This window comes from Brachycentrus maculatus, unplaced genomic scaffold (genome assembly GCF_059751285.1).
Source record: "Brachycentrus maculatus isolate JH-2025_06_01 unplaced genomic scaffold, ASM5975128v1 h1tg000283l, whole genome shotgun sequence".
Classification (NCBI taxonomy): domain Eukaryota; kingdom Metazoa; phylum Arthropoda; class Insecta; order Trichoptera; family Brachycentridae; genus Brachycentrus; species Brachycentrus maculatus.
Genome location: NW_028281034.1, coordinates 181,040 through 253,128, shown reverse-complemented (window position 1 = coordinate 253,128; position 72,089 = coordinate 181,040). Strand labels below are relative to the sequence as shown.

The 72,089-nt window shown below is 29.3% G+C and overlaps 3 protein-coding genes across 3 annotated transcripts; all 3 read left to right on the top strand.

Moving 5' to 3' along the window:
* The first annotated feature begins 6,932 nt into the window (after positions 1-6,932).
* Positions 6,933-12,770, top strand: LOC148305170 (facilitated trehalose transporter Tret1-like). Its single transcript, XM_088267118.1, has 3 exons — positions 6,933-6,987; positions 8,484-9,796; positions 12,639-12,770. The coding sequence occupies exons 1-3, from the start codon at positions 6,933-6,935 to the stop codon at positions 12,768-12,770; spliced, it is 1,500 nt and encodes a 499-aa protein (XP_088123244.1).
* A 21,296-nt stretch (positions 12,771-34,066) lies between these two features.
* On the top strand, positions 34,067-49,580 carry LOC148305169 (facilitated trehalose transporter Tret1-like). The gene is made up of 2 exons (XM_088267119.1): positions 34,067-34,541; positions 47,648-49,580. The coding sequence occupies exons 1-2, from the start codon at positions 34,457-34,459 to the stop codon at positions 49,015-49,017; spliced, it is 1,455 nt and encodes a 484-aa protein (XP_088123245.1). The 5' UTR covers positions 34,067-34,456; the 3' UTR covers positions 49,018-49,580.
* An 11,478-nt stretch (positions 49,581-61,058) lies between these two features.
* LOC148305168 (facilitated trehalose transporter Tret1-like) lies at positions 61,059-66,265 on the top strand. Its single transcript, XM_088267117.1, has 2 exons — positions 61,059-61,709; positions 63,640-66,265. Exons 1-2 carry the CDS (start codon positions 61,625-61,627, stop codon positions 65,007-65,009), a joined length of 1,455 nt encoding a protein of 484 aa, XP_088123243.1. The 5' UTR covers positions 61,059-61,624; the 3' UTR covers positions 65,010-66,265.
* Positions 66,266-72,089: the final 5,824 nt, after the last annotated feature.

Sequence of the window (72,089 nt, the reverse complement as noted above, 5' to 3'; positions counted from 1 at the left end):
AAGAACTGTTTTGTACTGATATTAGAAAGAAAAAAAAAGTTAATTATTTTATAAAACTGTAGAGTTGGGCGTGTTAATGATAAAATAAACACTTGTATTCTAAAATCCATAAAAATGGACGATGAAATATAATTACATTTTTGGACTGCAACAAACCCATTGTGCAGAATAATTGGCCATAGTTTTTTTCTTCTTTAAATTGTAACGTTAAAAGAGAGGCCATCAAAAATAACAATTAAATCAAGATTTTTTAAAAAACTTTTCATCACTGTTTTATAATTAACTAACTAACCTTCACGCCGCTACATATTTATCTCGTAATATGTACCTAAAATTATCGTCTTAAATTACGAAAGACAGTATAATTATTTATTAATTGTTGGAAAGTTAAGTATATTAAAAAAAAGAGATTTGAAGGGCATGCATTTATTTCTGATATTTTTTTTATTAAGTAGTAAATTGTCTAATTAAATTCTAATATAACGTTACGAATCGTTATTAATATGTATCCCATGTATTGAAAACAGTTGCTTTTATCGGGTTATAATGTATATATTTGAAGGTTCAATGGCTTAAATCGGATAATGAGAGCGACCGCTGGATCCTTGATCGAATAACATGATTTGTCCAATTAGTTACCATGACTTAATGAATTAAATTCAAATCTTCTTCTTCTTTCTTTTTCCAAAACGAGAAAATACTACTAAGAAAGTAATACTAAAATAAAGTAATACTGTATGCCCGATCTTGTTGATTTTAGGCTGATCTTTGTCAGTGTTTAATTTTAACTTGAATATTTTATCCAAAAATCTTATTCATGGTTAAGCTTCATCTGAGTTGAAGTTGATGTTGAAATCACCACTTATAATAATTGGCATTTGGTCCAGTTATTTTCCCAACAACGCTGCAAATCATAGTGTAGGCCAATAAGACTTCATGAATGAGTTGAATGACAATAGTAACTCTTGCACTATTAAATATGTAAATTTAAAATTTTAAGTTATTGAAACTTTTAATCTTTTGTCTTTATTACTCAACCTATGTGACCCGCGAAATGTTTTTTTTTTATTATTTAAAAATAAACAAATCTGACCCACTTGCGAAAAAGGTTTGCCATCCCTGACTAAGACCCTTTTTTTAAAATCCTTTAGACAATATTTCCTATTATAAAACTCTTTTTGTAATCTTATCATTGTTGTTAATAGGTACCCAAAGCAATTTGCACTCACAAACGCCCCCCAAGCAACCTCAATCACTTGCGTTAGAAAACACTGCCTTACATTAATCGTAGGAGGCCTTTTTATCTTTTTCTAAGCGCAAATCAACACGTTTCAAAATTGAATTCCGTGACTTTTGACAAAAAGTACGCCTTGATGCGACGCTGTTTTTGTCATATTTTTATACGGATTACAATGAAAGGATCTTGATAAATGGAATTCATAAATTACGCTCACACGTTTTTTTGAAGGCAATTTATTTCATTTCCCGAAGAAAGAATAAGGTAACGGTAGATTTTTTTTATTAAATGGGAACAAGGTCAGCAAATATTTCAATGTTAACTTCTTTGTGGACGTACCCACATAATTATTATTGTATAACTCATCAGCCAATAAGTACCGCGTTTATTTTTCTCACATGTGCCTGTACATTCATACGTATAATATACAAGCAAGGTCTAAATAAACGACCCTATAAGAATATTCTCAATAAATCTTTCTACATTTAAAACAACCAATTAGAAAATAAATCAAAAAAATATATTTAAATAAAGCAATATTTTTTTAACGATTTTGTGAACAAGTCACTCAAACAACACACTCAAAATGTTGTGCTTAAAACACTGAAATACTTTATTTAAAAAATATATTGTACTCAAAAATAAAAATTGTTTTTTTTAGTACAAGAAAAACCTCACGTAAAATTAAATGAAGATAAGCTATAGAGCCATTATTTATGACACCAATTTTGATTTGTGACGTTGTTCTAGCAAATAACCAATACGTGCTTATATTAATATAATAGATATGCAAGAAATTCTGAAAAATGAAAGAGATTTGAGTGATTCGTTAATTTAATTGTGTGTCACTCTGAGAATAACAGACTCCCATAGTAGTTACAACTATAAAACATTTCCAGGAACAAGTGTTACAGAATGCAATAAGTTTGTACTTTATACATATATATTTTACAAGTCTTACATTCCAAACATAACATAAATATCTATTATAACTGCAATACACGCAATTTTTGACAAATTGATGCAATACAGATATTCTACAGTGGGCTGAATGGTGAACGTTGCACAGTGTTTAAAGTGATCACTCATTAAGCCAAATCGGTAGCCCTGTGGATTTGGAGACTTCCATATGCTCTGCGGCATTAATGATGCTTCGTATCTTTTGAGATATCCATTATTTATCTTGATATATCGCCCTAAGGGGTTTTAATCTAGTGTTTAGTGCATTGTTACATATATCTATGTGATTATTATATATAATGATTCATTATTTAAAGATTAGTTTGTTAACCTATTTAACATCACAAGGATAATTTTGTGGCCTTTCTTAATATATCGTTGAAATAACCTTCATACATCTGATATCTTCATACGTCTGATCTTTGTACGTCTTATTTTCATAAATCTGTTCACATATGAACTTTGTCTATAAGGAGATATCGAGGGGATTTTTTTCTTAACGATGTGATTGATGTATGTATCTCTGGGAATCACAAATTCGAACGGAGAAACAAAAGTTTTTTTTCTAATGTGCAAAAAATTCTTCATTCAGCTTCGAGTCGTTGACCTTCTTGATACAGTATTCAAATGGCGTTCGTAATTGATGTTTTTTTTTTGTTTTATACATCCATCTAATAAGATTCCATACGAGTATGGTATGTACATTCCTTTGAATTTCTACAGGTGTGACTGGCTATTATTCAACCAACAGTGGATTTAAATCTTAATATGTAACAAAAATTTACTAACATACCATCTCTTTGCTGAGGTAGGCAGACAGAATAGAACCCCACCAATTCGTATTTGGAAACAATTTTCGCCTTTTTCACATTCATGCATCTCCTCATACATACCCGCCGATTATTCCGACTACTGACCTGACCACATGCAAGTAATTGAAATACTTGATCATGCTAAGCTTTTGTGATCTCTTTCTGGTTCTATTATTTACTACATTGGTCTCAAAAAATTATTTTACAGTTCTTTCTTCGCTCATTCGATCCACATGCCCTAACCATCTCAACACACTTTTCTTAATTTTATCGATAATGCCTTGCGGTCCATCCTTATATGGAAGTAAGTTTTGAGTCAAGTACAATATATTGCCTACACCCAAATTAACCAGCTGCCTGACATATATAAAATAGAACCCAGTCAGGAATCCAAAATGAATGAACTGAAAAAATACTTTATGGAAAGGTATTTGTGTTAGTGATTAATTATATTTTTTCCTTTTTAACCTTTAAACATGCTTCTTACCTAATTTTTTATATGCGTATTTACTGTACCTTTTATAAAATTATATTTTTTATTTTTCCCAATGTTTTCCTGTTTGTTACTTTCTTGTCTGTTTTTCAGTCTTGTTAACCTTAATCCAATGTCCCAAAATGAGTCATGGAAATAATTCATCGGGAATATTATATATGTGACTTATGTTTGTATGATTTAGAACGACTTTCCACTTAACAAATTTGGTATAATTCTTTTAATAAATATTTGAAGAATTGTGAACTCCTTACTGATTAGATTATACGTTAAACTGTTCATAGTTGGTACACATACTCTTAACACATTACTAAAAATATATATTTTCTCAATTACAGTGCTCAATGTAAACTGTAGTAAGTCTTACATTTACCTTAACCCATTTATATCTTGGCACCAAAATCATATCAAAATTTATATCAAAAGGCATATTATTATGCTCCTACAATATAGGTCATGAGTGTTATTTGTTATAATCAAATAATAACAGTGACTAAACTGTATCAATGTACATATTATTAGAAGGTAAATGTATTATTTCTTAGATTTACCATACATACTTAGGTCTCGAGGTTAAATTAAAGTCATATAAAATAAGTGACATAATGGATATTCAATATATTACGTTTTTGAGAATATTACGTATGTTTTAATAAACAACCTGCTTCTGAGAATTGGGTATTGTTTGTTCACTTGTTTTGAATTATTGTGGCAATTTCAATCAATAACAAAAAACGGTATATTAATCAAACGGCATAATCTCTCAGACGAATGTGCGGTAAATGTATGATATATATTCGAATCGTGACATAAGAAAAAAATGAGACGCTGAGATAAACATCAGTGATAAAATTGAGATTTTTTTTTGTGTCGGGTTGTGGTCCAGTGATTAGTATTGCGTACTATAGAGTCAGAGTTTCTGGGTCCGAGCCGACTCTACCGCAATTTGATACCTATTTCTAATAATAAGCCGCTTAGGCTCACAGAAATTGTATGAAGTTTAAATGAAATTGTAGTATTTTGTAAATAATTAAAACACATATATTTTTCCTTAAAAAAAAAAAAAGGGTTTGATGAAATGGTTTGTGGGCATGTGAATCGAATGAGTGAAGAAAAAATATTAAAACAAATTTATGAGGCGAATGTAGTTGGTAATAGAAGCAGAGGAAGACTGAACAAAAATTACATTAAGTATGTGACAATATACTTGAGCTAAGTTTCTGGTCAGGTCTGGAGTCGGAATAATCGGCGGGTATGTATGAGGAGATGCATGAATGTAGAAGAAGCGAAGATTGTTTGCAAAGACAGACAGGTGTGGCGTTATATTCTCTCGCATACCCCTAGCAGCGTGTTGGTTGGTTACTTTTTTATTCATATTTTTTAAACCCTTTTAATCTCGAGTGAAAATATTATTCTGACCATAATTCAAAAAAGTATTACGATGTTGAAAATGTGTATATGCGTGTTAGTATTGATGACAAAACTATCACATACAAAATTAACATAATATATAGCAACAATAATATTCATTAACATTAAGTTTATGGATTCTCGAGTAATTTATATAGAGTAGGTACCTACGCATAAACAACATATTAATTTATATTAAATTATATAGAATATCAATTGATCTATTTACGTCACAATTGCATGATGAAATTTGCACACCTTATTACAATATTGAAAAAAAATACGCACAAAATATTTTTAAAAAATAATTAAAATTCGGAAAACCTGTTTTTTAATTATGTCATTTTATTACATATAGGCATAAACATATATATATATATATATATATATATATATATATATATATATATATATATATATATATATATATATATATATATATATATATATATATATATATATATATATATATATATATATATATATATATATATATATATATATATATATATATATATATATGTATATATATATGTATATATATATGTATGAATAATTGAAAAGATTAGGAAGGGCTCTTTGCGGTGGTATGGACATGTGGAGCGAATGGATAGCGAGAGAATGACAAAGAAAATATATGTGGCGAATGTGAGAGGGAAAACAGAACGTGGACGACCGAAAAAGACTTGGCACGATCAGATCAATCAGAACCTAAAATCTGGCGGTGTCAAAAGTCTGCGTAATCGGAGGGCATGTATGACTAGATGTATGGATGTGAAGGAGGCGAGGAGTGTATGTCAGGACAGAAGAGTGTGGCGTTCCATCCTCTCTGCCTACCCCTGCGGGGAAACGGCGTGATGGTAGTAGTAGTAGTAGTAGTATAAATAAATATATATATATATATATATATATATATATATATATATATATATATATATATATATATATATATATATATATATATATATATATATATATATATATATATTTATATATATATATATATGTTTATATATAAATATATATATATATATATATATATATATATATATATATATATATATATATATATATATATATATATATAAATATATTTATATATATATATATATATATATATATATATATATATATATATATATATATATATATATATATATATATTTATATATATATATATAAATATATATATATATATATATATATATATATATATATATATATATATATATATATATATATATATATATATATATATATATATATATATATATATGCAATGTAAGAAAAATAAAGTTACTTTATAGTTTCCAGTTAATTAGTCAGAAAAACGTTAAGATTTTTAATTTGTTCAAATCATAGGTGCTTAGGTATATGTGTTTAGCCTAAGAATTTGTTGATAATTTACTACGCAGGTTTTCACAGAAACGTCGTAGTTTTGCAGTCATAAAATTATAATTAAATATATATTATAATTGTATGCATAATTGGAATATTAGTTCAGGTCATGCGTATTAAATAGGAACAACCATAGTGATTTGAATGGATTCTATAATAGATACATAATTTATTAAACATAAAAACTAAAAATCAATAATGAGTAAAAGTAATTTTATAGTATAGTACCTTTACAAATAGTTTTTAAGAAAGAGAAAAAAAATTGCAGTACTCAAAATATTATCAAAGTATTGTATTATATAGCAGATAATGAGCATACATTAAAGAATTAAGGGTCTACAACGAAAATCCCAAATATTAAATATTGAGCATATTTGTATTGAATTAAAACCATATATTTTTAAGTGAAACTTCTTAATTGGCGATTCGATAATCGATAATTGGATGGAAATGGAGAGTTAAATTTAAAGGATGCGTCACATTTTTAGGCGTATTTTGTTACACGAGAGAGAACGTAAGAGAGAAGGAAAAAGAAAACTATAGACAGGAGTGAAGCAAAAGAGAGCGACGCTCACACAACGATACAAAGAGACATAATAAAATAATATTGTGCATGCGCGCAATGAATATGTACACATCAGACGCTATATATGAACAGTTGAAGTACTACGCGTTGTGTAAGTAATATGTATCATTGTGTTTTAATGCATTTTTTTCTCGATATCTCAAAAATATCGAAACATGGACATAAATATCATACTTTAAAAATCACAAACCAATAATATCAGTATTACCAATTGAAGCACTAATCAATGACAGCGTTAATATTTAATAAAAACCATATTTTTATTCACAATTTATATTGATGGATTTCATTTGAGATGCTTTCTCTCTCTCCATCTCTTACATAAAATCTCTAGTACACTATAATTTTTATGATGTTTTACTTCTATCACGCGTATAATATTTTTTTTTACTTTCAATGCTACAAATCCTTTTCTTCTTCATGTATTTTGCCGGGTCTCCCCGACGTTGATGATCATCACTTTGTCTGTCCTGAGCAGCACGAAACAGCTTCTCCACTCCTCTCATCCCGGTCCATTCTCGAATGTTCCGCAGCCAGGAAAGCTGCCTTCTTCCAACCTCCCTGCGACCCTCAATATTTCCTTTTATGAGCAGTTGTTTGATGGCATACTTTTCACCTATGTGACCAAAATACAAAGTTGTACTTAGCTTGATTGTTGTGAACAATTAATTCTCTCTGTGCATTTGCTCTGCGCAGTACTTCAGCGTTACTAATCATATCAGTCCAGGATATTCTCAACATCCTTCGGTGGATCCACATTTCAAAAGCATCTAAGCGGTTAATGATTTTAACCTAAATTAATTCTACAAATGAAAATAATAATGTACATCTTTCCAATTTATTATTTTGTAAAACGTAGCTTAGTTTAGTCGTGCACTTAAATGATATCTTACTTGATAAAAATACGAGATTAGGTTCTACATAATAAACTGATAATAATTAACTATATTCGATGAATGACTACTAACATATTTTATTGCGCCGTGTTACATTGAGAAAGTTAGTGCAAACTATTTTAAAAAATTACTGAAAAATGCAATAACAGCAAAAATATACAAATAAACCGAATACATAAATTACTTTAAATGAATATACGAGTATTAATACAGTCTTAAATATATTTCAAAGTGAGTCTCAGTTCAAACAACAAAATGGATGTAAACACTAATAAACAATGGCCTCAGTGGTTGTCTACTATATGTGGTTAGTATGAGTGTAATAAATTATTCGACATTCTAGAAACGAGAGCTAGTTCAAATTTAAATAACCGTTTCAAAGATCACTGATAAATTAAACCTATAAATCAAATTCTGACAGCTTTTCCCGATAGATCAACTGCTATGTAGTTTTTTTTAACTATATTATTTTTAATGTTATCTTGTGGGTTCTAGCATATCATAAACAAAATAAAAACAATCAGTTCAATAGTTTTGGTTAACTTATAAATGATTTGAATTGAGTGAGTAAAATGCATATTTTTATGTAATTAAGAGTAAAATACTCATCTTCTTCTTCCTGGCAGTTGTATTACATTGGCTGTAATAACATCATTGATATTAGGAAATTATTTCAAATTTTCTCTTCCAGCTTGCCTGGGTATGTTTTGCACCGGGTTGTCTTTTGGATGGACGTCTCCCACTGTGGCCATTCTCCAATCTCCTTCTTCTCCATTTCCGGTCACAAGCAGCGAGGCTTCCTGGATAGCTTCCTTACTCCAGTTTGGTTCCGCATTTGGTCCCTTCTCTGGAGCCGTCATTAACAAATACTACGGACCGAAAATATGTATTTTGATTTCGATTATACCTTATTCAATAGGATTTATTTTGATAATCGTCGCAGATTCGCCAATAGTGCTGTGCGTGTCTAGGGTAATCTCAGGGTTGGCCGTGGGACTGAGTTATTCGACTACCCCGATTTACATCTCTGAAATTTCAGAGGTTAGAAATAGAGGGGGGTTGATGATTCTTTTTTCTTTGACACTTAACGTTGGTATAGTTTTTGCATCTGCTGTTGCACCATATGTATCATTGAAGAGTATGGGCGGAATAATGCTAATTTTTCCGTTATTAATGATTTCTTTCATTTTTGTTCCCGAGTCACCATTATTTTATATTCGAAATGATGAAGATACAAAAGCATTGGATTCACTGCGTCGTTTGAGAAGACAAAATGATAGCAAAATTTTACAAGATGAATTGAACAGTATGAAAATTAACACAGTGCAAAAGATGAAGATTATGGATTGCTTCAAAGAGTTTCTTACTTCCTCAAATCTGAAAGCATTTGGAATAGTATTTTTAACCATTATGGCTCAGCAATTATCAGGTGCGATACCTTCTATGTTATATCTTGAATCTATATACGAGTCTACTGGCATGGACTTTCCAACAAACATCGCTGTTTTACTAACACTTTCATTGATGCTGTGCTTTTGTTTTGTTACAATTCGCCTACCAGACTTGGTAGGAAGAAAACCTTTATTATTAGGCTCGTCGTTAGGTTGCATTATATCAAACGCCATGTTGGGTACCTATTTCATCCTCAGTAAAAACGATGATATTCCAAATCTGAGTGTTTTGGCGATAGTTTCAATTAACACCCTCCAAGTCTCTGCGGCTTTTGGACTAAGTCCGATGCCTTACACAATAGCAAGTGAAGTATTTTCATCGAATGCTAAAGAAGTTGCAATTTGTTTAATATCAGTCTTGGGTGCCGTTTTGGGATTTGCAATAACGAAATTGTTTCAAGTTATAGCCGATGACTTCGGCCAGGATACAATGTTTTTGGGTCTGATGTGCATTTCGATCATTTTAGGTATAATGATATTTCTTTTTGTACCAGAAACGTCGGGTAAGAGCTTCAATGAAATTCAAGATTTATTGAAAGGTTCTATCATTTACGTGAATCAAAAAACCACGAGCGAATCAGTAGAAAATATATATAATCCAAAAAAAGAATTTGAACGATTTTGAGATTTCATGACGATGATAATTATTATTTATTTAATTATAAAATAAAAAAATCTAATTTTTACTAAAAACTTAGAGCAAAGGGTTTTTAGAATAACCATCTAGGGTTGTTCGAAACTTACCTAATTTAATTTTTTTTTTAATTTTATGAATTAATTTCTTCTATTATAACGTTATATTAAGGATTCGAATTAAGTTGTAATTTAATATATCTCAAATACAGGTTTCATACATGATAAGTGCAAAAAAATTAAAAAGTGTAAGTCTGAAATTATTTTTTTTTTGTAAAAAGTAGATTTGTAATTGCACAATATGGTACAACCTGAGGAAAAAAAATAAACACCTTATATAACTAGATGTGCACAATGGAGTCTTGGTTCCAACCTAGTATATGGACATAGAGTATGGAGTTGGCAAAAGAAGGATGAAAGTAGACTGAAAGTAGTGGAAACGCGATCTTTCAGATAAATGGCAAAACAATGTATGATAAATGTTCGAATGGTGGTATAAGAAAAGAATGCAAGGTTAGGATAAGCATTATCGATTTAATAAAAAAAATGTGTTGACATGGTTTTGGCATACGAATCGAATGAGTGAAGAATGAATAGAAAAACTAATTTTAATGAGGCGAATGTGGCTGGCAATAGAAGCAAAGGAAGACTGTAGAAAACTTGGTCAGGTTAGGAGTCGTAATAATCGGCGGAATAATATTATATCTGCCTACCCCTGCTGTAAAGCGGAGTTATTGTGTGTTAGTTAGTATCTAGGCATTTTTTTTATTGTTATATTATTTTGCCCTGCATTGTCCATATTTCATTTACTTTAATATTATGTAAATACTTGAGATGAGTCTCATTTTTGTCAAAATCAATATCAATAATAAAATCCATTTTAGTAAATTATTAAGTTTTTACATTTGTGAAATTGTTTTGAATATTTTTTTAAATTACAGCTGTTTAGTCCAAAGTAAGCTCATTGCCACCCTAGAGGCGCTCTCTTCATGTGAGAACAAAATAAGTGAAGAGTATCTTGCTTAGTAAGAAATAAAAAATATTTGTATGAAATACTATCTGACACCGTAATTAGACAAAACACTCCAGAAAATATATTCAAGGTACCTACTTAGAGTTGTACTACAACGCCGATTACCATTTTTTTACTGAAGTTGTCATTCAAGGCACCAAACGGCGCAGATAAATAACAAAGAGAAAAGAAGACACAGGACCTAATAGTTTGGAAATCGCTGCACTAAAGTACAAAATTAATATGTCAAGTATGTGATTTTATAATCAGGTAATCGATGGTAGATATTATGGAGTACTCACTTCATTTAAAGAATTTTCAAAGATTATAATAAATATGTGATAAGATACTCGTATGATGACTAATTATTGCACAAAATTGTCCTTTTATTCGTATAAATACATTTTGATATTTTTCTACTTACTATGGAAAATTTTAAAATTATTTCATGTACAATATTTAACAATTACAAGTACATTTTTTTTACGAGCTACCTCACTAAGAGAGCAGATTGCTCGTGTTTAGAGAGGGAGTTCGCTTACAGGGTTTGTACATATAAATAAGAAGTAAAAATAAGAAATAATAAATGGTAATCAAACGGGAGTTTGCCTTATATGTTTTTGTAAATCATTTTTGAAAGATTTTAAATTGATTATATTTTTTATTCTTGCAGGTAGTTTATTAAAATGTTTTATTCCTATAAAAGAATAGTGGTTTTGAGCTGCACTAGTATTATATTTTGGGGTCTTTAAGTTATTTTGTGATCTTGTATTTCTAAAATTATGTGTCAATAATGTTTCCCTTTCTTTAAATATTTGTGAAATTGATGCTCTTTTAAAAATCGATTCTACAGTAGGTGCGTTAAATTCTTGGAAAATCAAGTTTGATGGATAGATCCTAGGCTTTTTTAAGATAATTTTTACAATACATTTTTGTGTTATTAATAGAGGATTTATAGTAGTTTTATAGGATCCTCCCCATCCAATAATTCCATAATGTAAAATTGATTGTATCAAGGCAAAGTAAATAGTTTTAATAGTCTTTAGAGATAGTATATTTCTATGAGTTATGAATTTGATATTATGGGTGTGTCCAAATCCTTGTTCAAAATCTGGGTTTCTCCACTTAGGAGCTATTTATACATTTTGATAGCTCAACAAAGACGACAAAGAATATATGTAAAAATAATTAATACGTGTGAATTGTATGTGTTCTGAAAAATTGAGTAATGTGGTTGTCAGTCATGGGTAGAATGGTGAATGATGAACCAGCCTATGACAGATCGTAAGCCCTGTAAATACTAAGTCACTCATATTTTTATTCATTTTTGTTGAGATGTGTTATGAATTTGTTTTAACAATGTTAATTTTAATAAAAATTTATAAAACGCCAATCTCATGTTTTGAAAGTATTTGGTTTTTTATTTTAATGTTGAATGGTTTTTATTGTCTAAGGTAAATTATGAGCATTCGTAAGAATCTGCTAGTTGATGCTGCCCGTCAATTGATAAATACGTTTGCACAATAGTATCTAGAGTCGATTAGGTACAAAAAATATGTAAAAATGTACACACGGGCTTACTAAACAATAAAATGACACGACTGCAATCAGTGTTGAACGCTGCAGCGAGACTAATTTTTGGAATTACTAAATTTGGTCATATCACCCCACTACTTGATCAATTGCACTGGTTCGCTTTCCTGCAAAGGCAGAGTATGAACTTTATCTATTCACGTATAAATTAAAACAGGGTGGCTCCAGAAAATATAAAAGATCTCTTGATTCCAGAGGAATTGCTTTATACACGTCTCACACTTCGATCGGTTACAACAACTGCTATGGATATCTTAGTGATCTTACGAGCTGGCAACCAGGGCACTAAAATCGGCGAATATGCTTTCTTTGTTTGCGGGATCGATGGCGTTGATGCTCTTCCACCAGTAATAACATAACAATGAGAGTGAGACGACTTTAAAAAAAAACAAAATGTATTTGTTTGCCAAATCATTTTCACAGTCTCTTTTTCTCTTAAAGCGCTCTTCAGGGAGTAATTTGCCTAAATGACGCTTTTTAAATGATCAAATGGTATTACTTTTTAGTGTGTATAAAAAAATATGTTAATACCAACTGTAAATAAGTAATACCATAAGTATATATTTTAATGATTGATTGGTCTTTTCTACTTTAATATCCCCTTTAGCTACTAAATGTAAATAAATATACTTTGGTAATTTTATGTATAAGAATTTTATAAATATTATTTGTAACCAAAAAAGGGAGAGTACAATACATTCCTAAAGACAATATTCTAGTATTTCATTTTTACCATTCTTAGAGTGCTTGTGCACTACAAGTTTACCATCCGGAAGTCTGGTTTTAAAAAAAAAATAAAAACGACTACGACAATTTAGCGTAATCGAATTTACGCGCAACGTGATCACGTGCCGATCAAGCGCACCAATCCGAAGAAAGATAGACAAAAGCACAAGCCAATCATCCGTTTTATCATGTTAACCGGACAGCCGGACAGTAAAATTCAGTGTAGCGCACAAGCGCCCTTAGTGTCTTGATGATCTAGAACAGTGTTTCTCAACCAGTATTCAGCGTCTACTTTAGAACAGTGTTTCTCAACCAGTATTCAGCGGCTCCACAGCCATTCTAGAATATTTCCTAATTAAGTAAATGTTATTTAAATATTAAAATCATTATTATTTTTCTTGTTAAGTTAAATAAAAAATATCGTTACTAAGATGATGAAAAGCCAAAACAAAATTCAAATCAAAATTCCAAACAAAGTATCAAGTTATGAACTCAATATTATAATTGCCTACTTGAATTATATTTCAAAACTCTATAGTTTTTCAATCTGGATGATTCATCACGATCACCAGATACTTACTGCAATGTCATAAAATGGACATTCAACATTATATTTAAAATTGATTAAAAAAATTGATAGCTTTGACAGGTTATAAGCCATATAAATACCAAGACCTCCATATGATTCTTAATCTTTGTTAAGATGTCAACATATATAAATGAATGACTTCGAAAAAAACATCAACAACAAAAAATAGGTCTTAAAAGAGGTAACGATACCCAAAAACATGAAAATCATATAATAAATTCCTCGCTATCGTGTTGACTGACAACTGACTCATCCTTTTTGTATGCAGGTGACCTGAATGAATTATGAAATCAGTAGCACGTCTTTGTTGTTGTATCTTAACCTTGCCGACTTCAAAAAACTCATCAAACCAGTTTGAAGGTCGTAAATTCAATGAACCTGGTATGGAACAACGTAACAATTCGTGATTGAAATGTCTATGTAGATTTTTAAACGTTTTTAGAAAAAAAATCATGTGCATTAAGCTGTCATTCTTTATAAATAAGCTTATAAAGGACAACAGCATAAGAGGTAGCAGACCCCCAGGAAGATAACCTAAACGATGGAGAGATAGCTGGTCTTCCACCTCCCAGGAGCGAACCGGAGAATGACAGGACATATAATACTCCTATATAAAGAAGAAGAAGATAAAGTCAATACATTTCATCAAATTATTCTGAAGTAGCGTAGTGACCATCTGATGAGGTTACAGAGCCATTAGTTGTATGACCAATTTTGAGTTATGACGTTGTTCTTACAAATAAGCAATATGTGCATAAATTTATTTAACGGATTCGTTAAAATTTGACGAAAAAATTATAGAGATACACGTACAGTTCAGATGCTATATGTTGTGTCAGCAATATTTATCAATGCATTGTAACAAAACCCAACTAATGAAGTTCTGAATTACAGTTGATGCATTTTTTTCTCGTTATCTTGAAAATATCGAATCACAGGCATATGATACATCTCATATTTTACTTATCACAAACCATTAATATCTGGAAATTAATATCTGTTTTAACTTGTAAAATTTTCCCAGATTTTTAATTGCGTAAAAATCTGGGAAATAGGATACGCATGAAAATATGGTTTTAATTTTTTTACTTAACTTGTAATTTGATTAGTTATATTATTCATGTCATATTTATTCAATATTACCTTGGACTGGTACCTGAAGCGGAGGGCTGATCACCTTTCCTTCATGTGTAAACGATCAAGATAACACTGCGTTTATATGACGCAGTGCCCTATGCACCATTGGGGTGCGGATAAGGTTAATTATATTTATATATTTTATTCACATTATTTATTGTATATACTTATGTCCAAATACTTATTCACAAATCCCGTGGACAGTGCTTGGAAATAATAAATAAATAAAATTTGCCTGGGTATATATTACCATATGCAAACAATATAATTTTATAGGCCTGTAATAAATATAATTAAAATAGATGCAGACACAGACCAAGAGATCGTTACCTATTAGTAATTGCGTCACAGCAGAATAATAAAATACAACGTATAATAAAACGACAAAACGTGTTCTGAAAATTGATTTCTCTTTTCCTCGGAAGTGACGGATCAAAACAATACCAGGAACGCAGCCGATATTCGGATAAAAAGAAACTGGTTAATCTGCGTTACGTAATTTAGCTTAACTATCGGGCTTGCGTTACATGTTTACAAGAATGGTATTTTGCTCGTTTGTTACACTTAACCGTGTTATTGAACTAGACCATTTCTAAGAAGAAGCAAATCTAGCCTTAATTCGTATAATTGTGTCGTAATTCTTGTTTTTTTTCTTGAGGCTTGAACTTCATTCGTTGGTTGTTAGTTGTTCAACATCATTAGATTTTATATAATAAGTATTACCACTTTTTTATTCACATATTGTATATGTACACAAAAAGTCTGTTCTTCCCGACTACATCTCAAATTATCGTCTTGTAGACTGTTGGAGTCAGTTATCCTCGTCCTCAGGTTGTACTGGAAGGCGCAATATTAATCACCCTATCGGTAGATGTTATAATTTTTTTGTAAATAGCGTCGTACATCAATCATAATTAACGTTTGTGAACGAGACAGCTGCAGTATACTAACAAATTCAGGGTGGCGCAAAATTTATGATTCAGTTTTGTTTTTTAATGACTTTTTTACTAGATAAAAAAAAAGATTTTGAGTAATGGAAATCTTTATTTGGACCATTACTTTTTTTTAAGTAGAAAAGATGATGATGGTGTTGATACACATTTATGCTCTTTTTATCATTCTGTTTAACGTTGCTTGTCACATTGCTCATAGTGGACTACGTGCTTCTTGACAACTTCTTCTTTTTCAATGTTTTTTCAACGATATTCAATATATTCATTTCATCACCAACATTGTGAAATTAATCAAATTAGAAATATGCTTTCTTTATTTTATTTATTACCAGACTGATCCACAGCAACACGTGGTCAGGTACAACTAGTTTTTAGTAAATATGTTCCATTGTATCGCAATGAAAAATTCATATTGTAATTATTGGTTTGATTAAATACAAGCTCTGATTTTTTGTTATTTTCTTTAACCCTACGCAAAATAACAAAAATATGAACTTAATTATTGAAACATAGGTTAAATTAATAATTGATCGTTACTTACCGTAAAGAATTAATGATTACTCAATGAATTAATTCGATCATTGAATATTGAGGCCAAATTTGATGTCTTCATTCAAATTACGTAAAAGGTACGTATTTTTTAATGTTCAATTATATGAACATATTTTACTATGGACAAAAGTAATGTCAGTAGATATATAATTATTTTTCAAATATCAAGTATTTATTTCATAATATTCAACGAGAATTAAAATATATTTGATTATACCTGAAACGTAACCAGCACAATTTTCACAGTCCAATGACTTATTTAAACTGATTTTAATGTTATTGTACTGGAGTTACGGAATAAGAAAATGAGGCTCATGTTATTTTATCGTTGTGTTTTAGAAATAAAATTGCGAAATAAATCTTATGATAAATTATTTTCAGAAAATGTTACCGTATTATTATATAATTATCTTTAGAATCTGGATAATGTTTTTGTTCTAAACTTATATTTTTCTCGGAAAATCAGAGCAGAAATAAGTCTTAAATTACGCACATTTTGGGTATGACCAAGTCCTTTTTTCAAAAATCTGGGTTTCTCCGCCTAGGGGTTATTTTTAGATTTTGACATGTCAACAAGGATGAATAAGAATATGGAAGTCTGGGTATTTACAAGGCTTGTGACTTGTCATAGGGATTGAGATTTGATTTAAATTATACACATGTAACATTCTCCATTCTACCTATGATTGACAACGCACTACTCAAATTTTTGAAACTCCTACATATATCATTAATTCCATGACACTCTTTAATGAGTTCACTAGAGCCATCTATACTTAGATTGGGAAAGCATCTGTTAAACAGAGTCAGTTTTATTAGGATGTACGCAAGATCCTAACCGGATTAGTTAACATACTTTGAAACGCCTGAAAATATGATTTAATTTTTTATCTAATAATTTGGCTAGATCATTTTGTTCACAATATTTTGTGCGTGTGCCCAAATATTTGTCACAAATATTTGTTTCTGGGTTCATCTTTAACATCTTCACAAGAAGAAGAAGAAGACTTTTCTTCGTCATCTTTGTTGAGATGTCAAAAATTTAAAAACAGCTCCTAAGTGTAGTAACCCAGATTTGTGAACAAATATTAACACACACTAAAAAATGTTTTTAAAAATAAGTTCAAGTATGTTTGAATTATTTCTTCGAAGTTAAAAAGTCAAAATACTAAATATGTTTTATATTCATTAAATTTTGATGGCGCGTTTAGAAAAAAACGGGCAATCGGACTTAGACCATTGTTTTGGCAGTTTATGTTATAATATCAATATATCGATTTCCTGTTCGACATGTGCTGACAGATTAGGTTCGTCAACATGTCAAAACACAGGATATTATTTGGTAACTTTTTTGTCGATATTTGATGTTGCGATGTCATCGCAAAAAAGAATATAAAATTGATTTAATGTTTCTTTGCTGTAGTAACATGGACAATTTTTTTAATAATAATAAGGCCGTGTTTCGGCAAACGTATTTCTATGCATATTTTTTGACAGATGTAAAAAGACCTTAAAACATTATTAGTTTCACCACATTTGCTAATTTTGTTTTGAAATATTTCATTTAATAAATGTATGGTTTTTTTTAGATGACAGTTGCATTTGTTTTTTACCTTGCTTATTATGAACAAGGTTTAAATGTAGATCATTTAGTGGGTTTTTGTTTCTTTTAAATATTTTTTTATTATTTTAATCAGTGTAAGGAATAGGAGGGAAAATCTGGTGATGGCCAATCTGGAACTTCTCAGTATTTGCTCATTGCTGGGAGGAAACTACGTAAAACTCCTCATGAGAAGCCGGACTGTTGACTGTCGTCAACAGACTTTCCGTTCCACAAGAAGAGGGTTCGGCATTCATTGTGTCCTAGAAAGATGAGGGTAGATTTTTTTACATCTTCAATACACTTTATTAGAATTATTATAATGGTATTTTTACTAACTGAATTTTGTGCGTGTTACAATACTTGTTTAAAAAATCTGGATTATCTCCTTTTTTTTACTTTTATTTATATTCTCAACAAAGATGAAGGAGATGGAACTCCGGGTATTATGAATACACATAAGGCTTATGACCTGGTCATGAACTGGTTAAGTGCAACGTTCACAAATTGATTGCCGACCACACTACTCAATTTTTTGGAACTCGTACATATATCACCAATCTCATGACACTTCACGATTAAATTCGCAACAGCCAACTATGGTCCATCCAATATAAATGGCTGTTGTGAACTTATATGTACTGTGTCACGAGATTGATCAATACATCTAGGAGTTTAAAATTTTTGAGTAGTGTGGTTGTCAATCATGGGTAAAATTGGTAAATGTTATACGTTTAAATTGTAAAGCGGTCGCTGAACCAACCTATGACAATTCGTAATAATTTTATAGTTAATATAAAAAATGTATTAAATACAAACATGGATACAGGTAAACAAGTATATGATAAAAATTACAAAGTAATTATAATTGAATATATACCCTAGCTTAATTTGGAATAACTAGATCGATTGACATACCATTATGATGAATAATTTCTATTCATTTATGAGTACTTGCAAAGTACGACACATTTGTTGTGATGAATTATTATACACACACCCTTAAACCTATTGAAATCGTTTATCGCATTCAATAAATGTTTGTTTTCTCAATTGATTCGTAATGTACGTTATTATATTGAATCATATAGTATTAATTTGTAATTAATCCTTGTAAAATATGGATACATAATCTTAATAGCTCTATTACAATGGATTTCACGCAATCTTGTACAATATTGCATCTGTAATATTGATTTTAAAAAATAAATGTAATATATATATATACATTATGTAATATTTTTATTGTCATAATACAAATTAAATACATTTAATAATTAAATTTGATAGAGACTGTGATTTTTTTTTACTTCATGTTTAATTAGATAATAAACGAATACATTTTGTATTGATTTAAGATCAACATTTTTAATCAGAGTACAAAATTAGTCCATTTAATTTATAAATAACAAATCACAGTAATTAAATGCAGTTTTATAAACTTAAGAGCAGGGGAGGTCATTGGTAGTATAAATTCAATTTTTGCACTCCAACTCTTTAGAGGTTCTCATAGCTGCCATATTTTTTTTTCAAATTTAGGATGGAAATAGTCGATAGTTGACCGAAAATCTGGCGCTTTTTTGATGTTTTTGATACTAAGACTTGGATTTATTTATTGCAAAAAGCTCAAATCAAAAGTATACAAAGTTGTTACTATTTAAATAATATTAATAAAATTATATTTTAAACTTTGTTTAAGATAAATGTTTTACTGTTTACAATGGTTCTAAAAAATCACTTAAACAAATCAATTTTATTAATCTGCGAAATTTGTGTAAAATTTACTTCTAAAGCCTTAGATCACAAAATATGTGCATACTTATACCGATTATGTATTTTTAAAATATAAATTTTGCAGAAAAAGCAAGCTTAAATTATGAGCTTGCTTTGCTTCTAGACCTTCGTCGTTAGCTACGGTCTTATTAAATATGAGCTGAGGTGCTCATTGTGTTTTGCGTTTTGCCAATACATTCATCAACAGGCAACACTGCGTTGAATTGGAATTGATTATGCACCCGTTTGATTATAATAAATGCACCACGTGTGTAGGTGCGGTTAGTAGGTAATTTAAATGCAGAAATTGGATCTATGCAGTAAAAAGCAATGAAATACGTCAAGTATTTATTATAATAAAACAACTGTATAGTTTTTTCCACTTTTATTTTATTTTACTAATGACCGGGTTTCGTCGTTACCGACAGTGATGATCCTTACATCTGTCTGATGTCTGAAAACGACAAAATCCGGTAAAATTAGGATTTTTTTTTAAAATTGTTTTTCTATTATACAAAATGTAGTTCCACCAAGAATAGAATACAGTGCATTTTTTATGTCAGAACAAAACCTTATCTTGTATATATATATTTATATATATATATATATATATATATATATATATATATATATATTTATATATTTATATATATATATATATATATATATATATATATATATATATATATATATATATATATATATATATATATATATATATATATATATATATATATATATATATATATATATATATATATATATATATATGTATATATATATATATATATATATATATATAAATGTGTGTATGTATATGCATGTATGTATATTTATAAATATATTCTTATTTTTAATCTTCTTACCAAAAAACAATTACCACTGTCATTAATTCCTCTCCTTTCCTTCTCCTTCCTGCAAAATCTATTTTTTATACCATACCATTTTTTTTCTCTTAATGTTTTTAATAGTTATTATAACTGTGGAATTGTTTAATTGGCTTTATTTTTATTAATGTAACTTTTTTTGTTAATGTAATGTAATGTTTATCATTGTTAATGTAACTTTTGTTTATTTTGTACTTTTTTAAATGTAAAGCTGTACAATTGCTAAGCAAAAAAAATAAAAAAATCAACGTTTTAAACAAGCATGTACTTCCAAAGTCCATTGAAGATTTTTTCTGATAAATTAAAAATAAAAATGGGAAAGGGAGAACAATTAGATAATAAAGAAAATAAATAAGAAAAAGACATACAAGATTAAGAGGAAAATTTTGTTGCGTTTTTTACAAGAGAAACATTTTTTGCCGACAAGAATTGACGGTCGTTAACAAATTTGAATTCATAAATTAGTTAATTGATAAAGGTCTACGTCAATACCCCAACATTCAAAATCCCTACATGAGACTTGAGTAATTGATGATAATTTGTTTAGTGGGATAATAAATTTCATGGTTTTAATTTTTTAGTCCCTACCTTTACTGACATGTTTTGATCAAATGTATCATATCAACAATTATTTAATTTTTTGCTATGTAAATATCAGGAATTTTTATGGCAGGATTTTGAACTACATATTCCTGTTGATTTAAAACCGTGATCTTAATATCATATTAAGTAAAGATCGATAAATATCAAACAACATATGTGTTATTGAGATATAAACCAACTAATCGATAATTACAAAATAATAAACACTTGAGATGTCCTCTGTTCATTGCCTAAGTACAAAATCAATTCAAAGAAACATACATAAATGGAGTTAAATTTCAGACAATGCCATAGTCGAAAATGGAAAAAAAACGAGATTTGAAATCGGAAAAAATATAAACATTTTGTAAAAATGTCTGACCGCAAAGAAAAAACTTTTTATTAAAATATATTATTTAATTAAATAATAATAAAACTCATGTTTGGTTAGAAAATATTCCGAATAAAGTTTTTAAAAAAAATTGTGAAAAAACTTTCAACTTGAAAATAACATTAATGTTCATATTTATCGAATATTAACAATAGAAGACCTTTATTCATATGCGTTGTATCAATAAAATAGACAAATAAAATATTTTTTTTTATATTTATAAATTTTTTTTTTAAATAATCATCCACGTACTGTGGTGGATAGGGAGGGCACTGCGGAAACTGCATCAAATTAAACGAAAGTCAGTTACACTGAATAAACACTTTTCACTTAGGCCACATAAGAATTGAACCAGAACCACCAATACTGTAGCCAAACCAGGTTACCACTACACTGTGGAAAAGGACAAATAAAAAATATTTAAAAACATTTATATTTTTATTTCCAGGGGGTTATTATCTCAACCAGATTAAAAAATACTTTATTAATGTTTCAATAAAAAAATAATTCCTCGCAAATTGTTGCCCTGAGCTCAGATTAGAATATAACAAATTGGCATAACTTATTTTACTTAATTTATTTATTTTATTGGTTTTCTCTCTGCAAAATATGCAAATAACAGTTATTTTTGTATAAATCGTACGATTTGAATTTAATTGTTTTAACTCTAGGAACACTTAATACGCCAGCTTAGACAACAATGGCAAAAGCAATTCATGCATATTTGCATATAATACGTGTAAAGTCAAACTCTGATATGAATAGGAAGGACATTATAATGCATGATAGATAATAACACGTTATTAATATCTTTGGTGTTTCTTTAAAAAAATATATTATTTTGTAAATAATTATACCCTAACACTTTCTTATATTATGTCCTTCGGATTAAATTACACTTTATACACTTGTATAATAATACATGTATTACGAATAATAACTCCTAACTGCAATTAGCGTAGAAAAAAATAAGAAAACTGATCATTGCATTTCACGTTCGTTTAATAAAGTAGGTACTTTGCATGTTTTACAAATGATATTTAAAAAGATGAAACCCACAATATTAATAATGTTTAAATTTTAGAATATATTAAGTATCAACAATCAACTTGTAATTTCATTATAAATACTTACACAAAGTGACTGCCGAATCAAACAATTAAATTATTAAAAGAATGCCATGTTCCCTAGCCATAACACAAATCGCTCATTCCTTTCAAGAACGTCATAAATAAAAAACCTTGATTTTTCAGGAGAACGTTTTTAAAGTTTAAAAATACAATACAAAGTATTAAAAATAAATATCAAGCCAATTATTGAACTTTTTACTGTGCAACAGATCTTATTAAGTAAAACCTGAAGGTTTTTTCTCCATTTGAACAATATTTTGTGTATTTAAAAAATAATTAAACAATACCTTTTCTTCAAAATGCAAAAATAACACTTTCTGACCTGTAGCGGGTAAATATTAAGTTGAAAATATGCCGCTTTTACTGGGATATAGTACGTTTTCTGAGTATTCCGAAAACATGCACAACTGAAAACTTACGATTTTTTATTTATGACGTTCTTGAAAGTAGTGAGCGATTTAGCAAACGTAAACGGGAGAACAGAACGAGGTCGTCCAAAAAAGACTTGGTAAGACCAGAATTAATCAGAATATATAATATGGTTTAAAATAATCTGCGTAACCTAAGGGGATGTATGACTGGATGAATGGATACGAAGGAAGCTAGGAGTGTATGTCAGGATAGACATACATGGTGTTTCATCCACTCTGCTTACCCCTGCAGTAAAACGACGAGATGATAGTAGCGATAGAAAGGTAAATTGAATAATCAATCTGGGACTTAAAATGTGCGCAGCATTCATACATATATTTGAAAAATGATTCTTATAAAATAAATCCAAAGGAAACATATAATATTTGTCATCAATAAAAATGACATTTTTTTAAGTACATAATGACGTCAAAAAGGAAATGATCAATCGTATGAATAAACGCGTATGGATAACTGTATGAGTAAGTGGACCCATTATTCAATTGTATATAAATTATTTGCTTGTATGATCTCCGAAATGATTTCAACCAGACATATAATGTTCAAATATAATTTTATGCATAGTATACTATAAACAAAGACGTTTTTACATACAAATAAAATATAAGGATCATATGTTGATACAATAAAAATACTATGCATTTTTTTGTAAACTGTTCATTAACGTTTTATATGCACATAAAGTTGTATCACATTTATGACATTGAAATAATCTTATAATCAAATTGAATTTTGTTTATCGTCTTCCCAGTAATTAAAGTATCCTTTCCCTCTCTCATACGTTTTTTTGTAGCATGTGATTGTTTTGTATGATACAAAGTTTATTTATTTATTTTTTATTATGACTTGTTTACTACCAGTTTCTTAATTTTCTCCTTATTTATCTTATTCTGTTGTTTTTTATGTAACTTTTTAATAATTACAACCTTTTATTTTAGACTGTGATGTTATTTGATCCTGTAATACATATTTATTCGTCTTAAGTCTAACTACATAAACAAATGCTTAAAACTGGAGAGTAATAATAGTTTTCAAATTGAAATTGTAAATCATGTTTACTAATATCTCGGACTGTAGTCCAATGCTTAGTTTCATGGACTCTAAATGAGAGTTTAAATGTTCACGAAATAGGAAAGATTTCTATTACATTTTCTGGGGTTTTTAAAAATTGTAACCGCTAAAAAATTAATACATTTAAAAACCTTTTTTATCACAAATCAATTGTTTGCATTGTATTGTTTATAATAACACCGATAAGAGTTCAGGAAAATATTTACACGGTGACTTTTTATTACCGAAAACATTCGTCAAAAAGTATTTACTAATGTCATTAAATTTTCAACCTAAGCACATGCTCAGATTAAATATCTAAAATACTTTACACATTTATGACTTTTTCCTAGAACTACACAAATATCAGGAAGTAATATAAACCGGTTTAACCCCATTTGTACACTACTTAATTTAAGATGACAGTCCTTCGTTATTGGGCATTTGTAAAATAAAACTTACCTTCAATTAATAATTTCGAATATTCAAAATTTAAGAGCGGCGATTCGTAGTTTGCAAAATTGAAATTTCAAATCGTGATTATTGCAGTTTTAGGCAGTGGTCCCGTGGTAAGTGTAATGAAATCTGTATGAGAGTTTAAAGGTTCGAACCTTCTCTTTCACATAAACTACTTAAGGCTCACGATAATTGAATACAATTGAAACATTTGTATATACTTTTACAAAAAAAAACAGAAACAATTATTTAATTTTTTAACATTTTTTTTGTTTAATATGCAAACATACATGTATAAATACATTTATATTTTTTTATGTTTAGTTTCCCCTCTAACCTTCAGCGACAATAAATTAGAAAAGGAAGGAAATATTGAAGTGCTCTGCTAATTTTATTGTAATTATATGACTAAATAAATAATAAATTTATAGATTAAACGTTATTATTATTCTACAATTGTGCCCATGGTAAACTATTTACAAATACTTATGGTCAAAATTGTTCAACTTTTTCCCTGAAAAATATCTTTATCACCAGTTTGATACGTAAAGTACATACATTGCGTTGTTGTACTTTTTATAAAAAAAATTATTCCCAAATATTCTTATTTTTTTCACTTTATAGTGATTTTTAAAGTGTTTATGTTTTTTTCAGGCATTATTTTTTCATATGGTGAATTGATATATTTTGTGTCAATTGTATAAAACAATGTTGTTTTTCTCTCAACTGGCGATTACAATTTTTTGAGGGGATTCATTGGTAAAATTGGCAATCCTGAAATACTATCTGAAGCAGAAGATTGATCAGAATTGCATGTTTGTTATGTTAATTGCACCACTGGATTATAGAGCAGTATAATCATTATATTCTAGACTCGTGGGTTATACATAATTTATACATAATTATTTTGCTTTTCATAAAAATATGAAAATGTGGGCCCACAAGACGACATTCATAAACATGAACTCACTTCTTAATGAAATAGTATAATTAATTACTGTTTATAATATAATAGTTGCTTTGACACGTTCGTGTCATGGATTATATTCCTAACTCAACTGTATTTCTATCTCAAGGTTGTACGACATGCGAATTCTTACTTTATCGCAAATAATAAATACTCGTTAATAGGTACCTACTTTACGGCACGAATATACTTATCTAAGCAAATTTGTTACTAGCATTTTCAATTTCTGCTATTAATTTAAATTAATTAATGCGAAAATCAAACCCTGATATAATAAATATCCAATTTATAATAAATACTTGTAATAACTCAATCCATTCTTGTAATCCATTAATATCCCAGTTCGGCAATTAGGTTCATGGGTGTCTTTGGTTTTAATTTAGTTGAATACATTTTTTTTAATTTACCAGTTCCAGGCCGCTTCCGCAGAGGTAGGCAGAGACGGCAACAATTATATCACTATAAGAACGGCACACAATTATATCATTATAAAAAAAATCCGAAATATCGTCCAACAAAAGTAAATGGTATTAATAAAAAAACGTAAAAATAGTATTGTTGTATTATATATATCGTCCGCCTCCGTAGTGTTATGGTCAGCACACTTGGCTACCATACTGGAGGTCCGGGGTTCGATTCCCAGGAGGGGGGGTCAAATAAATATTAGTGATTTTTTCACGTTAATATTTATTCAGTATAACCCTGGACTGGTACCTGAAGTGGAGGGCTGATCACCTTTCCTTCATGTGTTAGTGATCAAGATTGCACTGCGTTTATATGATGCAGTGCCCTATGCACCATAAGGTGCGGATAAGGGTTTGAATGAATTAATGAAATATATTGTTCAATTTATTAAATGTAGTGTTCACAAATACTAGATATAAAAATATAAAAAAACACGCAAGGCTTTTTAAAGTTTTTTATTGGTTTATCAACAGAAACGAAGATGTTTTTAAGAGAGAAAATTTTAAATCTTAGCATTTATAGAACTAACGACCCATCAATGTCTGGTTTAAGTGATCGCACTGTACATGTGTACCATTTCCAATGCTACTCATGATTCTACCATTTTCCTAATTTAAAAATAAGCACGTGTTTGGCATTCCTTTCATATTCGTGATAAAAAAATATTCGCTATTGAGACACAGGCAAAAGTCTCGATTTAAATATTTAAAACACATTTTTTTATAAATAAATCACGTGTATTGAACAACGTTGTTGTTTAGAATGTACAATTTTGATAATCGTAAAACAACAACTTTTACATATTTGCTACCTTACAAATGTGTAACAAAAAAATAACCACATGTCGATTTCTATAAATCAACCATATATGTATTAAATAAATGTCATGCAAAAACTCAATGTGATATTTTTTATCCATTTTATTGAAGGTCGGATTAAGCGACTTACATAAAGCAATGGCAAGCCACTGATTCCATTCAAAAATTACAAATGAAAGTTTTATTACCAAACAATTGTCAGACCCGCACATTTCTATGGCTCCGAATGCAACTAGAAACTGCTGAAATATGAATGCTTAGATGGTCAGCTGGAGTGTCCCTTAGAGACAAAATAAAAAGTTCACGCATTCGTGAAATTTTGGGTGTAACTGATATCAAAAGTAAGGTAGAGGAAAGGCAATGAGATGGTGTGGGCACATAGGACGTAGAGAATTTGAACATTTAGCCAGGTGATTGGCATGGATCTTCATTGAGAGACATCCATAGGAAGACCAAAAAAAAAACATGGATGATACAGAAAGATAACATGATTCGAGGCCATGGCCTAGCTGACTTTGTTAATGATAAAGGACCTACAATCTGGGAACGAGGAAACCTGACCCCAACAGTCTGCAAAGACGATAAGTTGGATGAAGCCAGGAAGAAGAATTATCATTTTTTTATTAATATTTACGTAGGTTAATAAAAAGTAACCATTTAAAATAATGCAAAACGATACCTCCAGGGCACCATGCGTATATACATATTATGCGAAAAATCTTTTTGAAGCATTAACCTTATTGAAAGCAAACTGAGAAATCTTAAAATCAAAAATATTGGTGAGAACATGAATGCTAAAAATAACAACATACAAACCTGACTTGATCAATCTTTCAAAATAGATGCAAGGACATTATTTGCAATAAATAGGTTTCTTATGGATACCTTACATAAAGATTTTTTTTCAAAGAATATAATCCTCATTTAGTGTGAAACCAAGTTTTATTGAGTGTAGGTACCCGTAATTTTATAAAGGTCTGAAATTATAATTAAGTGTTTTAGAAATGCATACAGATTTGACTGTTACGAAGAAAAATTGTTATTATGTGCATATTTGGCTGTTTGGCTAATGAGTTTGATGACTACTGGCTTAGTCAAGCAATATAAATTAACAAGGATTTTTTTTTATTCAATGCTTCATATCTTGATGATATTATGTTTATTAATATAAATATTGATAAATTTCAAAATTCCAGTTCTACTTCTTAGATACCATTCTCATTTGGCTTTGTCTATTTTAACTTGCACACTGCATCTGATAATGAAAAGTAAAGTTGATCGGAATTCAAATGAACGTAAAATGTCACGATTCCGGTACAATTCCAAGGTAAAATAGTCATGTTATTTTAAATTGACCTCAACGAACTCATAATTTTGCAATACAGTGCCCTTTTCGATGACGCATTTGTATGTTCTTCTTCTAACCCTCATCTGCACCTAATTTTACATAACATACTGCTTCAAATTGATGCAATGTTATGTTGATCGTTAATTATAAAAGGCAAAGTATCTACGGCCAGAGTAAGAGTAAAAATATATTTTACACGGGTCATAATCTGTGTGGTGATTGATTTGCATCTTTCATGTTAAGTCTCTACCTGACTCTATCTTCCGCTCATCTCTATAACTCGGCGTACCCGCTAAACCACATGTCGAGGATAATTTGATTCATGTAGTTTAAGCTGGTCGTCCTCTGTAGTTTGTTGGTGTACTGGCATAAAAGTTAACTCGAAAATATGCAATTTTGACTCAATGATGCAAATTATAAAGTTTTCAATTTTGTATAAACTGGCAAAACACACTTAGTGTGAAATGTCATATTTGTGCTTTTAAATGTAAATTAAACTGAATGTTTAATAGCGGGTATTTTATTCAGGCTAAAAGCTTTAAATGAAAGCGATTATTCAAACAGGGATTAACGTTTTTTACCAGTATACCCACGATATGTGAGACCTCATCTAAATAGTAACCAAACGCGCTAACCACTGCACCAAAGAGAAAAATACATTCATTTCGTATTTAAATAACTTTTTTTTGTCTTCCGGTGCTTTTTAAAGAGGTAAGTAAAAAAAAATGAAAAAAACATAAATGCACCTATGTTTTCTTCAAATTAGCCAGAGGTCACGTATGAATTCAACTTTCCCTTCATAATAATTATAATTTATATCCGTATAATCTTAATTCACCGTTTAACCTACTACTGATTACAGCTATAAATACCTACACTGCTCACTGGATTGATTTGTGTATTAATGCACTTAACTTTTTTATTCGTTAATATAAATGAACCTGAGCATTTCCTATCACGTAAATTATCTTTCAATAACAATGATTATAGAAAAAAATATAAACCGTTTGTTTTTTCTTCATAACAGCGTGCCACACTAAAAATTACGGAAGTTTTTGTAATTATTAGCGACACTGAAATTGAATTATGCACTATTCATATTTTTAAACTGAATCAAATATATTTATAAATACATATAGTAAATAAAATTGTTAATGTTTGTTTAAAATCACAAATTTCTTTCATTTTTTCACCGATTGCTTTAAAATTTAAACGCAACGCGTTGCGTCACGTTGCGTTGCATTTAAATACGCACGTATTTCATTAGTCTAGTATTTAGCATTGTACATGTAATAGCTAAACGCATTATTTGATTAAAAACAGTTCTTTGATCACAATGGCAGTACCATCTATTGCAACAGCAACACACAGTACTTAAGTTTGCTCATGGCACAAAGCGTACTTCTTTTCATCAGCTATCTTTTAACATTTGTTATTGTTTTATTAAATGATGCGCTGTCACTTTTTAATAATATCTTTGCATTTTTAATTTAAATTTTAGTTTGTTCATATCACTATTTCTTAAAATCTACTCTCAATGCGAAATCCATCGAAACATGGTGTTTGAAAATGATGAAGAATGCATCAAAACACGTGTGGCAATAGATATTCTCTTTATCCATTTTCTCCATATGTCCATATCACTTTAAAGTACTTATCTTTATATTTTCAATTATTCTTAGTTCATCCTTACATTCCTTTCTCTTCTTCTTCCTGGCAGCATCCCAGCTTATCATCTTTACAGACTGTTGGTGTCAGCTCTCTTCGTTTTCAGGTGGTAGATTGTTCTATCATTGACAACGTCACCTAGGCCATGCCTTAGCTTAACCTTATACTTTTTTGTAGCATCCATGATTTTTTTGTTATTTCTCTAGATGTCTTTCGAGGAAGATCCATGGCTCTTTACTGGTTCACAATACGCCTTAAATTTCTTTCTTTATTATCAATGAATTCAATAAACTGCCCTATGTTCCATTGGACGGCTAGAAGCATCAGAAGTATAATATTAAGCAGCCACAAAACGTCAAATACAATATAATTAATGTTTATTACAAATATCGTACGATACAATAAAATGTCCATGAACAAATTCATGCGTGAATTTTTGCACGTGTCACTTATTGTTACCAGCCACTAAATAAATCCTTATATCCTTATTAAGTTCCTTGACCCCAGTATCTCTTTATACAAATGAAAAAAGTGACAATTTAAATAAATAATTAACTACCTAGGTGGTTGAACTAGATTGGTGGCAATAAAAATAAATAATACGTGCGTATTATAAGATAATTTTTCATCTTTATTACCCAGGGTAGGCAGTTTATTAGCTTGAGTATTTCTCGCATTCTGAGCTTCGTTGATCGGTCTTATTAATAAGGAAAAAATCGTGACTCCCTTCAAACTCAGAAGAATAAAAGACCAGTCGCTTCGCATACATTTCCAGAAATATAATATATTTATATATATATATATGTATATATATATATATATATATATATATATATATATATATATATATATATATATATATATATATATATATATATATATATATATATATATTATATATATATATACATATATGTATATAAATATATATATATATATATATATATATATATATATATATATATATATATATATATATATATATATATATATATATATATATATATATATATATATATATATATATATATATATATATATATATATATATATAAATATATACAACATTTTGAGTTTTAATTTATTTACAACATGTTGTAAATAAATTATCTGGTCAAATTATAAGCTTAATAATAAAAATGAAAATGGTTTTTTCTGGCGTTTCTCATGTGTGTGATTATAATCCAGGATTCGGATCTCACATACTAATATAAGGGTTTCTGTTTAGTAAAAAGCTTCTTTACATCTCACCAATAGATGTCTCTAGTGAAGTTCTAGTGATTCATGAACAAGGTTTCTAAATTGGTTCATATATATAGAACTTCCAAGAATTTGAGTAGTGTGGTTGTCAATAATGGGTAGAATTGGTGATTGTTACACGTGTGTAAAGTGATCACTTAAACCAGCCTATGACGGTCGCAATCCCCGTAAATGCCCAGACTTCCATATTCTTCTTCATCTTTGATGAGATGTCAAAAAATAATATATATATATATATATATATATATATATATATATATATATATATATATATATATATATATATATATATATATATATATATATATATATATATATATATATATATATATATAAATATATATATATATATATATATATATATATATATATATATATATATATATATATATATATATATATATATATATATATATATATATATATATATATATATATATATATATATATATATATATATATATATATATATATATATACACATATATATATACACATATATATATACATCTATAAAGAATTATAGATGTTATCATCAACTGGAGAAAAAGCAAAATGATTGTAGGTACGAGTACTTTATTGATGAGAAAATGTTAAGTTTTCGAAACTAGTCGTATTTTCATTATTTAACAAAAAATATGTATATTTTGCAAATGTTTTATTTTTCACATACATCAATAACGACTGGGCTATTGACTTTATATTGGAGTGGTTGATTTTTTATTTATACTATCATATAATATTTATTGTTTGTATATGAGGTTGTACCTACTGAAAAATGATAAGCGATAAATAAAATACAATTTTTCATGTAGCGTGTTGGTAAAGGGTATGTATTCTAATTTTTTGAATATATATTTTGACTTTATTATTTAATCTTGAAATATTTGCGTTGGAATAAATATCATACGACATACAGAAATGTATACAGCTAATAAATTTCTTAATACATCGACAAATCATGTTTCAGCGCGATATAAAAAGCGTTACGGGCCAACGAATGAAACATGAATCCAACACTACACTTCAGAGTCGAATCGATAGTAAGCTGAGTGGACAGCAACTGTCGAAGACGCCCAAATTTACTAAAAACGCATATCACAGATCACATATCAACTGATAAGGTTTTGTCTTCATATTTTGGGATACGCACGGTTTTTATACATCTATAACCTTGAAAAGGGATTTACCATTAATAGAGAATATTTAAAAGTATGAAAAAAGAAGTAAGAAGTGTTTGAGTAAAAACTACCTAAATTAATAATTTTTTTCAGTGATCAGATGATTTTTAAGTGATGAATTTATGTATATTTTAAACATTTGAGGCAAGATCAAGGTCAAAAAGGTGTCCGAAAAATGCATATACACGAGGAAACAGGAGTACAAAGCGTCGATGAGCTGTTTTGGAATGCCAAAATAGAGACACATTTTTACAAGTGATAGTCAACGTCGGCGGGACCCGACACGAAACATAAAGAAGAATATACATGTTTTTAAAGATTTATTGACATTATCGGTAGAAATTGTAAATACGCTTTAATGCACTCTGAACGAGCATTTACACATTTCTCTACCGACTCTCCCATAGTATGTAAAGCCTGGGTTCTCCCATACCTTGCCCAAACAGTTTAAACAAGATGTGGCTCATGGGGGTGCAGAAAAAAAATACTGAATGACTTTTGAGACACACTATATATCTAGCCGATCCTTATTCTCGCATCTAGCCCTATCCAATGATTAATTAAAAACAGTTAATTATATTTATATCATAAATCAGTGTGATCATTCAAAGATTTCCTGCCAATATAAGAAGTTAAAAGGTACAAGAGTGGGGCCTACATTTGATCTTACCATTACTTTATTTATTTGCTAAGATTCAACTCAATCATTTAGCTTATTTTTTAATTATCATTTTGAATAAGCTTAATAAATATACAATCGAAAAAGTAAGCGTTTTTTTTGCCATCAGATCTAGCAGTCTTGGAATACTATTTCATATGTGTGAATTTCTTTGAAACGTATGACCTAGTGTCGGCCAATATTATCTCGTTTCCATGGATGCATCCTCGACCTTTATGTTTAAGTATTGGTAATGGGAAGATTTCACCCACTCAATTGCATCAAAGGAAACTGTAGAAAATATCTTCTCATTACGCTTTTATTTCAATGACTTTCTTCTGACCAACTTCAAGAAAATAATTTCGTTGAACGTTTTTATTTTTAACAGAATATACTAGAAATAAAATTATTTTAAATGAATTTGTTCATCTTAGATTGATCCACTCATGACATACATTTATAACGAATTTTATTCCTACAAAATGGTCGCATATTTGGACATAAAAATGTTTTGACGAATAAGTCATACAATGAAAATGATACTGTATAAGGTGAAATAGTTTTTATGTAGAATTAGTTTTTATGTAAAATTTTACATATCATTTTATTTTAAGTGGAATTCAATAGTTCATAATGTGTACAGTTCACCTATATATGCATACAAAATACAATGTTATCTTTATTTCCTGTTTTAATACGAATCCAATAACTCTATTTACTTCCATTCGCATTTAAATGCAATATATATCACAACATACACTTAATTGTAAACAATTTGACGTCATTGCTACCTTTGGCGAGGCCATTAACTTGGTCAAATCAAGTGAATAGTCATAATATTTATTTACAAACAACTTCACCATTCGTCGAACTCATGAATATGCCTACTTCCCGCAATTTTCAGCGCCATCTGTGAGATAAATATTCAGTTAGGCCTGATTTTTATCTCCGCCACACGTGCTAACGCTGAACGTTGCGGAGTCGCGATATAAGCAGGGCCCGATATAAAATCCTTGCATTCGACTATCGACTGCTATAAAACCGTAATGCCCGTTATAGCTCGCAAATAAGCCCGGTATTGATACAATGAGATAAGCTGAAAGAAAAGACAATTTTCTGTATCAACTTATACTAATATTTATCACGGCTGGAGTATCTCACGAATTCAAAAGTTTTCCTTGTTGAAAATTAATATTCATAATGGAAAAGGTTGTAATATCACTTGGAGGAACTAAGCGTTAGTCGGTGGTCGTGAATTAAGTGACAATTTTGTTTCCGTTATCCGAAATTCATAGTTCCTGTGACTGATACTTGAATTGCTTCTCGAGTGTTGTCTGTGATACGTTTATAAAATGGATTCAAAAACGAATATTTTCATTGACGAAGAAAAGGAAAACACAAACAAACAATGGCCACAGTGGTTGGCTGTTTTATCAGGTACTCAATTCATACAAATATACTTTTTTATATATCTTATCAATTTTAAGTACTCGAAATTTTGATAATGATCCTTATTTTATAAATGAGAGTTTTTCTTTTATTTTCAAGTAGATTACAACAAAATAATATTTTATGATTGAAATGAGTTTATTTGATAAAAAATAAATATAAAACAAAAAATCCATTGTCAATTTTGATATTATTTTTATGGTAAACTCTCATTATCACCCATTTATTTAAATTAAACCCAATTTTTATAAATACACAAAAGCAAATACATCAATCTAATTTGAGCATTTTGATACTTATTTCAATCCAAATTGTCATCAACTGCATATCCTTAATATTTAAATCAGTTTTCTCGCCCAATTTGAGAAAACCACATAAAAATATTTTTCAACCATATGAAACATTTTTAATTCTTTTTCATTATTACAAATATATAGTCAAAAACATGTAATGTCGTCCTAATTTTTATACAACGATTTAAAGCATTTATTTTTAAATCGAAAGTTCAGTAAGCATAAAATAGAATTGTAATATTAATCCATTTGTATAAAACTAATAATATTTTTTTTAAATATATAAAATACAAGAATGGATTTTTATTGAATTATTTCAACTAAGAAACGTTGGATCAAGATTCAACTTTAGAATTTTTTTAATGTTTTGAAACGGTTTCAAACGTTAATTAAAATACTTAACACTTATCAAATACGTAAAACTTTACGTCCATTAAAGTGTGTATCGTTTTTATCTTTATTGCTCCTAATATGTACATAAGAATTTAGAATTTGTCTACGAAAATTCATTTTACTATATTATCAAACAAAACATAGGTTACATAAAAATTGAGTCGACTTTGATAATTAATTCTTAATTTTTTTTGTTAATTTATATAAATAGAAAACCGTATAAGATACATTAAACAAACATCAAGTTTGCATCAGTTGTACTGATTATATTTTTTAACATCAATTTTTTAGAGGTCAAACATACTAAATACTTTTTTTTGTTGTATAAAACGTATCAATACAGAAATGATTAAACGCGCGCTCTTTACTGAATGAATTTTCCACAATAACTAATTTCATTTTTAAAATTATTTAAACAGTTTTAGCGCAGAGATGCTGATGTCATTTAGTCCTTGGAAAATATACAAATAAAAACTTTAATTTATTACTTTTTCGCAGAAAAAAATTATCATTTCAGACATGTTGAGTTTTTTTTACAAGTAATTTGTGAATGGTGCTCGTTTTTTATATAAATTTTTGAAATATCATAGTTTAATAATCGACAAAGTCACACGGTAACACTACTTTTTAATGCTCCCTGTTTTAACGGTGTTTAATTTAAATGTGCCCTCGGTACTGGAAAACTCAGTAAAGGCACATTATTGTAATTTATAATCAGTTATTATGTGTACGATGAAATAAAATAAATATTTCAATTACTTCAGTGCATAAATAACTAAAAGTAATTAGTACGTTTGACCTCTGAGGTATTAACATATAAGTTACATGATGAATACTGTGAATGACTTACATGTTCAATACTAAGAATGAATCACCAATGAATCAATTCATTGAATCAAGTGTTTATCTCCGCAGACTTTGTATAATTTTGTGAATTAATATACAAGTACACGTTTCTCGCAGCTGTATTGTGTACAAATTTGACATGCAATCTAAAGGATCTTCCTGGAAATTGATAACAAAACTAACAAAAAAAGTGAAATATTGTCAAACCAAACCTAGTTTTTTTTTAATTAAAAGTACCATACTTGAAGTAACATATTTAGTCAATTAAATATTTATCAAAGATGATATCTAATTTTACAATATATCATAAGATATAGGATTTTTTTTTCATTGTCAGAAATTATTTGTCGTATATTAGTAATAAACGGTTCAATGAAGTTTTTTTTTAATTACATGTAAAATTATTTTATTTAAATATTTCATTGTTCTCTATTCGTAGCCCGATGGTGCATAGGCCACACATCGGAACTACGTTGTATTAACATGATCATAAGCATAAAGGCAAGGTGATTGAGTCATGATTCCTAGATTTAGAAGTAGAATACGATGACAATATACAGATTAATTGAAGATCAAGAAGGATTATTTAACTTTTATACGGATAAGAGGAAGGAAGAGGAATGATAGAACGAATGTATTAGAGGGTATTTCACTACATATTTTTTAGTTATAACTAGGTGGGGGTAAGATTCAGTGGACAAGTTCCATTGTCTAATTACTGCTTTTAGGAAATATAATCTTTGACATCATAAATAAAACGTAAGTAACATTTTTTTAACGAGTAAATAAACGGAAATCATTCGGCTTGTTTAAATATTATAAATGAAACTCCTTTATTTACATTTTTTAATTTCCGTATTGTCAAATAAGGAAAATCATTAAATGAATTCGGATGACAAAACTTTTATAGTCAAAAAGATTTGCTTACTAACTAAGTCACCATAAAACTGCTTTTGACATGAACAATTTTAATTATGTTTGAATGAAGTGCTATTACTCTCAACGGGTGGCGCTGTCATTTTGGTTAAAAGAACTGTATTCATAGATAACAGGTCATGACATATTTCACCTGTCACAGGCACATCATATAACAACACGGGCATGCACGTATTCAAATTTAACCTCGCATTTAAATTTCAAAATAATCGGTGAATAGCTTTAGGAGATTTGAGATTTTGAACAAACGTACAATTAAATTTTAATTTTTATAGATTTTCTTTCGGCAGCTATTAAATAACGTTATTTTTCTATATCTGACAAAATTATTTGTGTCATTATAATTTTTTTTATAATTCAAACATAGACAATACGGAAAATTTGTTCTAAGAACGTTTTAAATATCTCATCTAGTGTCTTTAAACATGTAAATAAAACGTCTACTTTATATTTACGATTTCCCTAAAGTACCCAGTAAAAATGTATCTTTATTTTCTGATATGACTTTTATAAATCGTAATCGTTAATCGATTCGTTAATCGAATATGTGATTTAAAATTTGGAATCCGAAGAGACCATTTAAAAAAAAGAGTATATTTTTTATGTACCTCGTTTTAATTTACGACATCATTCACCTATCAAATTACTACCAAAATTCCATAAATACCTTTTAATCATACTCAATATTTGAATTTTAAACCACACAAATATATATTATGAGCTTTTGCATTTTTTTTAAGGAATAAGATTTTTAAATAAACGCTTTCATTATTGTAACTTTCAGTACCGCAGTTATAAGAAATCCACTGTTTTGTACATGATTTATTGATTTGAAATATATGCACTTTGATAAAAGTGTATTTTTTTAAATGACAGTGCATTTGAATTTTTGAAACCTTAACATTTAAGTGATAACTTTACATACGTGTAACATTCACCAATTCCACCCATTATTGACAACCACACTACTCAAATTCTTGGAAGTTCTATAAATATGAACCAATTTTGAAACATTGTTTTTGAACCACTAAAACTTCACAAGAGACATCTATTGGTGAGATGAAAATAAGCTTTTTATTGAGCAGAAACTCTTTTATTTGTATGTGAGGTCCGAATCCTAGATTATTATTTATTTAGCTTATTATATTATTTAGTTATATTATATTTTTCAAGAGAAGAAATATGGATGCGAAAGAGAGATATTTTAAATTCTAAGGAAGTTTCAGGCATTAAAACGTATAGTCTTATATATGTGGGTTATAAATACACGTCTGATGCTTTGTTTGCAAAAAAGACATCTCGCCGAGATCCCCAAACTGTGAGGTCACGTTTGAGGTTATTGAAAGGATTTAAAATTCAAAGAATTCGAAATAAACGAGTACCAGATCATTTGAAAAGTAAAACGCTCAATTTAATGCATGGTTCGCTGCTATCTTCGAGTCAATCGTTTGGACATAACAATTAATCAATTTATTTGTTCGGATAAAAAAATATTTCTTATATTTTCTCACAACACAACTGACAAACTTTCACTCATCTCTTTTATAATAATTATGTGTATTTTTTTTTTCGTGAATATGTTTTTTTCTGCTTTATACAAAAATATAACACCAACTAACTAATCAGCCATTGCGCCGCTTCACTGCAGTGGTAGGCAAGAGAGAATACTTCACCTCTTCCACATGCATGCAACTCATTTTACATATCTGACGATTATTCCGACTCCTGACCACTTTTGAGTATTTGGAAAACTTGATCATGCTAAGATTTCCTCGATCTTTCTCTGCTTCTATGTCCAACCGCATTCGCTACATATGTTTGTTTTACTATTTTTCTGCACTCATTCTCAAAAACGAAGATAAAAAACTATTTGTTTATTAAATATATTTATCCACTTCATATAAAAAAGTCCACCTTGTTTTTCTCAAACAGTCGTTACATTACAGAACATTTTTCAATGATGAAAGATTTCGGCCGTTCAAATTCAGAACGAGACCGGCCGCGCGAGAGGTCCGCGTATTTCCGTGTACAGTAAAAAAAAATATTGCAATATGACGTTTTTAGAATTTAAAAATATTTTTACCTGTTTTTTTTATTCCTCACCTTTCAATGACTCTTTTCTTTTAAAAACTATTCATTTATTTCGAAGAAAACTTATTCTTTCAATACGAAAACGGTATTTTATACAAAAAATTCAAATCCGTAAAATGCTACCTGGATTAAAAGAAAATTAAATTGCGATTTATCGTAAATTGGGCCTTAAGAAGCCGTTGAGATTTTAAGGAGGAAATAATGACTATATTATAAACATCAGTATTCTTTCCACGTTCGTAAATTTTTAGACGTTCGTGAATTGAATATCGTTTTAAAGGGGATATTTAACGTACACATAGAGTATCTTCTAACGATACTTGCAATTTTTTAAAAAATGTTAACACCCACTTTTTTAAATTTGAATATTTTCCATATTTTGGGCATAGTTTCTTTTTTTAAGGGATCTTACCTTTTAATGTAAAATCGATCAACCGCATTTGTATTGACGTCAAACCTTTTATGATGCCCAATCATGATGTTCAATCCCGATTACGATTTTCGATTAAGGGAAGGCATTAACACAGGCAAAATGAACAAAAATGTTTTATAAAAAACGAATGTGTAATATTGGTTTTGATTAGATTAGGTATGATTGGTTCCTAAATAATAAAAGAAAAAGTTTTCAACTCATTAACTACAAAATAAGCCTTAAGTGCCTTCTTGGATTTTGAAAGAAATATAGATGTTTAGATATAAATGTTTACACACACACACACACACACACACACATCGCTCAAGTCTTTCAAGAACGTCATAAATAAAAAAACTTGATTTTTCAGGTGAACGTTTTTAAAGTTTAAAAATATAATGTATTGAAAATAAATATCAAGCCACTTATTGAACTTTTTACTATGCAACAGATCTTTTTAGGTAAAACCTGAAGGTTTTTTCTCCATTTGAAAAATATTTAGTTTATTTAAAAAAATAATTAAACAATACCTTTTCTGCAAAATGCAAAAATGTCATTTTCTGCCCTGTAGCGGGTAAATATAAAGTTAGAAATATGCCTTTTTTGCTGGGATATATAACATTTTCAGGGCGTTCCGAAAACATGCAAAACTGAATATTGACGATTTTTAATTTATGGCGTTCTTGAAAGAGTGAGCGACATGTGCGTGTTGTAACAGGTCCTCTTGACGAGGGTAATTATCCTTGTAAATGGCAGCTCTAAAGAGTGCCTCGATGGTTCTGATCCCCATACAATCTCGTATATTCCGGAGCCAGGAGACCTGCGTTCTGCCCACACTTTATATTTTGCTATTAACGATCAGATGCAATAGCTTGTAGGTACTTCTCTTCTCTAAGCACATGTCTTAGATAGGATACCTTCCTGACTTTGATATTGTCAGATACTGTCTTCGTACTCCTGCTCTTAAGAGCACATTCACGTTGCTGACCATATTGATCCATAGATTGCATAGCAGCATTCTATGATGTAGCTATATTTTGAATGCTTCTTACTGGTTCAAAGTGCTGATCTTCCACGATTCAACTCCGTATAGAACTGACCAAACATAACACTTAACTTTTCTTTGCCGATGTTTTATGTGTATAAATGTATTTATTTTAAATATTTAGATTAATCAACGTAGTTGTAAAACTCATTCTCAAATTTCCTAGAGAAAAAATATAAGTTTTGACATTGAAAAGTGTTAATAATAAATTTTCTTCATTGTATTAGCAAATAAATGAAGTCACTTTAAACATTATTGGTGGTGTTAAGTGTTGTGGTTAAAAGTTCGAAAAATCATAAAACATGGGATAAACCATTTACTCATCCCATGCACCGTCATCAGTATAACATTATCATTATCATTTTACTTGTGATTCTGTACCTGACGTGTTGTAATAAATATAAACGCAACCCGTTACGTTATGCTTAAAAAAATACCCATTTTTTTTGTAATGATCTGTTTTATTTTTCCACTTTCTCATTGCTTTCTTTCGTGAAAAAAACGACCACCTCCATAGTCCTGAGATTGATTCTTAGGGGTTAAAATAAATTTCAGTGACTTTTCACTCTTATAACCTAAGACTGATATCTGAAGCGCAGGACTGGTCAACCTGCCTTCATATATTTAACAATTAATAAACACTGCGTCAACGCAATAGAATAACCAATGCTCCACTTGATGCAGATGATGAGGTAAAGAAGAAGAAGAAGAAAGAAAAAAGCCTGTTTTGCTCATGGTTTATTTACACGTGCAAATAATTGCATTTTACTATTTTTTAATGCTTATGAATATTAAGTGTAAAAATATAGTTTCACTTTCACATTTCATACACACGCGAAACTGAAACCAAAATTTGAGTTTTATAACAGCTATTTTTATGTCTATTTTAATTATTGTAATTTTTAATTTTTGTTGTATCACTTCGAGACATTGAACACTTTCAGACAATACCATAAAAGATTTAAGCAATTTGTATTTAGTTTCGTCACACACACGGTTTTTATTTGCTCGAATAAAATATTCGTGCGAATTAATTTCCCAACTTACGAACATGTCAAATTAAGTATGGTAATTAGAAATTACTCGAATCAACGTAAAATGTGTGTACATGTGTTGTAAACAGAAGTATTTTTATGACACAGCTGTAATAAATATCGAAAATGACTGATTTTTCTTAATTAACTTTTTCGAACAACGATTACGTTGCAAACATTTCCCAGGAAATTTTCATAATAATTCAATCACAATAGTAAAACGGAAAAATCAAATGCAATGGCATACTTTTTAATCATATATAAACGCTCAAGACTCAGTTTGATTCCGGCCAATCGGAATATTAATTCAAGAAATATTGTTTTTTTTTTTAAATCTTATATATATATTTGTGTTTTTATTATTTAAAAAAAAACTTTATTTTCGTACTATTTCTGTGAGCCCAACCAATTGTTAGAAATAGGTATCAAATTGTAGTAGAGTGGGTTCATACCGAGAAACTTTGACTCAAGTCTAGTGTCTGCGACACTTACGACGGGACCACAACCCGACACATATTTGTTTAGACAATTATAGAAGTTTTTCTAGTCTTTTTTTTTTGTAACTTGCTTATTGATTCTCTATTTTATACTTGCATACATAATAAAAATGGAAGAAATATATATTTGCTGTTTTATTACATAAAACAAAGTATGTATAGGTGTTATTTATTCATAGCAAATTAAATATACACACAATCAAAAATATTGTCACATATTCCAACTATATGCCATGTGAGATTCTAATTTATATATTACTCGTGTATAATATAAATACGCCACTACACATAATTTGATAAACAAAGCAAACATATTGAGAAAATATATTAAGATATAGGAAGAAACGATAATACAAAAATAAAACAAAAAAATTGTACATAAATTTAGATGCGTTAAAACCTTTCTTTACAAACCTTGGTTTCAATACTTATGGGTTATTTATATATTTACATCTCAACATAGATGAAGAAGAATATAGAAGTCAATTTCTAAATGATTGCTACTAAATAAAAAGCCAGTAATAACCTGCAGAGGTCTCTTCCTTTCGATATGATCCAATTATAATAATTTCTCTTGAATATCAATGATAAATAATTATTGAGAATTCTGAAATACTAAGCAATATTACTCTTGCGATAATTCGTCATGATATTGACATCATTTTACGGCTGTATATTTTACACATATTATGCAAATTTGCCAATTCGCTTCAAAACAAAATTATTGAATAAGTAACACGCAATTACCATAAAAATGTATATTTTATTTCAAACACAAGCATGACTAAATTTGACAGTTTCAAAACGTCATCAACAGCAGCTGCGTTAGGTGTATCTAAACTAGTTTTTGTACCTCGTCAGATAATTCAAAAACTAAAAATCCGAGAAATGTAACTTTAATTTGAAGCATTTCAATTTTTTATGAATTGTTTTTTCAACCTCATCAGAAGATTATAAACAACGAACTGAAAACAAACAAACTGAAAATGTAATTTCATTAATTTATTCACAAATTACATTGTAATAATATCTATCCATTTTTAATATAAGTTTAACTTAGTAAATACCACTGTTTCTTAAAATCTTTTGCGACACGTGCTTCGATATATTCCGCATCATTTTTGTGTCATGATGCATCATGGCGGTTTTCAAAATTTTGAGGAATACACGTAACAATAGATTTTAAGAAGTATGAAGAAAAGTGGTATTCACCTCAAAAAACTTATATTAAAAATTAATACGTATTTCAACAAAGTGAAAAATTTCTAAATGTAACTTTTATTCGAAACACAAGCATAACTTTAATTTGTCATTTTCAAAACGTTTTCAACATCATCTTTTAGGTGAATCTTAATTTGTTTTTGCCTCTTTTCAAAAGATTCAATAATTTAATAACTAAAATAACAAAAAAGACACGTAAACCTTACGTGACATGAAATATGCCAACAAATTACATATATCAGGGGCGTGCGGTGACTGTTATAAGATGAGATGTTCACGATAAAATTGCTTAAAAAAACATGTGAATATTTCACGTTTGAGGTTTTAATGGCACGTAACAAAGTACATCTTAAAAATTCAACGGCAGTGTTAAGACTGAATCGACATATTAGTTACAGTGAAGTGTATCAAAGCAATATTATTTGACGCGGGCGATATTAGATCGCATGGAAGGAATGATAACAGAAAAAAATCGAAAATATTTTTTGTTTTAAAGTGACACCTATCCGCTACACAGACAAGCAAAAATTACTAGAAATTAGACTTTTAAGGGAAAAAAAAGTTTTCTTTTATGATTAGTTTTTTTACAGTTATTTATATATATGGCATGATCAAAAATTTCAAACATTTAAAAATAGTGAGTCAGGAGTTGAAATAATTGACGGGTACAAATAAGGAGATACATGAATGTGGAAGAGGCAATGATTGTTAGTACAGACAGATAAGTGTGACGTTCTATTCCCTCTACCTACCGTTAAAGAAACCGACATGATGGTTTGTCAGTTAAGTGGATATTTTATTTATATGTGTATATAATATAATAAATATAATTAAAAAATGAAGCTACTAACGCAACGGGGTTGGTGACTCAAAAAGCTGGATTTAAACAATCCATATCTTCTACAATATTTTTTTTAGTTAAATTTCATGTAAATTTTATTCGACGAATACCACTATTCTTAAAAACTGTGTTTGATAATGCTGCGGAATGCATCGAAACACGTGTCGCGATTTAAGAAATAGTGATATTTAACGAGCGAAATTCAATTTTAAAGTGGATTTACATATTATTACAAAGTGACTGTCGAATTGATTAATGAAATCAGTTCAATTTCATCGATGTTTAAAGTAACTATGATACACTGCAATTGGATATGAATATCACGAATATGTAATTACCAATCAAATTATAATGAAAATGATTGCGATGTGGAAACATAATACGGTGTTATGGTCTCTGATTTGTAATATCTAAAACGCCTTTTTTTGCATAATAAAAAAATTACGAGAACAAATTGAAAAATGATACAGAATTTGCCATATATATATATATATATATATATATATATATATATATATATATATATATATATATATATATATATATATATATATATATATATATATATATATATATATATATATATATATGTAACAAACAAGTAAAATGTATAAAAATCCTCTAGTACAGCACTATAATATCTGCTTCGCCCACGACGAAGGGTTGATGGTCCCAAAAGTGAATAAATATTGAAATAGAACACTTAATGCATAGTTTTTATTTTTTTTATTTGTTACTGGCGTAGGTAAGAGGGCAACTAAAATGTAAGCAAGGGAAAAATTCAATTATAAATTAGTATTGTAAAAATAGTGAAGTTGGTGTTTTTATAGTGTATAAATATAAAAAAAATACTAAAAAAAGGATTATAAAAAGAACTCTACCGACAAATAACTAAAATGGGTATGTCTCCACAAAAATCTATGAACATAAATGTATTTATAAATATACGAGTATACATTAATACGAGTTTAACAAAAAAAAATATAAAACACTCAAAAGGTAGTAATATAAATAAATAAATTATTTAGCGCTCAATTTGTATCTAATAATGAATTAAATCTTAAAGATAAATCAAATATCAGAAATACCAGAAGGTCGTTTTGTCAATCGAAGCATCAAAGTACATTTATTTCATAACAATTATTGATTGTGTAGGTAGATTTGTCCTAGATTTTGACCCACTCAAGAGATAACCGTTTTTATGTCAAATATTTGCCTTGGCCTTAAGATATTACCGATATTATCCTTCAATCTACACTTCCTACTTCGTTTATTTCAAATCTACTTCCCTAATCACAATGATAATTTATTTGATTGAATCGAAATTCATAAAACGCTTGACAGAAATCGTTGTCAGTTTATACAGTTGTAAAAATGTAAAGTAAATATATTACTTATTTATTTTTTACAAAAATGTTAATAATATTTGTATATAACCACGTCTCGAAACCGGTAGACATAAAAATCTCGGGGAGTGGTTATACACCAATATTATAAACATTAAAAAAAATTCCTTACGACAAAGTAAATGCTTTCAATATTAATAAATATTTTTATTTATTCAAATAATTATCAGGTAAAAATAAGTCTTTATTAAAATTTTAAAAAATGTAACATATTCGTTTGTTAAACATCTTTAAACTTCTGAGTAAAATATGATGTGAAAAAGATTTTTTCATAAAAAATTGATCAACATTTTGAGTGTATCCAAATAATTGTTCACGAATCTGGATTATCTCCAGTTAAAGGGGTTATTATTCATATTATTTTTTGACATTTCAACATAGATGAAGAAGAATATGGAAGTCTGGGCAAATGTCCAGACTTACGACCAAAAAATACGGGGCTTACGACCGTCATAGGCTGGTTTAAGTGACCACTTTACACACTTGTTAAATTCACAAATTCTACCCACAATTGAATATCACACTTCTCAAATTCTTACTTCTATATGGTTCAATTTCGAAACATATTGATTGAATCACTCAAATTCAACTAGAGGCATCTATTGGTGAGATGAAAGAAGTTTTTTATTGAACAGAAACTTTTTCATTTGCATGTGAGGTGCGAGTCCTCGATTTTTATTATTTTTAAACACTTTAACTAGCCCATGACGGTCGTAAGCCCCGTTAATGTCCTGACTTCCATATTCTTCTTCATCTATATTGAGAGGTTAAAAAAATATATGATCAAATTAAAAATAAAAAGTACTTATAATAAAAAATAATTTCAACTGCTCATCTGATTACTCTGGTTAGGATTTTTTATGAATTTCAAAACGTTATTTTCGGCTCAATGATTTTTTAGTCCTTTTAACAATTGAATAAAAAAATCACAACGTATTTTCTGATCACCCAGTACTTATTTAATATGGTACCATTATTTAATATACAATTGTTCATGTGTAATATAAATATTAATCTTGTTTAACTAAGTTTAGCAAAGAACGATATCACAATGTAAATAGAATTAAGACGATGACTTTTGTACTTATATTTTAACATTGTTGATAAAAGTACTTAAATTATATGCGAACACTTAGTGCTACAAGGAAACTACAATTCGAATATCTGTATAAATGAATAAATAAATTTGAAACCAAACTCGTTTTTATGAATATTTTATAATCTAAGTTAAAAGTACGTACTTAAATCCTGAAAAGTTGTAAAATATGCATATTATTGAAAAAACATGTTTTCTCTCTTTAAAAATGCCTTTAGCGTTTAGTTTCCTTAAAGTATGTAAACGAAAAACGACTTCGTATAGTAGGTATTATTAGGCACATTCTTGAAATAAGTTAAACGATTATTAATATTACGAAAAAAACAAGGTTTTAGCAAACGTAGTCATTAAAAGTTATGTATGGCAGGTGTCATTTTCATATCATAAAATATTTTTTATTAATAATACCACTTATACTTTTTCTAATATTGACACAGAAAAAATACAAAGGAAATCAGTAGATATTAAACTATTTTTAACATTTTGACTAGAACACAGATTACGTGGTAAACAGTACCATTTACCGTTAATGACAAATACAGTACACAAAATTGAAAAATTTTCAACTATAACTAGTATGTGAATATAATAAAATAACAACTACTCGTATGTAGTTTTTTCCACTTGAATTTTTTTTGACCAGCAACCGGGTTTGGTCGTAACCGACATTATCAGACTGGTATTTGTATTTCAATATTACGTTTAACTAAAATATTTAACGAATACATTAACTTTGAATTTTTCAGTGCCTTAATATTCTAAAATAATTCGTTAAATAGGATATTACTTTTATTTTAAGATTTATAGAATGTTTATTTTTTAATACAGCTATACGAAAACTTAATAAATCTGCCTTTCATACGAGTATGTTTTCGATATTAAGTTTTTTTCTTTGTGTATAAAATATGTTAGACTCTTAAAAAAAACTCGTAAAAATATTTATGGTACAAATATCCTAATACTGGTTTCTCTTTTGTTCACAGCATCACTAAGTATTTTCATCGCCGGAATCTGCTTTGCCTGGTCCTCTCCCTCACTGGCGATTCTTCAGTCCGAAAACAGTCCGTTCTCAGTAAATAACGACCAGGCTTCGTGGATTGCTGCATTTCTACCTATCGGATGTGCAGTTGGACCTATTTTCGGCGCTTACCTATCCAGATATCTCGGTCCTAAGCAGACGACAATTATATCAGCCTTTCCTTATCTCGCGGGATTTGTTTTAATAATCTTCGCAAACGCACCGATATGGCTTTATTTGTCGAGATTTCTATCCGGGTTTGCTGTAGGCTTCGGCCAGACCGCGACACCAATATACGTAGCAGAGATAGCAGAAAATAGGAACAGAGGTGCACTTTTATCGTTTTTCACATTTTCCATGGGAATCGGTGCCCTATTTATATCCTTTCTCGGACCTTATCTTAGCATCCAAGTAATGGCTGAAATATCCTCGATATTTCCAGTTTTGCTTTTAGTGACCATGTTAATTATGCCGGATTCGCCATACTTTCTCGTCAGAATCAACAAGGAAAAAGATGCAGAAAAGTCAATCAAATGGTTGAGAAGGCAAAAAAATGATGATATTATTCAAGAGGAGATGAACATTGTCAGAAAAAGCGTTGGTGAAAATTTGAGCTTAGTTGATAGCTTCAAGCAGCTTATTATAAAGCCAAATCCAAAGGCTTTGGCGATCGTTAACATATCCTTCATTGGACAAACCGTCTGCGGAGCTATAGTCGTGATGTTTTATCAAGAGCAAATCTATGAAATAGCTAAAATTCCCATTCCTGCGGCGGTCGCTGTAATGATATCGGCTGTAATCGGAAACACTGCTGGATTCTTATCGGTATTATTTGTAGACCGTTGGGGAAGGAAGCCTCTATTGTTGACTTCTGCTCTTGGATGTGCTCTGTCTACTGGAACAGTAGGAACCTATATTTATCTAGATCAAAATGGAATGCTTGCTGATATTCCCAATGTGAACTGGACTCCAGTGGTCGCGATGAACGCTCTCCAAATATTCTTTGCGTTTGGTTTGAGCCCAGTACCGAATACTCAGCTGGGTGAACTTTTTTCATCCAACGTCAAGGAAATTGCCTTTTGTCTCATATCTGTCATCACAGCCCTCGAAGGCTTCGTAATGACAAAGATGTTCCAAATAGTCCAAGACGCTTATGGTATTACAACAGTATTTTGGGGTCTTTCCATTCTTACATTTTTGACATTCTTTACGATGATTAAAATAACCCCAGAAACGAAATCTAAAAGCTTTATTGAGATTCAAAACATGATGTTATCTTGTAAAGAAGAACCAGTTGAGAACTTTAAGCCATACGATATAGCTACGAGATTTTAAATAAATTGAATAGCATTTTTCACTAAAATATCTAGTCTGACAAAGAGGTACTCGGATATGTTTGTAAAATGTCCATTAAAAATTCCATTGAAATAAAAAAAACCCTAGACACTTGCGTATAAAGTAAGGTTTTAAAATAAACCAGGGTTTTGAATTATTGACACGAACCATTTGCCTTTTTCTAATTAAAACTATTTTAATGCATTCATTACAGTATAAATATTCTGTGATTGTTTTTATAAATAAGAATTAATATTTAACAAGTATGTTTGTGATATCTCCCTTTGAAAATCTATGTAAAACGTACATTATATTTTTAAGTTATTAGCTTTAATTTTGATATAAGTTTATTAATATACATTGAAATAGATTTTAACTTTTTTAAGATAATTTATTTAGATTTAAAAGATTTATTATATTTAATGATTTTTCAAAAGATCTTATGTATCGTAGAAAATATTAATATCAGTATTAAATAGTTAACTGGTTAATAATTCATCAATATGAAACTCAAACATATTTTTTACTTGATTTGAAAAATATTGTTTTAATAAAACTTCAAATTTACACTGTGTTTTATTTATTAATTAATAAAATCATATTTTATTTATTATTTCGGCATTAACTTTGTGGTAAGATATGTTACAATGATTAAAGACAACACTTGTTTTTTACCACTTGAGTTTTATTATAGACTACATGTTTCAGATGTTAAACTTCCATCATTCAGGTCTGTATAATAACTGTATGTTATTATATGTCTGTATGTTATTATACAGACCTGAATGATGGAAGTTTAACTTCTGAAACATGTAGTCTATAATAAAACTCAAGTGGTAAAAAATAAGTGTTTTCTTTAATCATTAATACAATCATATTATTTATTATACATGTAAACATTGCCGGACATTTATAAAAACAATATGTTCATTTGCCACAGGGGTTCAGGTATTTGCTTATAAGGGATGTATAAGGGATGGGGGAGAATATTATATTGCAATTTATTAACGAGTTTATTTATTCAATTCAATTAGCAGTAAGTAGCTGGCATTTTTAGATCCGTGGCATCATACATGATAAAAATAGTGAAGGAAATTGGTACAGTAAAACAATCTAGGACGCAAAATGCTGGACCCTTTTCTAGTGGACCGAGAGGCCCGTTAACGACAGTCATCAATCCGGCATCTCCTGAAGAGTTTTACGTAGTTTTCTCTCAGCTTTGAGCAAATGCTGAGCCCACACTATTTTATCCTTCTTGTTCCCAACACAGATTAAAATAAAACAATGAACAAACAACTAAGCTTGAAGAAACAAAAATCTACTAATTGATCTATAAACCTTGTACATAATAAATGCAACTTACATGTAAAAAAAATATTGGATCCATGTGACTTGTGTGAATTTAAAATAATTTAACAAGACATTCAGGGGCATAAAAAGGTTTTATCATTTTTATTTATTCTATCAGACATTATTCACCCCATATGTATGATAATAATAATATAATAAAATATATTTATTTTACAGGGTGTCTTAACTTGTGATAAAACATATATTATTTAAAACGAAAGGAGATGGAAGTTTAATCATTCAGTTTCTTACGATCTTGCATTTGGCAGGCAGGCTTAAGTGATCACTTGCTATTTTGCCCATTTTTGAATATCCATATTGCATTAATTTGTAAAAGACGTATGTATGCAAAGTTGTTGGATTCTGGTGACACAAATATGTTCGTTGTTATTCGATTGTCGGGTTGTGGTCCCGTGGTTGCTGACCCACTCGACCACAATTTGATACCTTAGGCTCGCAGAAATAGTATGAAATTGAAATATTTGTGAAAGCAATAAAAACATAAATATTTCTCTTAACTATAAAAAAAATGATTTTGGAAGTGTGACTGACGGTGCGGTGGTCCTTTATTTCAGTTATTTTTGTAAAGTATATAGCTTATTCCGATTGAATATACATAGGTGAGATTGATTCCGGATTAGTTAAATTTTTTTTACCTTAAATAATAATAAAGAAATAGATGCTTTTATTTCACCAGTTATTTTTTTTATCAGACACTAAATTATCACCCTTGAAATGACATATCTATATTATCATTTATCTCACCTTGAGATGAAACATCTATCGTTTTATTATATTAATTCAATGTTTAAATAACATCGTAGACCAATCTTGCATCGAACATACCTAATCATATACATCATATAATATCATAAATGGTAATCATAGAATACACGTAACTTCCTCGAGTCATAGCAAAAAAACCTAATAGTCAAAGGTGAACTGACAACATAAAACGGAGTCCTGGTTTCAACCCTAATGTATGGTATAGGGTTATCAAAATTTGGATGAAAGTGGACTGAATGTTATTGAAATGCGATCTTTCAGAAAAATGTGAGTAAAATGATATATGACAGATTTTCTAATAAAAAGATTTCAAGGCTGAGACAAGCATTATCGATAACATTTAGAAAATTTTGTTTAGAAGGTGTGGGCATGTGAATCGAATTGGTGAGGAAAGAACGGTAAAACATATTTATGAGGTGAATATAGTAGGAAATAGATACAGAAGAAGACCGAATATACATGATCAAGAATTTAAAATTCTTGAAATTGGTCAGGAGTCGTAAAATTGGTCAGGAGTATCTATCGGAATGCCAATTATGGGTTTTATTGTTTACTTGAAAATCCTGCTAATAATACTTAAAAACAGCATTGTATTTTAAATTCAGCTATATTCATGGGACTTGCCTTCTGGCCCATATTGACCAATCAGAGATCGGGGATAGGTCAAAAATTAAGATGACGTCATTATCGGTTTGTGTCTTGTGTTTTTTTTAATACTGAATATATTCTAAAAAAAGGGGGAAAAATCTCTATTTCAAAACATTTTATCTAAAGATAGACTAATCTTTTAAACAATAATGTTACCCGGAGAATTTTGCATTTTTTGTAAAATCGACTCACACGGATCTGGCGGATTTTGAAAGTAGGCGACACAAATAATGTATAAAGCAATTTATGATTGACGCAAGTATTTGAAAATATTGACACCATCCTAACACAGATTTTGCGTAGGGTATACCAGCAGTTTCATTGTATCACCATCACGTTATCATCATGTTCATATTTTGATATATTCTCATTTAATTTTTTATTGTGATTTATAAGTGTATATTACTCTTCAATACATAAAATAAATACACAAACTTTAAAACACAGATAGTTGGTGCAATAAAATAATGTTTTAATTTAAATACGATATATTTTGAGTGCAATGAAAGATCAAAATGAAAAATTGTTAAAGGATGATGAAAAAAATAACTCGAATAAGCAGTGGCCACAATGGGTTGCAGTTTTTTCAGGTGAGATAAAAAATAGCATTTAAAAATACATTTAAAAAAATACTACTTATTGATGTCACATGTCAAGTGATCTTAAACATGTCGTAGTCGTACAGGAGAAAGTGACTTACTAACAAAACGTAAAATGTTCAGGAGGGCCATTTACGTCACTTTTGCTTGGCAAAAAAATAAATATCAATACAGTTAGTCATTTTTAACAAGTCACCATATTATACTTCCAAGTCAATGATCCTTTGGGATTTTCAGATTCAGAGCTCTGTATAAAGCTACTAAGATATCTAATAGTCAATGATCACGTTTTTGTAAAAAATGCATATGGTCACTTTCTCCTGTATGACTCCGATATTAGGGTTTGAATATCATTTATAAGATGAAAAGTAAACTTGAACTGCAAACCGTACATTTTTATTAACAAACTTACGAACTAACAACCATCATGCCGCTTCCCTGTAGGGGTAGGTAAGGAGAATAAAATGCCACACTACTCTGTCTTTGCAAACAATATTCGACTCATCCAAATTCAAGTATCTCTCTACACATACCCGCCGATTATTCCGAAACTTGAACTAACCACATTCAAGTATTTGACATACATTTGTATTTCACATTCAAGTATTTTACATACATTTGTACTTGATCGTGCCATGCTTTTCTCGGTCTTTCTCTGCTTATTACTTACCACATTTGCCTCATAAATTTTCCACGTTGATGCTTATTTTGGTTGTGGTAATGCAAATTTTGATATTCGAAAAATCTTGTTTAAAAACTGGTTAAATTATAAACCAAAATAAATTAAATATCATGTTTTCAAGCGTTTCTTAAGTATGTGAATATAATTCAAGATTTAGACCTCACATACAAATGGAAATAGTAGGTATCTTCTTAATAAAAGTTTTCCTTATCGAAACATAGATGGCTGTTGTGAACTCGCATATACCGAGTTACAAATTTGATCAATATATCTAGAAGTTTTCAAAATTTGAGAAGTGTGGTTGTCAATCAAAGGAAGTATAATTTGAATGTTACACGAGTGTAAAGTGATCGCTTTACTTACTTCACAGAATATGGAAGTCTGGAAAAGCCCAGACTTCCATATTCTTCTTCAACTATGTTGAGATGTCAAAAAACATACAAAATTTTATTTATATTAAGCACTATCTTTATATTATAGTATCATCCTCTCTTGATTATTTAACAAATAAATAAAAGAAATTAGGGCATGAATGAATATGATATTTATTAAATTTATTAGACTGGGTATGGTTGAAATTAAATTGAAATGAGATCACAAGTTCAAAAGTCATCTTTTAAAAGTATACATTAGCCTATCGCTCTAGTATCCTAGAACATAAACATACTTTTATTGATGTGTATATATATATATATATATATATATATATTTATATATATATATATATATATATATATATATATATATATATATATATATATATATATATATATATATATATATATATATATATATATATATATATATATATATATATATATATATATATATATATATATATATATATATATATATATATATATATATATATATATATATATAAATATATTGTATATATATATATATATATATATATATAAATATATTGTATATATGTATATATATATGTATATATATATATATTTATGTATATATATATATATATATATATATATATATATATATATATATATATATATATATATATATATATATATATATATATATATATATATGTATGTATACATATTTTTATTTATTTTTTATTATCATAACTAGTATACATTTATTTAAAGAACAATTATAAAAAAATTAAAAATATTTTTTGCAGAGACCCACCTTGTGTGTTTTGTCGGTGGAGTTCTTTTCGCATACATTTTTACTGTTTTTATCCATTTTAACCTAATATACACACATAAAAGAGAGAGAGAATTTAGAACTTAAACTATTTTAATTTCTCATATAATTAATTCTTGCTCATTTACCCATTCCTTCATTTTGCCTTTGTTCCATGTTTTATTTTAATCTCTAACCTCAAAACCTTTAAACTTTAAACTGAAAAAAAAATACTTGAGAGGTTACCCATGTATTTTTTGTTCGCAGCTTCATTAAGCGTCTTCACTGGAGGAATTTGTTATGGCTGGTCATCCCCGTCGTTGGCAATACTTCAGACCTATCATCGTCCTTTCTCGATAACCAACATCGAAGCTTCATGGATTGCTGCATTCCTACCGATTGGTTGTGGTGTTGGATCGATTGTTAGTTCATATCTATGCAGATATCTTGGTCCTAAGCAAACAACAATCATGTCGGCCTTTCCTTATATCTGTGGATTTATGCTCATCAACTTCGCAAACGGCCCAGCATGGTTATATTGCTCCAGGTTTATGTCAGGCTTTGCAATTTCCTTTGGATTAACAGCAACCCCAGTGTACGTCGCTGAAATAGCTGAAAACAGAAACAGAGGAGCATTATCTTCATTTTACACTTTTGTTATGGGCATCGGTGCTTTATTGATTTATTTCATAGGTCCATATTTAACAATTAAATTAACAGCAAAGATATCTACAATATTTCCTGTTCTACTATTGGCAACACTTCCATTTATGCCAGAATCTCCATACTATCTCTTAAGATTAAATAAAGAAAGGGAAGCTGTTCAAGCAATAATGTGGTTACGCAGACAAAAGGATGAAATAGTCCTCATTCAGGAAATCAACATAATTAAGGAGAGTGCTAGTGGGAATATAAGCTTCTTCGAATCGTGCATGAAGCTTTTTAAGAAACCTAATCCCAAAGCTTTTGGAATTGTGAATATGTCTTTTATTGCAGAACATGCTTCCGGAGTTACAGTAGTGATGTTTTATATGGAACAAATTAACCAAAAAGCTAATGTTCCCATATCTGCGCCAGTTGCAGCTATGTTATGCGCAGTTATTGGAAATTCTGTAGGATTATTATCATTAACGTTAACAGATCGCTGGGGAAGGAAGCCAATGCTTCTTCTTTCTGCATTTGGATGTGGTATTTCTACAGGGATACTTGGTACATACATTTACTTAGATCAAAATTCATTGCTTTGGAGTTTTCCTGGTATAAGGTGGACTCCCCTGGTGGTTTTGATTACTCTCCAAGTTTTTTTTGCTCTAGGTCTTGGCCCTATTCCCTCAACCCAACTAGCAGAAATGTTTTCAGCAGACATCAAAGAACTAGCGATTTGCATTTCATCTGTTATTGTCTCAGTAGAATTTTTCTTGGCAACTAAATTATTTCAAATAGTGCAGGATGCATTCGGAATAAATGTAGTATTTTGGGGGCTCTCAGGTCTCACATTCTTATCATTTTCAATCATACTTAAAATAACTCCAGAAACCAAATCAAAAAGCTTTAAAGAAATACAAAATATGCTTCTTTCTTCAGAATATTAAATTCGTGATTAAAATACAGATATATTTATGGGAAACGGTTTAGGATTATTAATTTAGAATATTATGTATGCTTATAATTTTTAAACAATGATCACTATTATATTATAAACATACAACAAATATGTATCATATTTTAAACTATAAATTTGTTAAATAATGTATCAATAATTGATTCGTACATGTCATTTTTATAAAAAAATATATAGGTTGTTAAAAAAATCTGTTGTTTTTTATTTTTATTTTGGTGAGTTTCAAATTATGGATTGCTTGTTTTCATCCATTACATATTGCAATACACTTTATAACAAAAATACTAAGTTTTGCTACTTTCTTATCCCTTTATAGTGGATGGTATTTTTATTCCACAGTTAATAAATATTATTATGAAGGTATCGAACAAAGTTACATTGAATTTATGGTATGAATTTTATATCAATTAAAACAATAATTATCTACTAATAAATAAGCAACACAATTAAATATATTAATGTTACATGCTGTATATACGGTATACTTATTTGAAATGGATATAGCATATCGCTCACTCCTTTCAAGAACGTCATAAATCAAAATACTTGATTTTTCAGGAGAACGTTTTTAAAGTTTAAAAATATAACACAATGTATTAAAAATAAATATCAAGCCACTTATTGAACTTTTTACTGCGCAACAGATCTTTTTAGGTAAAACCTGAAGGTTTTTCCTCCATTTGAAAAAAATTGTAAATTAAAAAAAAATAATTAAACAACACCTTTTCTTCCAAATGCAAAAACCACACTTTCTGCCCTGTAGCGGGTAAATATTAAGTTAAAAATATGCCTCTTTCGCTGGGATATAGTTCATCTTCTGGGCATTTCAAAAACATGCACAACTGAAAATTGTCGATTTTTGATTTATGACGTTCTTGAAAGGAGTGAGCGATATATAAATAACAATATATCTTAAAGAAAACGACGGCAAAAGTGTGCGACATCTATCGACTGTTCTAACTAACTTTAATATAATTTAAATGTTTATTTTGGTTTGAATATTGAATTTTCACAATACAATTATATTTTAAATACGATTTAATTAAGAAATGTAACGCTTTATATCAAAATATATTTTAAACTCTATATAATATCTGGGAATCAATTTATTACGAATTCGGCATTTTTAAACTGTTTGTCTTTTTTGGAAAATTAACTATGAAAATTGATTTGCATATTTTTTAACGAATGAGGCAAGGTAATGTTATCTAAACTTCGTTGAAATGTGTTATATTTTTACTGTTATTCCATCCCAAGGCTAAAATTACAATAAAAATGCATTTTATTAAAAAAAGGCTTGGCAAGATCAGATCAACCTGAACTTAGAATTTCCTTTTGTAAAAAGTCTATGGAACCGAAGGGCATTTATGTCTAAATGTATGGTTATGAAGCAAGCTAAGAAGATAAGTCAGGACAGACGTGTGTGGCATTCATCCTCTTTGCCAATCCCTGCAAAGACCCGCGTGATGGTAACTCTAGTAATTGTTTGTCTTTAGTCTTTCTAAAATGTTAATTTGTTTTTGTTGTTTGTTTTTTTTATTTTTTTTTTATTTCTAAAACGAAGTAAGCAAAAATTATCTTTACAACGTTGTTAACATGATCGTAAAACCGATTCATGAGGAATGTTTGGTGAATAAACAAATGCATTAATTCAGTATACTTGCATATTAATTATGGTGCATAGTAAAAGATAAAGGATCAAGACTTATCTTTTGGTATTGGGTCAATCGTTAGTTCATATCTACGCAGATATCTCTGTTTATTGATGTCTTAGGCTTAGTTTAAGAAATAGTAAATAACGAATGAGCTAAGCGCTAAGCGCGATAATTGGAATGATAGGCGCTGTACAAATAACGAAAATATTTTACAACATTTTGAGTGTGTCCAAATACTTGTTCACAAAACCTGGATTATCTCCAATTACAGGAGTTATAACTCCTGTAATTGGAGATAATCCAGATTTTGTGAACAAGTATTTGGACACACTCAAAATGTTGTAAATAAATTATCTGGTCAAATTATAAGCTTAAATAATAAAAATGAAAATGGTATTTTCTGGTGTTTCTCGTGTGTGTGATTATAATCCAGGATTCGGACCTCACATACTAATATAAGAGTTTCTGCTTAGTAAAAAGCTTCCTTACATTTCACCAATAGATGTCTCTAGTGAAGTTCTAGTGATTCAAGAACAAGGTTTCTAAATTGGTTCATATATATATATATATAGAACTTCCGAGAATTTGAGTAGTGTGGTTGTCAATAATGGGTAGAATTGGTGAATGTAACACGTGTGTAAAGTGATCACTTAAACCAGCCGATGACGGTCGTCAGCCCCGTAAATGCCCAGGCTTCCATATTCTTCTTCATCTTTGATGAGATGTCAAAAATAACATGAAAATATTTTAATATACAACTTTTCCTGTATAATTTTTGACATCTCATCAAAGATGAAGAAGAATATGGAAGTCTGGGCATTTACGGGGCTGACGACCGTCATAGGCTGGTTTAAGTGATCAGTTTACACACGTGTAACATTCACCAATTCTACCTTTTATTGACAACGACACTACTCAAATTCTTGAAAGTTCTAAATATATATATATGAACCAATTTCAAAACATTGTTCTTGAATTAGTTCATATTATACCAATTATGGCATTAAACGCTTAGCTCATTCATTATTTGCTAATCAATACTAACATCATTAAATAGTGATATCTACATAGATATGAACTAACAAATGATCCGATAACACAAGAAAAGGCATAATTCTTTATATTTTACCATGCACTATAATTATTTAAATAATAACAAAAATATAAAAGCAGTAGCAGTAGTAAAATTTCCATGCACTCAAATACCTAGCTTGAACATTATAGTATTACATATTTTTTTTAAAAATAATTTTATCAATCAAACAAACGTGGTTGTTTATACTACCAATCATAAGGAAAAAATGTTCTGCTATGAAATAATCAAAGAAAGATAACAGTCAAATTAAGAGCGGTAAGGTCAGAAGTCACTAAAACTCGAAGTATAACGGCTAACGTAAAGAATAATAAGATTTTTTTTATAAAGTTGACTTTAACAATAGTTATGTTTAAGATTTTTTTATTAATATTTGCAAATATAATGATTTATTCTATCTATTTCATGCCATTTTTAATACTTAAAAAAATCAAAATAACGACATCCTTCATCTCATTGCCGCACATTCGTCTGAGAGATCGCATTTTGACAGCACTCAGTCAACTTTCATCCTTGTTTAGCTATCTCTTCGCATCAGTTTCATATATTAAGGTTGGAACCAGGACTCCATTGTGCACTGCCAGTTTGAATTTCACTGAATGGTTTTTTTTTGCTTGATTTCAGTGCACCATTCACCTTAGCATCATGCAAGTAATACCAAGATAACACTGCGACAAGATGCAGTTTTCTATGCACCATCGAGTGAGAATAAGGATTTAAAAAAGAAGAGATGATTGGTTTGCTTCTTTCATGGACAGTCTCCTGCCGCATCTATCCTGCGCTCGTCTCTTCAACTCAGCATACAATGCATGTCAAACATGATTTGGCCCATATAGTTTGTGCATTCGCACATGCCTTCCACTATCATAAGAAGCCGGCTTGGGTGTCATATATAAATATATATATATAAGAAAGAAATATATATATATATATATATATATATATATATATATATATATATATATATATATATATATATATATATATATATATATATATATATATATATATATATATATATATATATATATATATATATATATATATATATATATATATATATATATATATATATATATATATATATATATATATATATATATATATATATATATATATATATATATATATATATATATATATATATATATATATATATATATATATATATATATATATATATATATATATATATATATATATATATATATATATATATATATATATATATATATATATATATATATATATATATATATATATATATATATATATATATATATATATGTGTATATCCAGACTAGAGATTTAATTTATTTCTTAAACTAAACTCACATTTAAATCAAACTCATGTTTTGTGATTATCCTTTTTTGGATTTCTTATTGAATGATATTCTTGCTTGTTTTATCCGACTTACTTTTTCTGATTTCAACTAACCATCCAACATCCAACAAGTTATTTTTCGCCTAAATAAACAAATTCCTTTACTCGAGTACGTCCTCATATAACATAATGTCGTCGGTAATGCATAAAAAAAATACCTACCTATCAATTTTAGGTTCATAGTTTATCAATATAAATATTTAAAATATTGATAATCACATTGTAATGAGTCAAACGGTTCAGATTTCACAATGCTTATGTAGCGATGAAAAAAAATCTACCGAATCCAAAACAATGAAAATCATTCTAATAAATAAGAAAAAAAAAGCATACATCTCTAATAAGTTATATTAAAAAGAGCTTGCGATGCAATAAACATTTCAAAAATCTGTGAAACAACAATGCAATTGTGTACGATGAAAATGCAAAGTGACAGCAGCTATCAAGAAGCACGCTGTCCACCATGGGAGATGTTTGATATGTCATGTATTGTTTCTAGGTTCAACAGATGGCGCTTCCATTGCCGTATTTTTAGGTACAGCTAAAAACATTTGTAACAGGTAAGTATTTATAATTCGAATGTAAAGTTGTATTAAAATTTCAAAGCAGTTAGTGTATTACTTAAGGAAATTTTAGGTTTTGAATAAACAATCTTTTTATTTTATTTTAAAATATGCATACTCTATATGGAACATAGATGCATTAACACTTTACTTCAAGGTTAAAAGTTTTAAAAACATTTAATTTTTTTTTATAATTCTTTATTTTTAAAAAATGTAAAAACACGCACATACTTCAAAGCCTCGTCAATAAACAAATAAGTCGATAACTTGAAGAGATTTTTAATTTTGAACAAATGACCATTTACATTTGTTTTATACAGATTTAAATTTTAATATTTTTTTTTGCAACGATTCAGATACAAGTTTTTGATTCTGAAGTAACGATATTTAGTGTCTATTATCACTATTTAGTATCTATGTACGTAGGTAATTCTAAATATTTGCGTTGACCATACTGCGTTCAGTAATATTTGGTTGTTATAACACAACTTCCAAGAAATGCGTTAGTTTGGTCCTGTCAGTCGAGTACTCGTGATATTCTTATAATATGGTCAAACTGCTGATAAAACAATCATTGTGTTATAAATGAAGCATTACTCCCTGTGTATATTTTTTAAATAATTTTACTTATCAGCATTTCGTCTTGGATGTTATTAATTAAAAAATGTTATTCCATTTATATTCGAAGGAGTTCATTTCTGTGTTGTTTGGTATCTTGGCACAACTTGTAGTTCGCGGTGACAAATCGAAGTTTATAATTTACATTGACATGTTAAAATAATATGTGAAAAGTTATGAAAGCTACAGAATTAAATTAAAAGTTGAGTTGATTGAGAAATATTTATTAAAATAAAGTGTTCATATTATTCCAACATAAATCTAACATAACATTTTATAAAAATAGTACAAATCGTAAATAATGTAAATGCCAAAATGGCTTTAAAATAAGTGACATTTGAATGAATTACAAAACTGAAATTTTTGCGTTTGAATTCAATTTACTAACATTGTGGAGATAAGTGTTGTTTTTATGAAAAATCGAAATATAAATTCCATATAATTGTAAAGAAAATGGATTTGAAAAACCAATATTGTCCTGACGAAGAGAAGCTTAATACAAACAAACAGTGGCCTCAATGGATAGCTGTGATATCAGGTATTATTTATTTGAATTTGGTATATAATTTTTTTCCAGCAACTTATCATTAAAACCGGTTAAAACAATAACATCATAAGATAATTGTAGTCAATTGAAGAGACTCCTGAAAGGAGTCTGTAGCTGAAAGAAAAACGGCTATATTTAGTCAACCGAAATCGAGTAATACTGCATCAAGACAGCATTCTATCTCTTTCAGTATAAATGTCCCCTTAAAAAATCCTAGACTTCGAATGAATGTCATACCTCACCCTTTATGCTCATCAGACCTTGCTCTTTTTTATTATCGTCTATTTAGATCTAATGAGCACTCAGTGGAAGATAAAAATCCTAATGTGGTCGATGTTAAAAATTGTATCATCCGATATTTTCATTCAAAATAACTACACGCGTAGATTTGTATTCTTCTTATGTTATAGCCAGTGTCGAGTTATTTAGATTTGTATTATATAAAGGGGTATTGAAAATCTATATAAAAGATGAAAAAAATATCGATAATGATGGCAATTTTATTTTGTAATTTAAGAAAGAAAGAAAAAGAATGCGACAAATATATGAAAGTATTATAATTAAAACGATACATTTTATGATTTAAAAAAAGTTGAAAGATCCATTATTTATAATATTGTAACGGGTCCTCACTCGGTTCTCATTGGCATAAATTAAATAATAAAATACGTAATAAGGCCAAGAACTCTCTCAATTTTTATTAAGATTTCATTTTTATTTATATGAATTGTTAATAAAAAATACGATTAAATACGATTGATAAAATATCCTTGGCCATCGATAAACTTTATTAAGTGTGTTTATTTATTAATAAGAATAAAAATTGCAGAGAATAAGTATTAAGTAGATTTAAAATACCAGTAAACTAACCACTGATATATTTTACGTTCAAAAAGTTTAAAACAAATCAATTAATAAATGCATTATACAATACGGACAAAATAAATAAATCAAAATTATCAGTTCCTTATATTTACACGTCAAATACTATCTAATTATTGCCTTTTGTTATCGAACATAAAGCAAATTAATTTCCCGGGTTCGAAACAGATAATAGATACCTCTTGCATAATGATGAAGTAATAAATAATTGATTTTAGACTTTAGAACAGGAAATAAAAGTGCGCAAAAAGAAACGTGTCCTGATAATAAAATGCAAGTTTACTATAAATGAGTAGCTATTTATGCAATGTAAACATTATCTTGTTACTTTTATCATAGTTTCTCACGAAAAAAATGCTGCAGTTATAAATTTATAACAGGCAAATGCTGTTAAAGCCAGTTTATATTGGTATGCCTTAATATTGGTATGCTTATTAATATTCCTAAAAAAATCATTCATGATTTGCGAAAAAAATCGTTCAACGTGCTCTCCTTTTTATATATGTATCGGTCTCACCATCCCTAGAAAAGATGCTTCCCAAATATAGGAAATAATTTGATAAATAATCCTCACGGTCAAAAAATAATTGTTTACATATTTTTTGACATCTCAACATACATGAAGAAGAATATGCAAGCAAGGTGTTTCCATACATTTGCATACACTTGCAGATAACCAAAAAAGGGTCTGCTAAACAATTGCACCGCAAACATGCTTTCTCAATCCAACATAAATGCCTATTGTGAACTCATATGTACAGCGTCATAAGATTAATGATACACATAAGAGTTCCAAAAAATGAGTAGACTGTGTGGTTGTCAATCATGGGTAGAATGGGAAAAGTTGCACATATGTAAAGTAATGACTAAACCAGCTTATGACAAACTATAAGCCCTGTAAATACCCAGATTTCCATATTCTTCTTGATTTTTATTGAGATGTAAAAAAAACTCCTAATCGGAGAAAATACAGATTTGTGAACGAGTATTTGGGCACACTCAAAATGTTGTTATAATCATGTTTTTTTTTTTTTAACAGCGTCCTTGAATTTCTTCACTGCTGGAATATGTTTTGGCTGGTCCTCCCCGTCTCTTGCCATACTTCAATCTGGTGTTGGTCCATTCGTGGTGAGCGACAGTGAAGCCTCGTGGATCGCTGCCTTCCTTCCCATCGGCTGTGCCGTAGGACCTTTAATTGGGTCATACTTATCCAGATATCTAGGACCGAAAAAGACGACTACCTTATCGGCGTTTCCTTACCTAATTGGGTTTCTATTAATAATCTTCGCGAAAGGACCTACTTGGTTATATTCTTCAAGATTTTTATCCGGATTTGCTGTCGGCATTGGACAAACTGCAACTCCTATATACATAGCAGAAATATCAGAAAACCGCAACAGGGGAGCTCTTTTATCATTTTTCACTTTCAGCATGGGTATCGGTGCATTATTCGTTTGTTTTATTGGACCGTACATTACTATATGTGTGATGGCAGAAATTTCCTTAATTTTTCCAACGTTACTATTTATGACTATGCTATTTATGCCCGAGTCTCCGTATTATCTTATAAGATTGAATAGAAAAAAAGAGGCTGAAAAGTCGATCGAGTGGCTTAGAAGACAACCGAACAAAAATGTGATTGACGAAGAATTGGACGTGATAAAGGAAAGCGCGAGTGAAAATTTAAGTTTGATCGAAGGATGTAAACAGCTTGTGAGGAAACCGAATCCGAAAGCTTTAGGCATTGTGAATTTGCTATTCGTTGGGCAAAATGTTTGCGGTGCAATTGTCGTAACGTTTTATCAAGAGCAAATTTATGCAGCAGCCAAAGTTCCTATACCTGCGGAGGTTGCGGTGATGATATCGGCCGTAATTGGGAATACGGCTGGATTCCTATCAGTATTATTCATCGATCGATGGGGAAGGAGACCCCTTCTGATGATATCCACCGTGGGATGTACAATGGCAACAGGGATTCTGGGAACATACATGTATGTTATCCGAACCGAACTGTTGCAAAACACACCCAGTGCTAATTGGACTCCTGTGATTGCTATAAACTGTCTTCAGGTATTCTTTGCTTTCGGCTTAGGGCCTGTTCCTTACACACAACTGGGAGAATTGTTCTCCTCAAATGTTAAAGAAATCGCGATTTGTCTTATTTCCGTTATATCCGGATTACAAGGTGTCCTAATAACCAAATTGTTTCAGATAATAAAAGACTCTTACGGAATATCTAGTGTGTTTTGGGGCATTTCAGTCCTTACATTATGTACATTCATTCTGATGATTCAGGTTGTACCAGAAACTAAATCTAGAAGCTTTTCAGATATTCAAAACATGCTTCTTAATACTAAAAATGAATCTGTAGAAAATATTAAAATGGAAACAATCGCAACGCGATTCTAAAGATCGTTGCTATTTTTATGTCCTTAGTACTTAAGATTATATTATATAACAATTGCAAAATAACTTATCAGAATATCAAGGCCTTAGAATAAAATCGTGAACAGTTTATATTTTGTTTGTGAAAACTTTGTTTTTGTGCGATACGTCGAATTGAATTTAAAAAAATAAAACTCATGTTTTGCCTATTTAGTAGATATAACTTTTAGCTTTGCTTCTGTGAAACATCCTTAGAATAAATGTATTTTTCTTGACTGGACAATTATACCTAAGACATTATTATTATATTGAAATAAGTTTACTTATGTCCGTATTCTCAAATCCTGTTAGTATTCGACAGTGATGAAAAATCCATATAAAAAAACGCTGATCTTTGCCCATCATGATATTTAAATCCTTTTTTTTATTGGACACTTGGATACATCCCTTCAGACTCCAGAGCGATAGTAAATTACTTATGAATTGGATGTTTTTGTTTGGATTTGGTGGGATATAATGAATAGGGAGCAGCCTCCTTATTTTTCATGGAATTTAGTAACTAGGTCAAATATAAACATGATTTTTTAATACGGATGCTAAAGTTGTTCATATGTTCGCATATGCGGACAAGTAAATATTATATGTATTTAAAAAAAAAATTGTTTCATGCATAAATGAAAACGATATCAAATGAATATCTTGTTTAAATTATTATATACAAATATGTATACTCGTAGAAGAATTTGCATTTTTTGTATTTGTTTTGTTAAAAAAAGACAATACTACTTAATATAAAAACAATAATAATAATAATGGTTAAATATTTTAACTGCCTACCAGTAAAAAAAAATGATTTTATTTCATACCGAGCCCATACTCACCTATAAATGTGTAACCTTTTAAGAATCTCGGATCTGAACACAATATTTTATAACCATTTTAATATGTACCTAGATAATTTACATTAAAACTATAGGTAACTGAACTCGAGACTAAGCATTTATCGTTTTTATACTTTTGGATGATCAATATATTCTGTAGAATTATGAGCTTTGCACAATTGCGTAAAGTAATAACTTAAGCCAGCCAAATGCCAAATCCATATAAGGTCCCGGGATGCACAGACTTGCAAATTCGTACGTATAAAACTATAAATGCTTTATCTCAAGTTGAAACAGCTATAATATTTATTGATTCATCATCCGCAGGGTGAATAATCTGTTGTCTGTGAGAAAAATAACGATAATATTATGAAAATACATTTATACAATGATAAGTTATTTTTGCGTTTTATTTCAACATATTTGGATCGATAGTTGCCCACCAAAGTACGTTTAATGTGTTTTGAATATTGAAAGCATTAACTTTATGGATCATATTGATATATTATTTAAAAAAAAAAAAAACTAACTGACTAACCATCACGCCGCTTCCCCGCAGGGGTAGGCAGAGAGAATAGAGCGCCACACCACTCTGTCCTTGCATACATTCTTCGCCTCTTCCAGGTTCATGCATCTCCTCATACATACCCGCCGATTGTTACGACTCCTAACCTGACCACTTTCAAGTACTTGGCATACCTGATCGCGCCATGTTTTTATCGGTCTTCCTCTGCTTCTTTTCCCACTAACATTCGGCTCATAAATTTGTTTTACCGTTCTTTCCTCACTCATTCGTTCTACATATCCAAACCATCTCAACACACCTTTCTTAATTTTATCGATAATGCTTATCTCAGCTTTGCATTCCTTCCTTATTTCACTATTCGCACATCTATCATACATCGTTTTGTCGCACATTCTTCTGAGAGATCGCATTTCGACTGCATTCAGTCTACTTTCATCCTTCTTTTGCCAACTCCATGTTTCACTTCCAAATATTAGAGTTGGAACCATCCGTTGTGCACTGCCAGTTTAGCTTCCGCTGATAGGTTTTTATTTCAATCAATCAGTTATAGCATATTATTTCGAGAAATAAAAATACTTTGTATTAGTCATAAATTAAGCCCTGAAGAGAGCAACAGGTTGTTGCCGAAACTAGTTGGTTACTAAAAATGTGAGTGGATCAAAACACAAAGTATTTTTATTTCTCGAAATAAATATACGTTTAATGTATTCAATATATGAGATTTTACTAGAGACGATTTTTTAAATTATTTTTTAAAACTTGTACGTACCTTCTGGTTATTTCAAGCACCAAGCATATTGATACACATACACATAGGCTTATCTAAATAGTTGACAAATAAAGGAAACGTTTTTGAGGTAATTTTAAGTTATTTATCGAGATATAAACCAAATTCTAATTTTCTGCTACGCCTCATCACAAGTTATGCCCACATATATTTTTATTAAATATAATATTTTTAAATTTAAAAAAACTTATAAAAAAATGTCATTTATGTTGTGGTCAAAATATTATTGCAAAATTTTGCGACATCTATTGATCATATCAAAAAGTATATCCACAAAAGGGGTGTTAGTATTATATAAAAGCCCGTTACAATATTATTTAGCTGAGGCACGTGCTCAACAGATGGCAGTAACAAAATATTTTGAGGGATCTCGTTTACATATTTTATTGACTTTTTATTTTTATATAATTCACAATTTAAAAAATATCGATCTTCGATGTGTATATCTTTTTGACAAAGGTAAATTGAGATAAATTTAATGCTTTTTCTAACCACTCAAGTCTTCCAAAATCAGCTCTGTATACGTTTATTTACATATGTTAACTTCCTAACGTAGTTGATAAATATATTTAATTTATATTTTTTTCCTGAATCGAACATTAATGGGGAGATGTTATTATTATTGTTAAGGAGGAATCAAATACACAAATCATAAATAATACTTTTTTTTTGTTAATCCAGTTTTATGAAATTATTAATACAATAATTAAAGTAACTAACCATCACGCCGCCGCCGCTTCCCGCGGGCATAGGAAGAGATATAGAACGCCACACCTCTCTGTCTTTGTCGATAATCTTCGCCTCTTCCACATTCACGCATTTCCTCATGCATACCCGCCGATTATTCTCACTCCTAAAATAACGTACTTGCCAAACTTGATCATGCCAAGTTTTCCACCTCAGACTTCCTCTGCTCGTTTCCAACAACATTCGCCCCGTAAATTTATTTTAATATTCTTTCTTCACTCATTCATTCCACATGTCGAAACCATCTCAACACGTCTTTCTTATCTAATCAATAATGCTTATTTCTGCATTAAATTCGTTCCTTATTTCCCCTTTCGGACATCAATTATACATCGTTTTGCCGCAAATTAATCAGAGAGATCTCATTTTATCTGCAATTAGTCTACTTTTATCCTTCTTTCGCTAACTTAGCCATTCATTTCCATGCATTACAGTTGATACCAGGACGTTTTGTACTGCCAGTTCGGCTTTAACTGAAAGGTTTTGTTTACTTTAACTAAATATGTCCACTACTCAATCTGTACTCAGCATTCACTCTCCTTTCTTAATGTTTATCAATCTGTCCAGCCCTAGAAGACATACTCTCCAGATATACAAAAATCATCCAACTGCTCCAAAATTATCCCATTTACACCCAGATTATATTTAAAATGTGAAAGTATGGTCTGATAGGAGGAAGAGATTTCTTTAATAAATTCAATTTTTATTAGGTGAAAGAAAACCCAAACTAAAAAAGGGAAAAAGGAAGAGAAAAAATAAAACGGGACACACCTATTTTCCCTTTGACCCTATTCAATGTGACCCTCGGGAATGAAGTTCTATCCTGATTTATCACGTGAACATTGTCTGTGAATATTTAGGTTTTTCTGTTAAAATAAAAGGATTTTATCTACGTTACAGTATACGAATACTAAAATAACTTTAAAAATCTCGTATTTATACTATTTTACACATGAAAATAGCGATTGACATAGTGAAAATACTCAGACATCCATATTCCTTTATTTATCCGTGTTTCTTTGTATAGTTTCATATGAAAAAAATCTTCGATAGTATTTTTTTAACCTGTGCTTTGCTTAAAAATTAGTTAAAACTGTACCTATGCGATGCTGTAACCTAAACGAGTATATACCATTTTGTGTCGATAAGGCACGGAAAAACAATATTTCATTATATACTAAATATGGCCGAAAATTGTATCGGGTTGTGATCTTGTGGTTAGTGTCGCGGACTCTTGAGTCAGAGATTCTGAGCTACTTAGGTTCACAGAATAATATCAAATCGAAGTATTTTGTAAATAATAAAAACACAGATATTTATCTTTAAAAAAATGGTAGTGAAACATGGCGTTGCAAAAGAAGTATTCAGGTAGACTAGACGCAGTCGAAATGCGAGCTATCAGACAAATGTGCCGCAAAACTATGTATGAAGTTGCGTGATATACTATCTTCAAATGGTAACATAAGGAAAGTACGCAAAGTTGGATAAGCATTATGGATAAAATTAAGAGTCGAATGAGTAAAGAATGGACTGTGAAACAAATTTCCTATTTCTAACAACATACGAGTATGTTTCATAAGTTATTTACCACACCAATGAAATAAGTATTAAATTTTTTAATCAATCTGTGAATTACTCCAGGTGATTTAAGATTCTCTGCATACGAACATTAAATTATTATTTTTTGTACATTAAAAGCATTTTTATATTTGTGGTTTGGTAATAATATATAACACTCTTCTTATCATCCATCGTTCACTTTAAGTAATACTGCTTTTAATTGGTATTACATAAAGTAAACTATGAATGATAAGGAAAGTGTTATTTACTTTTTTATTTATATACATTTTGACAAAATCCTTGTCAACAATACCAATACATAATACAATACTGACCCGTTGAAGTGGCTTTTAATGCGAAAATTCCAATAATGTCTTCGAGTCTCCGCGAAGCGATACAAAGTTAAAAAAAATTAATGGAAGTTTCTCGTTGGCTTACTTTATTTCCTAACAAAGTTGTCCCTTGGCTTGGCACCACGAACATTTTATTTGAGAACTAAACCCAGTCGTTTGGAAATTATTGATAAACTTATACTAAATGAAAAGTTCAAAGCGAGGGGTGTACCAGTAGCGCGTGTGTGGTTGAGAATTTTCAACTTTCTTACGTTATGCTTTAAAAAAAATCCACTTCAAGCTACCGTTTGTAATACTTCTACTACTATCACGCCATTTGTTTGCAGGGGCAGGCAGAGAACGCCCACTGTGTGTCCTGAAATATACTACTGGCTTCCTTCACATTTATACATCTAAATTATTGATTGATTTGGCATTAACATTCTGGAATAACATGATGATATTAATATAAAATAAAATCACTTGTAAAATCCACTTTTTGAGTTTTTGAATGTAAACGTGACTAATTTTTGTTTTAACTGAGTTCGTTTTTTCACATGTTGATGAGAATGTCTCGGTAGTGTAAAGGCAAAGTGTATATGTATTTCTGTCAAATTTTTCATTTTCTAAGTTTGTTCCAAAAAATGTCTAAAAATGTGTATTCCATAATCTGGCAAAAGAATAAAGCTGTAGTTGCAATACTTATTTAGTTTTATTAAGACATGTACATATAAAAATACATAAAATAAATGAGTTATTTAATTTCACAAGTATTTTTTTGCTGTAAAATTTGGTCTGGGACAGATATACCCCTTTGTCTTTACACTACCTGTCTGTGGTAATCGAAACTAGTAGTGTTTGCATTAATAAACTCAAAATATGGCCTTGCACAAGTGTTTAATTTTTATACATAAATCCATATGATTAGTCATATATGCTCTGCGGTTACGTAGACTTACGATACAACTAGATTTTAGGTCCTGGTTGATCTAGTGATGCCAAGTCTTGTTTGGCTACCACCCCGGAGGTCCTTGGATCGATTCCTAGGTAGGTTATAATATCAATGCAGGCATAAATGGTTGAATACCTATCAGTTCCCCATTTAAATAAACTTTTTCGAATGTTTTCCACCTAAGACTAATTTTTCTCCACTTTTCAACAAGACTTCCGGGAAACGGTCGCGTGAATAAAGTAAAAAATTAACTGAAATTTTAAACTTTATCGATCGTTTTCAGGAGGATCGTAAAATTTCATGGGGCTTGCCTTATCCTTTTCTATATCCAATTATCGTTTTCAACATGATCTAAGAACATCATAAAGGCCCAATTACAAAAAGCACGTGTACGTGGCATCGGAATACGTGTGGCAATAGATTTTAAGAAACTTTGGTATTAATCAAGTGATATTTAAATTGAAAATTAATATATATTTCCATAAAGTCACTGCCGAATTAATTAATTTAAAATGAATAAAATTTATAAGAAAAGTCTTTTTCGTCTTTGAATCTTTATCTTCATTCAATGGTGCATAGAGCACTGCATCATACAAATATATATATATATATATATATATATATATATATATATATATATATATATATATATATATATATATATATATATATATATATATATATATATATATATATATATATATATATATATATATATATATATATATATATATATATATATATATATATATATATATATATATATATATATATATATATATATATATATATATATATATATATATATATATATATATATATATATATATATATATATATATATATATATATATATATATATATATATATATATATATATATATATATATATATATATATATATATATATATATATATATATATATATATATATATATATATATATATCAGTGGCGTGCCTAGGGTTTACCAGTAAGGCAAGCCCATTATTTTTCACATTCGTGAATACATGATGTACCTATAATTTCTTCACCTCATATCATTCCCAGTATAGTAAGCACCCTGAAAGTATTATAAATATAAACAATGTATGCTAATCATTGTAAAAATGTGCATACATGTAACTTTTGTAAGGTTTAGCCATCACCTTGAAATAAAGAAAAAGTTCACTATAATAAAATATCATCCTCAGATATCAACCATCACCAATAAGTACCATCACCATATAATGGCATGCATAGTGTTTAATAATCATCATCGGAATCCATAGATATGTATACATACAACAATAATGGTTGATAAAGTATATATGGTATGTT

Coding starts and splice junctions, on each gene's coding strand:
- LOC148305170 (XM_088267118.1), top strand. CDS start 6,933: ATGAATATGTACACATCAGACGCTATATATGAACAGTTGAAGTACTAC. Junction 6,988..8,483: donor GTTGAAGTACTACGCGTTGT/GTAAGTAATATG, acceptor TTTCTCTTCCAG/CTTGCCTGGGTATGTTTTGC. Junction 9,797..12,638: donor TGAAAGGTTCTATCATTTAC/GTGAATCAAAAA, acceptor AAATTAAAACAG/GGTGGCTCCAGAAAATATAA.
- LOC148305169 (XM_088267119.1), top strand. CDS start 34,457: ATGGATTCAAAAACGAATATTTTCATTGACGAAGAAAAGGAAAACACA. Junction 34,542..47,647: donor GTGGTTGGCTGTTTTATCAG/GTACTCAATTCA, acceptor TTTTGTTCACAG/CATCACTAAGTATTTTCATC.
- LOC148305168 (XM_088267117.1), top strand. CDS start 61,625: ATGGATTTGAAAAACCAATATTGTCCTGACGAAGAGAAGCTTAATACA. Junction 61,710..63,639: donor ATGGATAGCTGTGATATCAG/GTATTATTTATT, acceptor TTTTTTTAACAG/CGTCCTTGAATTTCTTCACT.